The sequence below is a fragment of the Amblyomma mixtum genome, chromosome 3 (assembly GCF_055824585.1).
Source record: "Amblyomma mixtum isolate Tamu chromosome 3, ASM5582458v1, whole genome shotgun sequence".
NCBI classification, from domain to species: Eukaryota; Metazoa; Arthropoda; class Arachnida; order Ixodida; family Ixodidae; genus Amblyomma; species Amblyomma mixtum.
Window position 1 is genome coordinate 54,102,445 of NC_143014.1, and position 72,089 is coordinate 54,174,533.

Below are 72,089 nucleotides of genomic sequence, written 5' to 3' on the forward strand. Positions count from 1 at the left end.
CGCGTAAGGATGCCTGCAAATCGAGCTAAAAGCCCCCGAAAAGGTCACGACTTTACGTACCCCGGCCGAGATAACCGCGCAACAAAGGGCCCCGCTAGGCTGATTACATTCGGCGTCGGAAGCGCGCACTCCGCTTGATGTGTCGCCAATGTGCAAAAAGCTTTCCGCTGTGGCTCTGTTTATCGGCGGGGGCCAGCTAATTTACGAGCCGCAGCGGAGCCGCGGGGGCCCCCCTGGCTGCTGCTGCGCGTGCGTGTGTGACCGCGATTTATGTCCCGTTCGTTTCCGAAAGCCGCCAGATGCGGTGCACGTGGAGGGGGGACCCCGGGGCGGCGCCGCGGCGGAATTTTCGCGCGCAGCGGGACGATTGGCGCGTTGCCCCTGGCAACCTTTCGTCCGCTTTTGTGTTTCCACTCCCCGCAAGGTTTCGCTGTTAGTTAGGGGACTTGTTTTGTTTGCCGGCGCGCCGCTGCGGGGCACACAGCGCGGCAGAGGCGGCGGCCGGTGGGGCCGCCATAACTCAGCGGCCCTCGGAAAAGCTTCGCAGTTGCCGTGTAGCCAGTGCGCGGCAGCCATAAATTGGCCCCCGCACGCAGCACCGCATCCAGCAACGAGTTGCCGTCCCGCGGCCGTCCTCCACTTTGCTTACGGCGGTCAGACGCCGTGACTGGGGCGCGCTCCAAGCGCGCCCGCAGTTTCGCGGTCTGGTCAGTTTCCCTGCGTTATATAGGCATCGCGTCCAGTTGTTTCTATGGGTGCTGGCAGACTTCTGGCCGAACCAACACGCTTGATCGGATTGCGGAAGCGTAATCATGAGTATTTCTTTTTCTTCCAAAAGCTAGAAAAGAGGCACACAAAATGTGAGTGCTTCTCAGGCGTGCTGTGCGTGTATCGCTAGCTCTACCTGGCAGCGGCAAGCTATTTTCAGTTTTTTTTTTGTTTGCCGATTAATGCATAACAGGTTTTAGAATCACGAAATTTAACGAACCATTCGACGTCATGTGATCTGAGTGATCTGACACCTGGCGGGGATGCTGAGGTACACGTAACGTTATAGAGAGAGAAATGCTCTACTAGAGTCATTTTCGGGGCGCACATCTCGTGGCAACGCGTAACGATCGCATATGCTTCGTACGTCGCGTGAACACAACAGAAAGCAGAGTGCCACCTAGCAAAACACGCACCAAGACCGATCAGTGCGATGGCCTTCCTGCGTGCGGGCGCTGGGGCGCACTTGCGGAATCACGACCCGCGCAGCGTAAGCAGTGAAAGGAACCAGTGCCAAGCCTTTCAAACTTGGAAATTACCACGGGCGGACGTGGGCGTACGCATATGGGCGGCGTGCTATACGGCGGATTGCTTCGTTGCGTGCTGTGGGCGGCAGCTCAGCGCCAGTCCACGCGTCGTGGATCTTCGCACCGACGCCTGGCAGGAAAATGATGAAACAAACTGGCGGCAGGCTCTAATGGCTTTTATTTCTTTTTTGACGCTACCGCTATTGGCGCGTCGAACGTTTCGGTGTGCTGCACGCCACTTTTGTTGTCCTGCCTCTTTTTCTTCCTGTAAAAAAAAAAAAAAGTCAATTTGTTAGAAAGTTAAATTTTATGCACGCACGATCGCTTTACTGTGGGTCATTGTTCTTTTTTTTTATCGGTTTTCTAAGGGAACGCGCATGGCGCTATTAATTTCTGCGTCACGAAGACTGCCGCATGTAAAACTGCAAGAACCGCGATTTTACATGCGTCCCTCATGGCGTACATGTAGCACTTCCTAGCAGACTGGCGGGTAGTGTACATGACACGTAGTGCATTATGAATGGTGGTGCTTCTTTTTCAGCGAAACTACCAATAAAAGAAGTGGAGAAGAAAGATGCGGAAGACAGGGCGAGAGTTGTTTTAATACTTTTTTCTAATTTTCTTTTTAGTTTGAGAGAGCATGCGCGCAGGGAGCCTGTAGATGTTCAGTATGTTACAACCGCTTGGGCCCAAGATGGTGCTACGCATTTGCTAGAGTATGGTCCGGACTGAAGGCTCCATGGACCAGGCCGGGGAGGGCACGGGTAGGAAGGTGACGGAGTTTTGCTACATAGGTGCAGTCGTCCTGGAGAGACATCCTCCCCAGGTAGCACCGAAACATTACAGCAATGTAACATTTTTGTTTTAGTCAAACGTTAATTCAATATTCTTAACGTCCTTTTCTTTCTACCTTCGTGAATGTTGCGTACAAACGTTCGAATAATTTCTTCCCACTATTCATTAAACATTTAAACAGTATAAATGTAACACCCTGAAAATGGCGAAGCAACCCTGGATGAGCATGCAGGCCCGCCGTTTGTGACGGTAAGCTACTTACAACGCTTTGCAAGAACCAACAACGAGCGGCGAGCGACACTTGCGCTCGCAGCGAGACCGACCAGGTGGCGGCACCGTCGCTCCGCTAGTGAGGATCGGCAGCCGGCGGCTCCGGCGGAAGCGTTCCTCGGCGGCGGTTCTCTTCCATGTTCACGGAGGGTGTCCTGCAGCAGAAAACGTGCCCTCTGCAATAGATGAGTGATATACTGCCTAAAAATTTTCCGATTTTGTGCAGGAAAGCGTAGAATCCCCAAACGCTACGTGAAGGAAATGCGGACTGTTAGCAAACAAGGGACTGGCACGCATCCCTGCTTTGTAGTTTGTTCTCGTTGTTTTGCGCGCGTTTTCCTAGCAGCGCGCTCACGGGCCTGATATTTTCATTGCATCACACTTGCCTAACGGCAGTTTTGTTTTTCCTTCGCCTTTTCACCAGTGTGCGCGCCACTGCCTGTCGCCGCAGAAGTGATATAGTTACACTGGCGTCAGACAGGCAAATTTAATGTCACTTACAGCGGTTGTATTTTGCCTCACGAAGTGCCACTAAAGCGACACGGGGCTACACTGGGAAGAAAAGCGCCAATCGGAATATACTTTCTTTCAGCAACGGGCTAAGCACGCTCTTTGCCTGCTCCTCTATTTTTCTAAAGCGAAGGCGCTGTGCCTGTCTTTCACGCCAGACGCTTCCTTGGACAAAGACACAACGAATTGCGGGACAACGCATCAGGTGCTGTGCTAGCATTTTCTAAGTCCACGCAGAGGGGCTCGTACTTTCCGCGCTGACCTGCCTGAAGAGAACAGACACTGTCTGGTTCGCTAGCGTCCTTGAGTAAGCGGGTTAAACGCAGCGCTCACAGCGTACTGCCCGGCAGGTGCTGTCCACAGTAGGGTGAGCGCACAAATCTGATCGAGCTAGACGACGCCGGGCCTTCTCCGAAGTATCCCCCCAAAGTAAGATCCGGCATTCTAAAGGAATTTTTTTCCGCACAGGAAAGCTGGCTATTCAAGGGTACAGTGTGAGGAGCGTTTCATCCGAGTGGAGTAAGTTCACCGACTCAGTATACAAGTCGATTACTTTTGCAGCCATCTCAGTGAAGTTAATCGTGTAGCGCTGCGCGGATGACCCTTAACGCGACTGTCACTCTTTCAAAATGGCAGTTTGAGAGTGCGACAAGAGTATTACACACTCACCAAATTTGGCAGCTTCTGCAATTAATTTTTCATTACGCTTTAGCGCAATTAAGCTATTAGTCACGGCGGAGACGCTGTAAACAACTGCGCGTGAGTGCGTTTAGGCGTGCGCAAGGTGTTTTGAGGGAATGACGATTCTTTTAGCGCTGTAACTATCGTGACAGCGACTTCAGTCTTATGCAAAACATAATTGGGGGGATATTAGGGGTAAAAAAAAACAACAGGTACCAGAAATAAAACCTTCCATATTAATTCGCTGCTTCTAAAGAAATAGATTGCCTTCGTATTCATCCGATTATTAAGATCTATTACTTCTCGCCAAGTAAACACCGCCACGCAAGGAGGGATAGTTAAGCGCGCATGATTATTATATCCCGCTCCACAGGCTGACATAGCACATATGTTGCTGGTATTCTTCTCTTAATTATTACTTGTCCAAAATAATGGGCTTACAAAGCTAAAGAACACTTGCATTTAGCCGAATGCCAACGTTACTCGGCTGATAGTGGCGTACCTTTATCTTTACCAGATAATATTTGTGGTTTACATATAAACGCTAGGCATGATGTGAATAATCAGACATTTTCGCAGTTCTGTGAGCCAAAATTTGCACACGACTGCGATGTGACGTATGCGCAGTAGCCTTGAAATTTGAAAACGATAAAAAATATATAAACGCCTTACATGTGCCTCGAGCAGAGTCGATTAATATAGCGAGAAGAAAATACACAACTTGATCATGCTGGTAGAGGACACAAAATGGCCCGTTCAAAAAGTTTTCTGCTTAGCAGCAGTCCTCAAGTCGACTCGTCTGTCAGTACGTGTCGGATCCCAAACATAACTGACGGAAATGTACCATCCCTGGGCGGCTGCATTCAGCTGTATGAACAGCAGCGACCTGCGTTTTGCTTTGGCACGGCACCTAACGCCATCGCAAAGAACCTTAAGTGCTGTAGACTGACGAAAGATGTCATGATCCAATATTGCGCACTCGATATGTTATTATCTTCATTGCAGTGTAGAATGACAGCGTGTTCACATTTATTTCGTAAGAGGCAGACAAGGAAATCGGAGCGCGCTGAAACCGCAAAACAGTCACCAGGAATGCTTGCCGCATGCGCACATGTCTGCTGGATAGCAGACGACGCGAGCAGGCGTACACCCTAATGAAGATTCGCCACTGCGCCGCAAGGTGGCGGCTCTGCTCGACTTCGCGAACGTGCAACTCGTACAGTACATTCAACTCCGAACAGATACTATGGAGTCAAGCTGATATACCCATTTCTGAGGGATGTTCCATGAGCGATAGTGGCGAATGGGTAGTAAGCAAATTCTTCTAAAAAAATAATCGGGCTGTGCATGCAATCTATGGAGAACACAGTTTATGAGATTTAGTTGCGAAGCGCTGCTCTTTGAAAAATATCTTACTGCAAGAACGGTGGGAAAAGGTCTGGAACGCAGTGCTTGAAATATATTTGTATTATCGTTTTACAGTTAGAACTCAAACAATAAAATAATGTTTAGAAGACCACACTAATGCAATGTTTATTTCAAACGTTAAACTAACGTTTGTGATACAACATGTAACATTGCATGTCAATTTCTAACACTATAATAAAAATTTTAAAGTAAGCATTAGAATATTGTTTACTTTCAATGTTAAACTAACGTTTTCGATATAACATATAACGTTCAATGTTGATTTTTAGCGTTAATGTAACGTCTCAATGCAACATATAATGTTACTAAAATTTGCATAAGATTTTTATAACGTCATTCTATTCTAATGTTCTGTGCCACCTGGGTCGGTGGCAGAATGGTGTCCGCCAGCAGCAGATTTTGCACCGCAGTGTACTTCGATAACCATGTGTGTTGAGTTCTCAACAGCTGCGTAGCAGCTCCCCAGTTCCACCCAGTCGGCCTACGCAAAGCTGGGAATGATTTCTGGTTTCGGGCAGGTCGTCATCTCGAAACATTTCACATTTGGACTTCATGTAGAGAGAGGCCATAGCTGTACCCCTGAAATCCCTTTTACGAATAAATGACAGGATAGTAGGAAGAGAAATCGTTTACCACGAGATAAAGGCTCGCCTGAAGGTTCATCATCTGGCTTGCTCCGGGGAAGGGGAAGAGAAGAAGAAAGAGGGGTATGATGAGCGACGATGTGGAGAGAAGAGATGTGCAAATATATACAAATACATCAAGAACGCTCGTAATCACAACCAGGAGTCGAAACGTGAGTTGCGCACGAAATGAAGCAGCGCCGAACTGTAACGAAGGGTAAATAACTAAAACTCTAAGCTTTAACATCTCGTAATGATAATGAGATTGTTGAAAGCAACCGAACTTGTAAGCAGTGAGTTAAAAGGCGCCAAAGTAAATGCCATGCTTGCTCTATTAACAGGCATTGGTGATACTTGACTAAAAATAAAAGATTACTAAGACAATGCCAGCGATAGCATAATGGAGAAAGGTTCACAGGTGGCTCAGGACGTCACCGGGAGTCAGAGCCCTAGTGAGCCAAAAGGGCTAATGAAAAGAATTGAGCTGCTGTGACAAGAGGAAAAAACAACCTCTGCAGCTTTTCTTTCCTCCCTCCGCATCCGCCTCGGGTGCGGGAAGTGCGGGGTTCGAGCCACAGTGCCGCCGGGTACCCACCGCTTTGCACTGGCCTGGTGCTGAAATGCTTCGAAAATGGGTCGCTTACCACGTCGTGTGTTAAAAGTAATCGCTCTTTGGCCAAGGCTGCCCTTGCGCCATAAAATTCATCATCATCATCGTCATCATCATCATCCTTCCTTGTCAAACACTCCATTGTACACTACTACCTCTTATTCTCACGCCTCTGCATCCCCGCATTTTTTTCTCTCCCCCTCGCGGCTTCCAAGGCCAGAAGTGTGCGTGTGCGCTGCAACGGTGTAATTTTCGCATGAGCGTCAGCTGATTCCATTGCCGCGAACGTGCGTGTGCAGTCAAATAATTATTGAAATAAACGCGTTATTTGTCCACTTAGGCATCTTCCGTGTCCAAAACAGCGAAACACAGCTCAATGAGCTCAACGCTGCTCAGTGGTACACAGCTTAATGGTACCCCTTGAATGCGAGTACCACAGGTGAAATCTGCCGATGCATGGCCCAAGCTCATGTGTACGCAATGCTATTCGTGAGCAGTTCTTGAAATAAACGCGTTATGCATACATTCACGCTCTTTCTCGGCTAGGCCATGCTCAATTCGGTTTATTTGCGAGCCACAACCGATATTAAACGCATGTGGCAGCGCCTGGTACTAGCGCGTGTGGGATCGCTTGTGGCTCGCGAATAAACCGAATTGAACACTGCTTAGCCGAGAAGAAGGAGCATGAATGTACGCGTTCGCGTTTATTTCAAGAACTGCACGCAAATATTACAATGAACACGCATGCTGGGGCCATGCACCGGCTTGATTTGGCCTACAGTACCCGCATGCGCGTGGCACCATTTTCAGGACACGAGAGCGTAGAGTTGTAAACGCGAGTTACTTGAGCGGCGGCCGGACGGGTTGGCCGTGTGGGGGCCGGAGGTGGTCCGGAGACCGGAGTAGTGGAAGTTTGAGGTTTTATTTTTAGTTAAAGCGGAGAGGCCGAAACCTTTCGGCATATGTAAACCAGTTGTGCACATATTGTAATAAATAACTTCTTGGGAAAAGCCTTCCAAGTGCTTCACCGCCAGAAGACCGGCACACCTGCACGAACTCACCAGTCGCGAAGTACGTCCCCAGGGTCACTCACGAGACTCGCCCTCTACCACTCCACGTCAACGTCAGGACAACATCGACGAGAGGGGGAAAAATTCGTGACTGTCTGTTTTTCACAACTGTATTTACTCTACGCGCAACTTTACTAAAGCAACGCTTGCTTCATGAACTTAGCGCAGCCACCTCCCTCCATGTCCAAAGGAATATTTTATGGCAGGACGGAAGCTTGCTGTCCGCTAATTGACGCTGACTGCTCTCGCTGTGGCTGGTTCTGTCCCTAGGTGCAACATCGCGGGAAATTTCACGACCAGGAAGTAAATTAAATGAGCAAGCTACACAATGAATACATTTGAGGGCTTAGATGACCAACAAAAAAAAAACTGCCCCGCTGCAATGACAGCCCGACGATGAAAAGGATGAATGGAGCTCGCGCCATTCTCGCGCATCACGCGGTGCGTGCATCCTCGAGCTGCGTTCAGCCCCACCCACCTCTGCGAAATCGCTGGGAACTGCAGCAGACCTGCAGAGCTTCAGACTTTGCTGCTTTACTTTTCGGCGGCACCACCAGAAGCCGCACTTCACGCTGCAAAATCGAAGACGGCTGCGACGCCCTGCTCAGGAGAGGACAACGTTGACACTCGGCGCACCTGCGGAGCCCATCTCGTTGGAGACCAGCGCGGCGCAAGACTGCGGCCCTAGGCGAAGCGTTCCCGGTCTACTGGAAATTGCTACGCTGCCTACTGCCCCGATGGAGCAGCCCAACTCCTGCAGGTATGAGCGGCAACTGGCACCGTCGTTTCTCGCGCTCTCTGCGTGGTTACTGGAGGAGTGGCTAGTCCTGGACAGAATCGGCCCTCGGTGCACAATCGAAGTAGGCGTTCGTCCTGTCTCCGACGGAATGCATAACGTTCTGCAACGCGGCATCGATTTTGCGCAGAAGAACCGCCTTCTTGCCACGCTTAATCAGTGCGAGACACTCAACCCCCATGTTAAAGAGAAGCTTGTTGGCTGGCATGAACAAGCGATAGAAACCGGAGTCAACGCTGGGCGTGACATCGCTTCCGGCACGCTACGCTTCTTGATACTTGATGCCCAAGGCCTGAACCGTCGTAGTGAAGGCGACGACTCCATGTTCCTCCTCCTCGGCGACTACGCTGCAGCTGGTGCGTTGGAAGCAGCAGGTTTTGCAACCGTTGAAGAACTCGCTTACCTGCTACATGACCTCACTCGACTCCTCTCAGCCGTAGACCCTGTTGTCAGTACACCGAATGCGCTCACGTCACCTCTTCTCGGCGGCATCCAGCAACACAAAAAACTTGTGGACCTGCTCTTGTGCCTCGTCGAACCTACTCCACGACGCCTCCCGCCAACAAAAGACCATATTGCTGATTCACTGAGTTCGATTTCGTCATATGGCCTCGGTGGCATCGAACAAGACGAAGAACTTGATGACCTGGTCGTGCGACGCTTCCAGTCTGCTGCACGACGCCTGCTACTAGCCGCAGTCCCTGCTGGAAATGCACGGAGCACACTTTTGTCCCTTGGCGTTGCTGGCATTCAAGACAACCAAGAACTTGTGGACCACTCTGAGCAGTACAAGCACGCCTCGGCTGCCGAAGCTCATTGTCAGCGCCACGTTGGGGTCAAAGTACGGCGGATGCTGGATGCCCTCAGTGGCGTTAAAGACGAGGAAGAACTTGCGCGCCACTCTGACCAGCGTGGGTGCGTCCCGGCCGCCGGAATTGACAGCCACCACGACGTTGGGGTGAAAGTAAGGCGGCTCCAGGATGCCCTCGGTGGCGCTAAAGACGAGGAAGAACTTGTGCGCCACTGTGACCAGCGTGGGTGCGTCCCGGCCGGCGGAATTGACAGCGACCACGACGTTGGGGTCAAAGTAAGGCGGCTGAAGGATGTCCTCGGTGGCGCTGCAGACGAGGAAGAACCTGTGCGCCACTGTGACCAGCGTGGGTGCGTCCCGGCCGCCGGAATTGACAGCGACCAAGACGTTGGGGTCAAAGTAAGGCGGCTGCAGGATGCCCTCGGTGGCGCTGCAGACGAGGAAGAACCTGTGCGCCACTGTGACCAGCGTGGGTGCGTCCCGGCCGCCGGAATTGGCAGCGACCACGACGTTGAGGTCAAAGTAAGGCGGCTGCAGGATGTCCTCGGTGGCGCTGCAGACGAGGAAGAACCTGTGCGCCACTGTGACCAACGTGGGTGCGTCCCGGCCGCCGGAATTGACAGCGACCACGACGTTGGGGTCAAAGTAAGGCCGCTGCAGGATGCCCTCGGTGGCGCTGCAGACGAGGAAGAACCTGTGCGCCACTGTGACCAGTGTGGGTGCGTCCCGGCAGCCGGAACTGACAGCGACCACGACGTTGGGGTCAAAGTAAGGTGGCTGCAGGATGTCCTCGGCGGCGCTGCAGACGAAGAACCTGTGCGCCACTGTAACCAGCGTGGGTGCGTCCCGGCCGCCGGAATTGACAGCGACCACGACGTTGGGGTCAAAGTAAGGCGGCTGCAGGATGTCCTCGGTGGCGCTGCAGACGAGGAAGAACCTGTGCGCCACTCTGACCAACGTGGGTGCGTCCCGGCCGCTGGAATTGACAGCGACCACGACGTTGGGGTCAAAGTAAGGCGGCTGCAGGATGCCCTCGGTGGCGCTGCAGACGAGGAAGAACCTGTGCGCCACTGTGACCAGTGTGGGTGCGTCCCGGCAGCCGGAACTGACAGCGACCACGACGTTGGGGTCAAAGTAAGGTGGCTGCAGGATGTCCTCGGTGGCGCTGCAGACGAGGAAGAACCTGTGCGCCACTCTGACCAACGTGGGTGCGTCCCGGCCGCTGGAATTGACAGCGACCACGACGTTGGGGTCAAAGTTAGGCGGCTGCTGGATGTCCTCGGTGGCGCTGCAGACGAGGAAGAACCTGTGCGCCACTGTGACCAGTGTGGGTGCGTCCCAGCAGCCGGAACTGACAGCGACCACGACGTTGGGGTCAAAGTAAGGCGGCTGCAGGATGCCCTCGGTGGCGCTGCAGACGAGGAAGAACCTGTGCGCCACTGTGACCAGCGTGGGTGAGTCCCGGCCGCCGGAATTGACAGCGACCACGACGTTGGGGTCAAAGTAAGGCGGTTGCTGGATGTCCTCGGTGGCGCTGCAGACGAGGAAGAACCTGTGAGCCACTGTGACCAGTGTGGGTGCGTCCCGGCAGCCGGAACTGACAGCGACCACGACGTTGGGGTCAAAGTAAGGCGGCTGCAGGATGTCCTCGGTGGCGCTGCAGACGAGGAAGAACCTGTGCGCCAGTGACCAGCGTGGGTGCGTCCCGGCCGCCGGAATTGACAGCGACCACGACGTTGGGGTCAAAGTAAGGCGGCTGCAGGATGCCCTCGGTGGCGCTGCAGACGAGGAAGAACCTGTGCGCCACTGTAACCAGCGTGGGTGCGTCCCGGCCGCCGGAATTGACAGCGACCACGACGTTGGGGTCAAAGGCGGCTGCAGGATGCCCTCGGTGGCGCTGCAGACGAGGAAGAACCTGTGCGCCACTGTGACCAGCGTGGGTGTGTCCCGGCCGCCAGAATTGACAGCGACCACGACGTTGGGGTCAAAGTAAGGCGGCTGCAGGATGCCCTCGGTGGCGCTGCAGACGAGGAAGAACCTGTGCGCCACTGTGACCAGCGTGGGTGCGTCCCGGCCGCCGGAATTGACAGCGACCACGACGTTGGGGTCAAAGTAAGGCGGCTGCAGGATGTCCTCGGTGGCGCTGCAGACGAAGAACCTGTGCGCCACTGTGACCAGCGTGGGTGCGCCCCGGCCGCCGGAATTGACAGCGACCACGACGTTGGGGTCAAAGTAAGGCGGCTGCTGGATGTCCTCGGTGGGGCTGCAGACGAGGAAGAACCTGTGCGCCACTGTGACCAGTGTGGGTGCGTCCCAGCAGCCGGAACTGACAGCGACCACGACGTTGGGGTCAAAGTAAGGCGGCTGCAGGATGCCCTCGGTGGCGCTGCAGACGAGGAAGAACCTGTGCGCCACTGTGACCAGCGTGGGTGCGTCCCGGCCGCTGGAATTGACAGCGACCACGACGTTGGGGTCAAAGTAAGGCGGCTGCAGGATGCCCTCGGTGGCGCTGCAGACGAGGAAGAACCTGTGCGCCACTGTAACCAGCGTGGGTGCGTCCCGGCCGCCGGAATTGACAGCGACCATGACGTTGGGGTCAAAGTAAGGCGGCTGCAGGATGCCCTCGGTGGCGCTGCAGACGAGGAAGAACCTGTGCGCCACTGTGACCAGCGTGGGTGCGTCCCGGCTGCCGGAATTGACAGCGACCACGACGTTGGGGTCAAAGTAAGGCGGCTGCAGGATGCCCTCGGTGGCGCTGCAGACGAGGAAGAACCTGTGCGCCACTGTGACCAGCGTGGGTGCGTCCCGGCCGCCGGAATTGACAGCGACCACGACGTTGGGGTCAAAGTAAGGCGGCTGCAGGATGTCCTCGGTGGCGCTGCAGACGAGGAAGAACCTGTGCGCCAGTGACCAGCGTGGGTGCGTCCCGGCCGCCGGAATTGACAGCGACCACGACGTTGGGGTCAAAGTAAGGCGGCTGCAGGATGCCCTCGGTGGCGCTGCAGACGAGGAAGAACCTGTGCGCCACTGTAACCAGCGTGGGTGCGTCCCGGCCGCCGGAATTGACAGCGACCACGACGTTGGGGTCAAAGTAAGGCGGCTGCAGGATGCCCTCGGTGGCGCTGCAGACGAGGAAGAACCTGTGCGCCACTGTGACCAGCGTGGGTGTGTCCCGGCCGCCGGAATTGACAGCGACCACGACGTTGGGGTCAAAGTAAGGCGGCTGCAGGATGTCCTCGGTGGCGCTGTAGACGAGGAAGAACCTATGCGCCACTGTGACCAGCGTGGGTTCTTCCCGGCCGCCGAAGTTGACAGCCACCCCGACGTTGGGGTCAAAGTAAGGCGGCTGCAGGATGCCCTCCGTGGCGCTGCAGACGAGGAAGAACCTGTGCGCCACTGTGACCAGCGTGGGTGCGTCCCGGCCGCCGGAATTGACAGCGACCACGACGTTGGGGTCAAAGTAAGGCGGTTGCTGGATGTCCTCGGTGGCGCTGCAGACGAGGAAGAACCTGTGAGCCACTGTGACCAGCGTGGGTGTGTCCCGGCCGCCAGAATTGACAGCGACCACGACGTTGGGGTCAAAGTAAGGCGGCTGCAGGATGCCCTCGGTGGCGCTGCAGACGAGGAAGAACCTGTGCGCCACTGTGACCAGCGTGGGTGCGTCCCGGCAGCCGGAACTGACAGCGACCACGACGTTGGGGTCAAAGTAAGGCGGCTGCAGGATGTCCTCGGTGGCGCTGCAGGCGACGAAGAACCTGTGCGCCACTGTGACCAGCGTGGGTGCGCCCCGGCCGCCGGAATTGACAGCGACCACGACGTTGGGGTCAAAGTAAGGCGGCTGCTGGATGTCCTCGGTGGCGCTGCAGACGAGGAAGAACCTGTGCGCCACTGTGACCAGTGTGGGTGCGTCCCGGCAGCCGGAACTGACAGCGACCACGACGTTGGGGTCAAAGTAAGGCGGCTGCAGGATGCCCTCGGTGGCGCTGCAGACGAGGAAGAACCTGTGCGCCACTGTGACCAGCGTGGGTGCGTCCCGGCCGCTGGAATTGACAGCGACCACGACGTTGGGGTCAAAGTAAGGCGGCTGCAGGATGCCCTCGGGGGCGCTGCAGACGAGGAAGAACCTGTGCGCCACTGTAACCAGCGTGGGTGCGTCCCGGCCGCCGGAATTGACAGCGACCATGACGTTGGGGTCAAAGTAAGGCGGCTGCAGGATGCCCTCGGTGGCGCTGCAGACGAGGAAGAACCTGTGCGCCACTGTGACCAGCGTGGGTGCGTCCCGGCTGCCGGAATTGACAGCGACCACGACGTTGGGGTCAAAGTAAGGCGGCTGCAGGATGCCCTCGGTGGCGCTGCAGACGAGGAAGAACCTGTGCGCCACTGTGACCAGCGTGGGTGCGTCCCGGCCGCCGGAATTGACAGCGACCACGACGTTGGGGTCAAAGTAAGGCGGCTGCAGGATGTCCTCGGTGGCGCTGCAGACGAGGAAGAACCTGTGCGCCAGTGACCAGCGTGGGTGCGTCCCGGCCGCCGGAATTGACAGCGACCACGACGTTGGGGTCAAAGTAAGGCGGCTGCAGGATGCCCTCGGTGGCGCTGCAGACGAGGAAGAACCTGTGCGCCACTGTAACCAGCGTGGGTGCGTCCCGGCCGCCGGAATTGACAGCGACCACGACGTTGGGGTCAAAGTAAGGCGGCTGCAGGATGCCCTCGGTGGCGCTGCAGACGAGGAAGAACCTGTGCGCCACTGTAACCAGCGTGGGTGCGTCCCGGCCGCCGGAATTGACAGCGACCATGACGTTGGGGTCAAAGTAAGGCGGCTGCAGGATGCCCTCGGTGGCGCTGCAGACGAGGAAGAACCTGTGCGCCACTGTGACCAGCGTGGGTGCGTCCCGGCTGCCGGAATTGACAGCGACCACGACGTTGGGGTCAAAGTAAGGCGGCTGCAGGATGCCCTCGGTGGCGCTGCAGACGAGGAAGAACCTGTGCGCCACTGTGACCAGCGTGGGTGCGTCCCGGCCGCCGGAATTGACAGCGACCACGACGTTGGGGTCAAAGTAAGGCGGCTGCAGGATGTCCTCGGTGGCGCTGCAGACGAGGAAGAACCTGTGCGCCAGTGACCAGCGTGGGTGCGTCCCGGCCGCCGGAATTGACAGCGACCACGACGTTGGGGTCAAAGTAAGGCGGCTGCAGGATGCCCTCGGTGGCGCTGCAGACGAGGAAGAACCTGTGCGCCACTGTAACCAGCGTGGGTGCGTCCCGGCCGCCGGAATTGACAGCGACCACGACGTTGGGGTCAAAGTAAGGCGGCTGCAGGATGCCCTCGGTGGCGCTGCAGACGAGGAAGAACCTGTGCGCCACTGTAACCAGCGTGGGTGCGTCCCGGCCGCCGGAATTGACAGCGACCACGACGTTGGGGTCAAAGTAAGGCGGCTGCAGGATGCCCTCGGTGGCGCTGCAGACGAGGAAGAACCTGTGCGCCACTGTGACCAGCGTGGGTGTGTCCCGGCCGCCGGAATTGACAGCGACCACGACGTTGGGGTCAAAGTAAGGCGGCTGCAGGATGTCCTCGGTGGCGCTGTAGACGAGGAAGAACCTGTGCGCCACTGTGACCAGCGTGGGTTCTTCCCGGCCGCCGAAGTTGACAGCCACCCCGACGTTGGGGTCAAAGTAAGGCGGCTGCAGGATGCCCTCCGTGGCGCTGCAGACGAGGAAGAACCTGTGCGCCACTGTGACCAGCGTGGGTGCGTCCCGGCCGCCGGAATTGACAGCGACCACGACGTTGGGGTCAAAGTAAGGCGGTTGCTGGATGTCCTCGGTGGCGCTGCAGACGAGGAAGAACCTGTGAGCCACTGTGACCAGCGTGGGTGTGTCCCGGCCGCCAGAATTGACAGCGACCACGACGTTGGGGTCAAAGTAAGGCGGCTGCAGGATGCCCTCGGTGGCGCTGCAGACGAGGAAGAACCTGTGCGCCACTGTGACCAGCGTGGGTGCGTCCCGGCAGCCGGAACTGACAGCGACCACGACGTTGGGGTCAAAGTAAGGCGGCTGCAGGATGTCCTCGGTGGCGCTGCAGGCGACGAAGAACCTGTGCGCCACTGTGACCAGCGTGGGTGCGCCCCGGCCGCCGGAATTGACAGCGACCACGACGTTGGGGTCAAAGTAAGGCGGCTGCTGGATGTCCTCGGTGGCGCTGCAGACGAGGAAGAACCTGTGCGCCACTGTGACCAGTGTGGGTGCGTCCCGGCAGCCGGAACTGACAGCGACCACGACGTTGGGGTCAAAGTAAGGCGGCTGCAGGATGCCCTCGGTGGCGCTGCAGACGAGGAAGAACCTGTGCGCCACTGTGACCAGCGTGGGTGCGTCCCGGCCGCTGGAATTGACAGCGACCACGACGTTGGGGTCAAAGTAAGGCGGCTGCAGGATGCCCTCGGTGGCGCTGCAGACGAGGAAGAACCTGTGCGCCACTGTAACCAGCGTGGGTGCGTCCCGGCCGCCGGAATTGACAGCGACCATGACGTTGGGGTCAAAGTAAGGCGGCTGCAGGATGCCCTCGGTGGCGCTGCAGACGAGGAAGAACCTGTGCGCCACTGTGACCAGCGTGGGTGCGTCCCGGCTGCCGGAATTGACAGCGACCACGACGTTGGGGTCAAAGTAAGGCGGCTGCAGGATGCCCTCGGTGGCGCTGCAGACGAGGAAGAACCTGTGCGCCACTGTGACCAGCGTGGGTGCGTCCCGGCCGCCGGAATTGACAGCGACCACGACGTTGGGGTCAAAGTAAGGCGGCTGCAGGATGTCCTCGGTGGCGCTGCAGACGAGGAAGAACCTGTGCGCCAGTGACCAGCGTGGGTGCGTCCCGGCCGCCGGAATTGACAGCGACCACGACGTTGGGGTCAAAGTAAGGCGGCTGCAGGATGCCCTCGGTGGCGCTGCAGACGAGGAAGAACCTGTGCGCCACTGTAACCAGCGTGGGTGCGTCCCGGCCGCCGGAATTGACAGCGACCACGACGTTGGGGTCAAAGTAAGGCGGCTGCAGGATGCCCTCGGTGGCGCTGCAGACGAGGAAGAACCTGTGCGCCACTGTGACCAGCGTGGGTGTGTCCCGGCCGCCGGAATTGACAGCGACCACGACGTTGGGGTCAAAGTAAGGCGGCTGCAGGATGTCCTCGGTGGCGCTGTAGACGAGGAAGAACCTGTGCGCCACTGTGACCAGCGTGGGTTCTTCCCGGCCGCCGAAGTTGACAGCCACCCCGACGTTGGGGTCAAAGTAAGGCGGCTGCAGGATGCCCTCCGTGGCGCTGCAGACGAGGAAGAACCTGTGCGCCACTGTGACCAGCGTGGGTGCGTCCCGGCCGCCGGAATTGACAGCGACCACGACGTTGGGGTCAAAGTAAGGCGGTTGCTGGATGTCCTCGGTGGCGCTGCAGACGAGGAAGAACCTGTGAGCCACTGTGACCAGTGTGGGTGCGTCCCGGCAGCCGGAACTGACAGCGACCACGACGTTGGGGTCAAAGTAAGGCGGCTGCAGGATGTCCTCGGTGGCGCTGCAGACGAGGAAGAACCTGTGCGCCACTGTGACCAGTGTGGGTGCGTCCCGGCAGCCGGAACTGACAGCGACCACGACGTTGGGGTCAAAGTAAGGCGGCTGCAGGATGTCCTCGGTGGCGCTGCAGACGACGAAGAACCTGTGCGCCAGTGACCAGTGTGGGTGCGTCCCGGCCGCCGGAATTGACAGCGACCACGACGTTGGGGTCAAAGTAAGGCGGCTGCAGGATGCCCTCGGTGGCGCTGCAGACGAGGAAGAACCTGTGCGCCACTGTGACCAGCGTGGGTGCGTCCCGGCCGCCGGAATTGACAGCGACCACGACGTTGGGGTCAAAGTAAGGCGGCTGCAGACGAGGAACAACTGTTGCACCTCTGTGGCCAGCGTGGGTTCTTCCCGGCCACCGAAGTTGACAGCCACCCCGACGTTGGGGTCAAAGTAAGGCGGCTGCAGGATGCCCTCCGACAGCAGCGCCAAGCACTTCTTGCCATCCACCGCCAGTGCCTTCCTCATCTTGATTGTGCTTGCTAGTCCAACAGCCCACAGGAGGATGGTGTCTAGAGGCCACAAGCAACTGACCCTGTCTTAAACTCTCAAAGAATATGATGAAGGCGTCTTTGGAAACGTGGAGTGTTGAGCTATGACAAGGACTAACTCGTCGGCCAATAGCTATAAATATTTGCTAAAGTTTTTATTCTTACTATAGTTTAAGGCATTCACCACTACTTCCCACAGCACCTCTGTGACTTCTAACTTCAACTAGCGTTACCATCAGACGATAAGACAGGCATTTGTAGGGCACAGCGGAATCCTTGTGTGCTCGGCGCGGTGGGAATGGATCTATTGGTAGTTATGAGCCATTTCATGTCTCATGTAATTTACTGAGGACCCATAACGCCTTGAAAGGTGCGCTGACGCGCTGTATTGTCTTTCAAGTTAATGACATTCGCATTGTTTCTTCGTCGCAGTGTTTCAACTATCTACGTGTTCAACATCTACGTGTATTAGACAACTGAAATTGAGAAAGCTCTTGCATTTTGTCCCTCAAACCGGTGCCACAAAGTTCTCTTACAACGTCTTCAAGGAGCTCCGTCATCTCCGACATTGTCTTTCAAGAGACCTTTTGTGTGTTTGGTTGACTGCATATAAGCGGCAATATATTTTCTTCACCATGTAATGTATATTTACCTGAAGACTCGAGCATCGCGCACTATTTTTTGAAGCGCATCATAAAGGCTACTATAGTTCACATCGCACTCACTTTCCTCCAGACTTTCCCCACAATGTCGCTTGTGAAACTGTTTCTCGCTGGAAAAATTAATGGGGGGGGGGGGCACTTTGTTGACCTAAAGTGCGGTAAGGCGAAAGCCTTTTAGGCGGTGTTGCTGCGTGTGTCACAGATGTGTGGTTGATGTTAAGTACACAATTGTTTGTGAATGTTAAATGCTGGAGGCACTGAAGGGTGTTTGGGAGGCATCCGTCTGATTCGACGCCTTTCTGCAAACACTCTCCTGCGTCCTAGAATAGGGGAACTATATATTCGTTGGCAGGAAGTAGCGTAGCCATTAGCACGCTCGGCTGCGGAACGGAAGGATGGTGGTTCGAATACCATCGTGCACAGAGATTTTTTTCTGGTCTGACTAGAAATATTCAGGGGGGCACTTAGTTGACCTAAAGTGCAGTGAGGCGACAGCCTTTCGCGCGGTGTTGCTGCTTGTACCACTGATGTCTGGTTAAGATGTTAAGTACACAATTGTTTGTGGATCGTAAATACTGGAGGCACTGGAGTGCGTTTGGGAGGCGTCCGTCTGATTCGACGCCTTTCTGCACTCTCCAACGTCATAGACAAGAACTACATATTCGTTGGCAGGAAGTAGCGTAGCCATTAGCACGCTCGACTGCGGAACGGAAGGATGGTGGTTGGATTCCCATCGTGCACAAAAAATTTTTTCTGGTCTGGCTAGAAAAATTCAGGGGGCACTTTGTTGACCTAAAGTGAGGTGAGGGGAAATCCTTTTGCGCAGTGTTGCTGCTTGTGTCACTGATGTGTGGTTATTAATTAAGCACACAATTGCTTGTGAATCTTAAATGCTGGAGACACTGGAGGACGTTTGGGAGGCATCCTTCTGATTCGACGCCTTTCTGCAAACACTCTCCAGCGTCCTGTACAAGGGGAACTACATATGCGTTGGCACCGTATGCCGAGTTAGGCTGCAGCGCCTGCTGCCGGAGTACGTAGTCTCTACTACTGAGGTTTACTTTAGGATCAGCGGCTTTTACCGGGAAATCGTAGCGAGTGTGAGATTCCTTTCCGCGCGGTTTTCAAATTATTTTCTGTCGAATGTCGAGCAGTGGGAGACCGTGCTGGCTAGCTCTGACCCCAGAACGCAAGTTTTGGCGGTGGAGTGGGCTGACAAAGTCGTCGAGGGCTATGTACTCTCGACCACTTAACGCGACCTCTTGCCAAGCTCTTTCCGGCGAATACAATGTTTTACAATCAATTGCGGAAGAAACTGTACCGTGCTCTGTGCGATATAGTTTTCCCAGTGCCCTTGTACAGGGCCTTGCACAGTGGTGTCCCAGGCAGAGATATTTTAAAGAGGGTTAAAAAAATGCAGGGGCTGCCAGGAACAAAAACCTTCTATTTTAAGCTGCACACCGAAACCTTACCGGTTAAAAAAAATTAGAGGGCAAGGAATTATTTTTACCCTGGGGATCTCACTGTCTAATTTGCAGAAAGCCAGAAACAATAGTCCACGTTTTTTTACACTGTTGGGAAGGGGATTATTTTTGGAATGTATTGCAGCGAACCCTAAAGAAAGAATTACCACTAGACCCGTATGGCATCCGGTTCTTATCTGTAGAAAATGAGGATGGGGTACCGTTTGACTTAATAATGCTGATAGGCCTCCACTGTATATGGCGCGCCAGAATGGCAGGCTACCATTGTGACAAAGACGCAAGACCTGCCCGAACTTACTTTCGGGAAAGCATGGACTGGTTTCTAGCCATCCAGAAAGCCGCTGCGGAGCCTCCGGGGTGGCTCTCGAGACTAGAGCCGCTGTGCAATTTGCGTGAATTTTAATCTGACGAAGACAGATTCATGCTGGCTGACCACTACAGTGCCGTGTGTATGTATGTGCATAGCGTTTAGTGTGTTTTGTTGATTGTTTGTTGTGTTGAATGTTATGTGTCAAAGCCAGGCAATAAAGAAAAAAAAGGAAGTAGCGTAGCCATTAGTACGCTCGGCTGCGGAACGGAAGGATGGTGGTTGGAATCCCGTCGTGCATAAAGATTTTTTTTCTGGTCTGACTAGAAAAGCGTGTCACCCCTGCTGACAACCTTCTGACGACAATGATGAAGCATTAAAGGCTTTCGCCTTAATATTCGAATCTGTTCGTCGAATAGTCCAGAGTCGACGGAATGGAACATATAAGAGGGACACTGGGGACGACTACATTCAATATTTGTTTTTGGTAAAATTTGATTTGATTCTTTGTGGCTCTGGCGAAGTTCGTTCGGCAGCAGAGTACGTATTTATTCACGGGAAATGCGATGTTGAAATGCAATATGTTTCCCCGCCGCTTGATTCAAGCTGGTGACGTTAATGATGACGTCGAGACTTTATGAACCCCATGACCGCTAGCTGGAAGTGGATGGTGTTGTGGAAAAAAAATGTTCACGTCATCGCAGTTTGCTTCTGAAAAAGGCCGGTGGAAGCAATGCCTGAATTTCATTTTTTGTCTCTCCTAGCTTATAAAAGCTCCGTTGTGGGTGGTAAGTAGCCTTTTTGACCTCCATGTAACTGGACGGGCGGACTCTCCAAACTGTGCCGCTTAACTGCCACATTCATGAAACTGTGTACCACGTAACCTTGGTTTGTCCCACGAATGCGCCGTTAGGGCGAGCGTTGACAGCTTCATTAGCGCATTTCGACAGAAGGCCTCTGTGGCGGATGTCATATCAAGCACCATGGCCAAAGGCTTAGACACCTCGATTCGCGGCTGTGACCAGCTGCATTGATGATATGGTTGCATATATTCGCACCTCTCTTCCGTCCTCCTCGTCACCCTCATGACCTTTTTTCTTCCTCTCCCCCAGCTCAGAGTAGCAGGCCAGAAAATTACAGCTCGGGCCAACAGTCTCTGCCGTTCTTCGTAAATAAGCCTCGGTCATTATAGTACGGTAACCAATATACATAGGCCTACTTCCATTCATCTTGTGTCCCCTTTAAATCAAGGAGGGCGTTAAAGCGAAATTATAAAAAGCTTAGTCTTGGCGTGGATGTCGTGTGCGCTTTTAAGCACAGAAATGGAAGCATAACAAACACCAAGGACGGCACAGCTGGTATAGTAGACATACTCCACGGGAACTTTAATGTCAACGTTTGGCAAAAGGATATCTTATGCAAGAAAAATTTTAAAGGTGTAAGGCTTTTTTTCATAATAGATAGAAAATTAGAGGCATTGGAAGGAAGGAATGAGGAGAGCAAGGACAGCGGGGCAGCATTTAATAAAACATTTAAAAAGTAAAAAAGCATTTCGTGACAACTAGCTGGCACAGAGAAGTGCTCATTATTAGGTTATGTTGTATGCAGTTGAATGTTATGTGTCACGTCAAGAGCCACCCTGCATTGTGCTGCACATGTTACTCCCAGAATAAGGATAATAACTTACATGAATTAATCGTGATTAAGGAAAGACAGCAGGAATCGTTTCACTTAGGGTGGACACCCGAACACCCACCGTGAGAAAAGGGATAAATGAGATGCTGAAACAAGAAAATAGGAAGAGTCGCCGTAGTGGAGGGCTCCGAGCAAATTCTATGGATCTTTGGTGCGTAGTGACAATGCACACCAGACGGGCGGTTTAGAGCGATAGCTGTGGGTACGTCTGTCCTCAGGAATGCATAGCCGCTGCCCGCGTTTAGAGGGCGAAAACATGAGCCAAAGCACGCGTGGACGAAGGGCCAGGCGCTTGCGAGCGTTTTGCTTCCCTACTGCGGAGCGCTGGGAGCGCATCGTTCGCTGTGTTGACGTTATCGCAGAGAGAAGGAAGGATAGAGGGAAGGCGCGCGTGGGGAGAGGCCAGGCGCGTGCGAGCCCAAGCCTTTTCCGTCTTCGCACTGCAAGGAACCCCTTGAGCGACCGCTTCAGACGCCACAGGGATACCGGGTCCTGTGGACGCACAAGTTTTGCGTCAGGCACGAGAACGCGAGCGGAAGCGCCGCGTCCACGGAGACCCAGCTCGTCGTGCAGCCGAGGCTGGGGAAGAAAGAGAGCGCGAATGTCAGCGCTAGGCGGCCATGGATGCAGCCGAGAGGAAGCATCGTGCTCGGGGACGCTGCACGCCGGCGTGAGGCCAGAGCCCGCGAACGCGCGGCGGGTGGAATACAGGATGAAGGCGCTTGGAACACAGGCCGCAAACGCTTTGCGCGACAAAATCCCGCAAATCCCAAGATAAAAACGTGCAGCCTTAGTCAAAAGCAAAAGCGCCCAACGAGTTTGCTCCCAAGTCGTGTGGTGGAGCTCTTGTTGCACCCTTGGAAGTCCTATACAAATACAAGTTTCGGAGGGGTGTGGACGAGTATTCCTCTCACCTTCAAGAGATCTGGAACGCGGGCGATGCATAAAGCGTTACACAGCTGCACAACTTTTGACAGGGGCTGTACGAGCCGCAAACATCGAGACAAGACAATTTAGTCGCGAATATTCAACACTCCGTTCTGTATCTCTGAAATTCGCGTTACAGGTGATAAACGTCGTCAGTTTTTTTTTATGATTATTATTTTAGACATGGCACGACCAGGATTCGATTCCCAGACCTCAGGAGCCGAACCACTTAGCCATCGGGGCGGGTGCTACACCCAAGCAGTAAATATTGAGCGCGCCCGTTCATCGAGTGGAAACCGCTATAACATGCCGTGATAATGAAGCGAGATAAACTAAATGGCAGTCGCGGTAATTGCCTGAAACTGCGCGCGACCAATTTACGTTTCAATCTGTGCGGGATGCACTGATAACCGGGAAGATACGTCTCTCAATGAGCGCGCCCAGCGAAAATTGGCCAATTGTTCAGAAAAAAAAATATAAAGGACAAAAAGTGCAGTTCAGGCCACCCACGCTTATAGTGGAGCCCGTGATGCGCATCTCGGCCTGGTGCGCAGCTTCGCCTTCCGTCTCGTGCCATGGCTACTACTCCTATAGGTATGACATACTTCCATGTAGGTATACAACAAACAGTCAAACCTCGTCACCGTGAACGTGGGTGAATTCGAAGCTTTATTCAGCGGGATTCAAGACGTAGGACGATAAGTTGATGGGCTCGCCAAAAACGGAATAAGCGGATAAAATGCCAAAAACATTGCACAGAATATGTGAAGCTTTTATTTTGTTGTTTTGTAGACGCTTTGCATTTCTCCAGGAAGTTCTTCAGGAGGCATGCCAGCATGCCATATGTGCGTATATTGCCATTCGCCAGCATCGACAGCTTTTAGTGTTCCCTTCACTTTGCTCAAAGCCCACTTACGCGGATGTTCGTGTCTGGTATCAGTACGTGCGTTGAGGTGCACTCTTTCTTTTGCTTATATTTTCATGTCCCCACTTCCTTTCTTCCTCTAATGGTGGACCTCGTTCCATGTGGTAGACTTCCCATGCCGAAATTTATAGCCTTTCATGTCCGCGTATCGAGAACAGGAGACCAGTGAAGCACAATACAGCCCAGGGAAAAATGGGAAGGGCTTACCACCGCACTTTGTGAAGCGCTGCAATCCACGTTAGCGCATCCACAGAAACTGAAAGCATGCAAACCAGGAAAAATTGTTGCTATAGCAGATGCAGTGCCGATTCCGCAGAAATTCGCCACCACATACAGTCCTGTTTATGACAAAGGCATAGAGGTTAGGTTTGAACCCGACATGAGCTCCGAGGGTGCGGATTTTGCGGGGTTCTAGCACGTAATAGAACCGGTGAGGGCTGTTGACATTATCAGTAACAGACCTGTAGGATCCTGTGCAACATTCTCGGACAAAATTTTGAAAATTCGCAAATTGTAAGTTACTGTTATGGAAATATTGAAGGTAATGGTTCACTTGTGTGATATGTAGCGAAATCTTTTTTTCAAAGCATTTCCATCGATCGCATCGAACAGTTAAGACTGCCATAGAGAGACAATGGGGAACGCTTTTGACAATAGCAAAAACGTTAAGAGAAACAAATAACGACTGCTGTCGGGTTATCTGCGGATATGTTGATTGTTATAGTGAAATCTTACATTATATGAAAAAATGGTGTTTATTAACGTATTCCTGCTCAAAAATGCTTTCGTCCAAATTTTTTGGGTATGTTTGCAGCTCACCATATCCGGGTTTCATTTTGCTGTATAAAGCACTAAAGTAAAGGTGAATTTTTAAACATGCGGAGTTACTGAAACGAAGCTGCGCAGTGCAAGCTAGTTTGCCCCCTAAAAAAGCAATTTTCTTCGCATGGCTCGCGGCTATAGTTCTCCCGACGAGCGAAAGTGGAATGTAATGAAACGAAAGGAAGGCGGGTCGGCCTGACGTGTTCTAGCCATAAGGCGAGGTAGAAAGATTATTTGCAATGATTTTTTAACGAGGACAAAGGAAGGATTGGTGCCAGACTATACACAGGCTGGCTATAGTGTAGGCCCATTCGTAGCCGGAAGTAAGATCCGTGTTGTGAAAAACTAATGGGTAAGCTCGCCGATGAAGCTTGCCCTCAGATGAAGGCATTGCAGATTATATCGGTGTTTCTCTCTCTCCTCATTACGACGAAGTTCCTCGACTTGCTCTGGAATTGCAGCAAACGCAGGACCATTCGCGAAAAACACCGCCGCTGTTCGGCTAACCCGCTATACGGATACTGGATCCGGCCCGAAGGTAATGCGCAGAATGGGAAATTAGCTTTAAGCTCTCTCCTGGCCTACGCCACCGATTCCGGTGCATTAGGCCAGGCTTAGTGCCTGGCTTTTAGGCGGTCCATAGCTCACCAGCGCACTGATTAACCCGCGTTCCCGTTTCTTGCCTCCCTCGCATAACTTCGCAGCCCAATTAGCCCTGAGTACCAACCTTACTCTTAGTAAAGCGTCATTCATTCCTACAGAAAGAAAAAAAAATCGAGCAATGAAAAGCGACGAGCAAGAAGCCCGTTTGAGTTACATGCTGCGTGATTGACAAGCAAATCAGTTATGTGACGCTCAGCCGAGGAGAGACGTTGGAACGCTCGGTGCTGGCTGACGAGGGCGCGGCGCGATCGTTTAAATTCGGTGCAGCATTACAACAGATGCGATCGTAGCATCACCCGCCTCCCGCTTGCTGAAAGACGCCCGAGATCGTTTACACTCCGTTCTACACCTTCCTGGGCCCTGGAGCATCTCAGCTATCGTCAGCGGGCACACTATTCATGTCCGGCAATTGCAGAAACAACACTGGTCAGGCCAGTAGGACGCCGTTGAAAAGAACCCAGTAAAACGGTTTCCAACCGTAGGCGCAGGGAGAAAATGAAATGCGGCACTTCCGTATACCAGTGAGATGGTGGAACACGCGCCCTCTCGGCGAAGCGCGTCCCTTTTCCCCGCGGGACGCGCGTCGCACACAGTTACGGCGCCTGCGCGTCGATAAGGGGCAGTCGTTATATACGCGATCGCGGCAGAAGAGCGCGCAGCCAGAGAACAGCGGCTCGAACGTGATGAGCGCCCATGAGGAGCGCGCGCGCGCTCTGCTCGACAACGACGAGGGGCCCGAACCCGCTCCCCACCCCCGCTCGGAGACGGATTGAGAACGTGAAACTGGGAGGCGATAAAGCCCCTCGCGAGCGCCTCCGCCGCTTCTGCCATTTTTCTTCTCGCCGTGGGCTGCCTCGCCTGAGAAGATACGGCACGCTCCTCGGACTCGGGCCATTCTGTTTAACGAGTGACCGCGTCCCGCCTTCTTCCCCGGTGTTCCGAACCCGCCGTTATCTCGCGCTGACGGTTCCTAGCCGCGGCCGCGGGTCGAAATGGCTTCGCCGATGATCTCGCACGTGCGATGCGGGCGCCCTCTCTCGGCGGGCTCCTGCCGCGCTGCAGCTGGCTTGCACTCAAACATATGCGCGCGCGCAACGCACTCGCCTTCCCTACTCCGCCGGCGCTGGAGATCCCGGCCTGTGTACAGGAAATGGGGAGCAGAATCGAATCAGAAAGGTGGCGCTCTTATAGAGATATCGTCCGGTGTTCGTAATAACCGCCGAAGCGGCCGTAGAAATGGCTTTGATCACGACTGCGTGTCCGTCGACGAAGTGGTGCGCGCGCTCGGAAGCCTTGCATGAATTTGTACGAAGCAGCGTGAAAATACGTGTGCCGACTTTCGAAATTGCCATTCGGGATTGCCCGGACCAGAGCGACTGCTTTCCTCTCATTTCCCTTTTTTTTTTTTTTCAACTCTCCTGGCAACCGCCTCGTACAGATGGCTGAGCGATTTCGCGTTCGTCCATTCCCCGTTCCCGAGCTCGTACGTAATGAGGAACTCATTGCCCAAACATTCTCGAGAGCATTTTTTTTTTTTTTCCGTAGGCACGTATGCTCGTCGCTACAGCACGCGCGGTCTGAGATGGTCGTCACTGCGTGACCGACTTCGCAAGCTCCTGCGGGATCTTCGAGAGGTCTTTTTCAGTGCAGTTTCTTTTCACTCGAAGCGCGCAGGACCCCCTGTAGGAATCCTCGCGAAAGCGATCAAACCGCTCCCGAGCGAAAGAAGCAAGAAGCAATGGCAGGAGCAGACGGCCGCGCAGCCGCTGCGTTCCGAGTATGGAGAGGACTGGGCGCGCAGTAAAGCGAATGGGCCCGGCTCGATTTCGCCTATCATTACGCCGAAAGCGGGATGCAAGCCGACAAATTGGAGACGTCAGCGATCTGCTTTCGGTTATACGCAAGATCCGAAAGAAGGCATTAGAGGCGGCGAAAAACCGCGGAATGTGTAGGCAGGGAAATTCTGTGGACAACGTATACATGTTGCGATTGTCTTCTCAGTTTGCATTTTGGTCAATTTTTTTTTTCGCCTTCATATCTGGACATCCTCGGCGTCTTTCTCGCATACGCCGCGATGTTCATTTTTAGCTCAGTTGGAAAAGGTCATTTCGAGCGCGCAAGAGGTGGCTTTAATGCATTCTGTAAATTTCCCCACTCTTGCTGGGTGCACGACTTAAACTGCGTGTCAATAATTTAATTTTTACTCCTTGCAGCTGGCGATGTTTCATCTCAACACGTGGTTCCGCTGCTACTTCATTGATTTTACATGCAATTCATTTTCATTCCGCGTGTACAGGCTTGCGCGCATTGCTTGAAGTGGTCAGCAAGCCTGAGATCTGATAAGCTTTTTTGGCTCTGCGACGCTTTCTTGTTTTTTGTTTTGTTTTTTTTTTTTAACGAGAGAAGCCACCTGGGGGGGGGGGGGGTGAAAATGGGCAAACGAATCATTTCAGTCGGTTCCACACTCATCACGGCCGTGATCCAGTCAGTGAGGAAGGGCGAAAAGAACCGGATTGAAACAGAGCGGAGACAAGGGGAGAGGAGCTGCACGAAAATTCTGACGTATAATGAAATTCCATTGAATATTGCATATCAAACTGCTGCCGAACAGGTGGCCCTCTACCTAAGAAGGCGGCCACCAGTTATTTGTAACCTCTGTTGGGAAACAAACGGGCTGGTAGAAGCGTTGCCGTAGTCCGTTTGTATCCCGTTTTAGCCAAGGTTGCCGAAGTGTCTTTCGATTCGTGCCACTCAAACAAAACGCGAAATACTTTTCAGCAGCAAGCAACGGGGTGAGCCATAGACAGTAGTTGGTTCTCGTGAGCAACTCGTTTTTTGTTTACGTGAACCTGTAATGCTTTCATAATCAGTTTGCGGCACGACGCGTGCCAATACAAAAGTTAATGCACATTTCTATGCATCTCTTTAAGACGCTATCACTATGACAATTGCTCGCTATTAATTACGGTTAACATCGAACATTGTCTTGTCGCGACGTTCGTTTTTCCTTGCTATGATAGACTACGTAGTAAGTGATAGTTCAGGCATTCGAGCTAGTCGATTCGAAATTATTCTTCAAATATCACTATTCGCTTCTAAATCGCTTCGACACTAAAATTCAATATTCGCCCATGCCTGCAAAAATTCGGAATCATTGACAAGTCCGTGGTTCTTGCAAATACCTTTCATTGAAGGTGCTTTGGCGTTTCGACACTATTTAATTGAATTGGCTGACGTTACTCGGGAATATTACGAGGACGTAAAATCTGGCGATTTGTCTTAACTGCTAATGAATGTTTTTCTTTTTGCGACCGCAACAAAACACACGACGGAGAAAATAAAAGATGAAGCTCAAGAATAGCCAACCGACCAACTTCTGGCGTGCAACTGGTGCCGCGTGGCTTCCAAGGCTCAGGACGCGCAGGTCCAGTCTTTATGCCACGAATACAGGGCACCATAAAGGGAACCAAAAAGAGGCGCCTGCCATCGTGCTTGACGGTGCTTGTACACGGATGTCTGAAGATCGCGAAGCGCTCCATACATCTGGCGATAAGTGCGCGATAAGTACTGGCGATAAGTGCGCGCAGTGTGTGGTCCACAACAATGATGCAGAAGCACATGTGGCGACCGCGACGAGCAGAAAAAATGACTGACAGGCCAAATGCGAATTAAGTGCGGTAGCAGTTCGCTTTCCACTTCGGTTTCGGTTCGAGGCTCGGTTTTCAAGGTCAAGCAGGCTTCAGACTAAGATCGGCCAACTCGGTGAGGGCGGGGGGGGGGGGGGGGGGGGGGACACGTAAGCGCCGGCTTAAGGGTATGCGCGATAGCTTTATAATGGGTTAATGCCCATACATGCGGAATTCTTCACTCTCTACTTTACATTCATAGTTCACTAGGGGTCCTCATACCACTCCTGGCGCAGTGACCGGTGCAGCGGTCATGCAATGCACCGCTGCCCTGCGACGGCAGGTGCTGCCACCGGTGGAGCTTGTAAGACCCAAATTGCTCTTCCCGCGCAACCACTCGAGACCAATCAATAATTGAGCTTCCACCTGCCACGATGGGCTGTTTGCTCGCAATCCGACGATGAGGTTGTGATGACGTCACAAAGTCACGTGACCTAGGTGGCCCACCTCCCACCTATAGTGGGTCACCTAGGTCAAGTTTAACTAGCCAGACAGTGGCGAAATCGGTGAGTGGGGATTTTGGTGCTAGCACGCACAAAAATAAAGGAAGCATCGTGTTTCGGTACCCGGAATGCGGCGCGCGCGCACACGTGTATTATAAAGAGTGGTGATCTGTGTCGGCGTTCGGTTTTGACTAAACTGGCTCAAATGGCGCCCTGTCATCGAGCCTTGAGCGCAGTGACCGGTCGGTCTTCGTAACTGCTGCCGCCGCTGTTCCCGCTTTCGCCGCTTTTGCCCTGAGCGCGACTCTCGAGATAGCCGCGCATGGCCAACGCGGTCGGCCGCGTGTGGGGTGCAGCTGCGTTCGCCCGCTTCGATCGCTGCACCCGGAGAACGGCTGTCGTTGCTCCCCGAGGGAAAGGGCTCATCCCTACATATTCCGTCTCCGTGCATGCGCAGACGCGCGTAACGCGACGGAACTCAATTACGCGCCTTGGAGCGATCACGTAATGACAGGATATCGACGCGCCCAAGCGGGCCGCACGACGCCGTATACGCGTTCCCGGCAGCGCGCCGCCGTCCCGTAAACATCGCGAGGAAGCATGTTTTGGGGCACGCACTGGGCGTGCACGGTGGAGCGCCCGCGCGAGTCAAAAAAAAAAGGAGAAACAATGCACCGCTGCCGTCCGCCGTGGAAAGCAGAAAATAGGCGGGGGCCAGGGGGGAAGAAAGGGGGCGCGACGCACCGCGCGCTCGCCGCGTGTGCGTGCGATAAGCGAACGCGACAGGCGGCGCGTTCGAGCTGCTCGCGGGGCCGCTGCAGGCAGCCGTTGCGTCCTCGGAGCCTCTTCCGACACACCTCTTTCCAGTCACGATCGGCCGAAAAAGCTAGCGGCTCTCTTTCGCGGGAAAGCCTGCGCCGACGACAGGAAACAGGGCGCCGGGCTTTCTGGCGGCGGAGCCCGCTCCTCACTTCCACTTACGGCTCGGTGGGCTCTCGCGGGAGGCAGTAATTTGCATAGAGAAGGCACGCGCTCGTCGTCGTCTTCCTGAGATGAAATACGCCACCGCCTTTCCTCTGCGCGAGCGGAGGTGGTCGCCGTCTCCCTTTCCTCCTCTCCCACTAGCCTCCCACTAACTTCCCATCTCTGACCTTCCCTTCTTTGTTTTTGTTTTGTTGTTTTCTCTTTTGCGTCTTCACTGCGCACTAGCTCTGTTCAAATATGTGCGCAAAGGGTAAAGCTCGGTAATACAATCGCTGTGTTTGTCCAAGCGTTATCTTCAGCGCCTTGTTTGCATTGCCCCACCTCGGAGGCACAGTTATTGAATCGGTCTACCGCGCAAATCTCGCCTGGGGTTAACTGTTGCAAGAATGGCGGTAGCATAGGGTTTGGTAATTCGTACTCACGGTCGTTTTTCGTTCGGCTCGCAGTGTATGGCCGTCCCGATCGCTGCACCGCATTACAGTGCACCTTCTAGTGCACTGTAACCGCATAAAGCGCCGAGGCCGGCGAAGGCTTCAGGCCTGTCACGGTCGATTTCAAGTCGACGCGCACCTCGAACCCGTTGCGTAGGTGTACTTGGCATATTGTGTCAGTGGCATGTGGTGTTTCAATTTTACTTCCTCGTGTCCGCTTTCCCTTTGGGCGCGCTTCCAGCGTCCGCACATTTCTGTCCGTCCGTCCGCGCAGCTAGGAGGCTAAGTTATACATGTTATCCTGGACGAAGAGGAAAGAAGTACTAGACGAAGAATATATAGGGTCGAGGAATACAGCGGCCTCTGCGGGAGCTTCCGTATGAGAAGCGCGACGAGAGTTGTGAAAATGGTTTATGGTTTGTGGGGTTTAACGTCCCAAAGCGACTCAGGCTATGAGAGACGCCGTAGTGAAAGGCTCCGGAAATTTCGACCACCTGGGTTAACGTGCACTGACATCGCACAGGAAAGCTGTGAAAAGGATACCCTACTGCATGAAGGAATACCCTGCACTCTAAGAAAAAAAACCGGCCCAGAGGGGAGTAAAGTCAACTTTAGTCCTCAAAACGGCCCGTTAGTCCCTAAATTTGCACAAGACACTCTTCTTGCCACAAATGCGCGACGTGCGCAAACTCAACAGACTAACTGGCGGGAAAGAGATTATCCAAGTGCATGGCGCGGATTAGCTTGCAGACTATCAAACATGGATTCGTTAGCTCACCTCGCATGCACTAAAAAACCAAGGAAAACAAGCACAAAGAAGCATGGCAAAAGCCACGACGCCAGTATTAGCCGAGCAAACGCTGGCAATATATATGAAAAAGAACTTCATTACAGTAAACTTCGTTGCCGCAAAGACGTGCATTTGGGATATTATTTAAGAGCAGGCCCGACTTGAGCTGGCGAAAAAGTAAAGGGTGAGGTGGATCGCACTCGAGTGGATGTCTGCCCTTCCTCGCGATGCAAAGCAACGCCCAACGAAGAAAAGTATCGGCGAAAGGGGCAGCGGTGTCTTTTGCATTCGAGTCACGTCCGATAAGCTATCGGGATCTTTAAGTTGGCCTGGTCGTCTCGGGCCGCCTCGCTGCGGGCGCAGGTACTCAACGCGACGATGGACCCATTTCGGCGTGTGTGCGCCAAATAAAGAGCATGTATCAGTCGGCGGTATGCTTTGCACCGTGACAATTTACATCTGTAACGACTCAGGTGGCTGTGGCGCCGATCAACTGTGCACCAACGTCTTGTGAATGCTTACAGAATGAAGAAACGAGCTTGAAGGTGAAACATGCGCTAGATGTACAAAAACGTCATTTTTTTTTCATTTTGCGAATCTGTAATACCACGACGTTAACTGCTTTAGCAAAGCAAAACGCGAAGACAAGTTGTTCAGGTCGCTCAACAGAACTCCGTAGGCCGAAGATAATCTGCATCTCCATGCGAAAAAAGCATATTTTTCAAAGTCCTCATTACGTCCACAATGTGATTGCAGTGACTGTGAAGCTGTGTAAACTTCCGACCAAAATTAGGTGGCATTTTCGTAAGGGCTTTCTCATTCTAGTCGTGGCGTTTTCAATGATATGCTTTTTTTAGCTCCATATTTTGTGCGCGCGCATATACATCTGGTACGCACGCAGCTAGCAAAGACATACACTCGAACTTGCACGCGTGCAGAACAAGGCGATTAAATAATCTGCCAGCAAGCATCTAACTCTGCGCACGCTCAGACCGTGCGGCTCGAGAGTTGGACGGTAGAAGGAACGCATATGGCTTCATTAGTTATATGTGTACGTAGTTTCCACAGGAGAAACACAGCAGTGGTGCAAGTGGTACAAAATACGACCACCAGGGAAGCCATTCGCGACATTCGCCCCGATGTAATCAGTTTACTTGACGTACCCGTCTGCCTGCCTCAGCTGTCGGGTGACTGCAGCGAAGGCACTTGGATCACGTACGCATATTGGCAACACCGGAAAAAGTTAAGAGTCTGGCAACACTACACGACACAAAAAATATGGCGCTCCTAACCGGATCCATAGCAGCAGTTTAGCTTGGTGCCGCGCTTCGGTTTCTTGGTTGTGCTGTGGAATCGCGGTGCTTTGTCGAAAGCAAGCGGATTATAGTGACCCACCACGTCATCTTAATCGAACTGAAGACCCACATCGATGATGACCACGCCGAAATCGTCGCCCTGTGGGTGCAGCGTGCAGGATTGCATGCAGCGTGAGTTGCACTAGATCTCTTCTCAAGGTAAAGTGGCTTTTCACACAGTCCGACGTGTTGGGAGGGCAATACACATGACGACATTTCCGAACGGTGCAAGCACCTGCGCGCAGAACTTATTCACTGGTACAGGCTAGTCGCTTTGCGGTTTTCACCAAACTGACTCCTGCATGGGTAAGATGTTCACTTCCGCCTTTTCTACATCGCTTGATTGGTGAAACGCCCTTAAGTTTTTCTGCAGTCGGCTATGGTTGCCTCATTAAAGCAGCATGAAATGATGGCATGAGAAATGGAAAACTCGCTGCGTTTGTCATAAAGCTACAGCTCCGGCCGTAAAGCAATTACGAAACGACCCTTTGACGCCGTCTACGGGTGCCAAGCTGCATCGGCTTAGAATCACACGGTATTCCGTGGAACAAGCGGTGCTTATGTAGCTTTTTTTTAGAGAAATCAGTGCCATGCCTGATGCAGCAAAATATTACGCACAACTGTTTATCGAGGAGAACGTATGCAGGAGTCGTTTTGCGCTCGTACTGATTTACACGGACCAATCTCCCTTCGAAGACCGATTCGCTGTCTGTGTCTGAAGGCCGACAATTTCGTCCTGTATGGTCTCAGCGAGCTCGAGAAGAGAGCATCGGAAGATGACGCGAGGGCAGTTCGAAACCTCCGCTTGCAGATGCCAAAGAGCGCATTTAAAGAGGAGTAAGCGGGGAGGTGAGGCGGAGCATGTTGAGAAAACGGGACAAAGATAAAGCCTGGCAACATCACCCAGTAGCCCACTATTTACGCCCGCCGTTCTAATCGAGTCATCGCCTTCTTGACCACAATTAGGTCGCCCCTGTTTTGCATACACCGCCGCTAAGACGTACGGCCGTGCAAAGCGAGGCACTGTCAACCACTCGAGCGCACTGATACGTTAGCTCTTATTCGTCGAGGCACGGAGTAAGACAGGAGCGTCTTCTATGGCACGCAGAAATGCATTCAGCTGGCGCGATTTTGCTTCACTAACGCCCAGCGTGCGCCTGCGCTCAGCGTTGTGCTGTACTCTCTCCTTCCGTTCCCCTTCGCTTATCGACGCTACTTTGTGCACGCTTTCTCCTCCCGTTATCCTCCTTGCAGAAATAGCCTCATCGACGCGCCACCTGTCGACACTGCCACGAAACGAAATGCTGCGGCGACCAGCGGGCGAAAAGCAGACGGGGTGCCGCCTTTGCGTTTCGCCTGTTAAATATAGAAATATAAATTATAGAAACGCAAACAGAGCTGCAGATAATACCAAAAGCTCGGCGGCAAGTTCAGTTGTCAAAGACGCCGTGCCTACAAATCGAAACCAGGGTCACAGCGCGGTGATGTGACTACAAATCAGTGATTAAAACTCAAGCCTACGTTTACTGAGAACGGAGAATTCGTCCCGAGTGATACTTCGAAAAAACACAAAAAACAGCGACCATGGTCGACGTCACTTTTTGACAATGCGCAAGTTTCTGACGCTCTCGGGGACGCGTCGTCTGATTCCTCGTGAAACGAATAAAGGACACTGTACGGACTTTGAATAGGGGGACCCTTTCGGTTAGGGAACAGCCGGACGCAAGCACGCATGCGCAGAACAATAACACTAGAGGCATTGCTGTCCTGCACCTGGCACCCCGCTATTCCCCTATCGCCCTTATAGCGGACAGGGTCGCCCTATATTCTAAATGTCTGTATTGATTTAGGGTGGCTGGAGTGTAGGAGGACGGAGAAGGGGGTTGAAAGGGGGGGGGGGGGGGGGGACACCGCAAACTCGGGCGTTGCGAGACAAAGGGCTTTGAGAGATGGCACGGCGCGGCCTGCCAAAGCGCACGCGCTTCATGGCACGGCTAATTAGCATCCTCATTCAATATTCGAGAGGGGCGCGCTATTATCTGCGCCGCAAAACAATCATGCACAGGCGGGGGTCCCCGCAATGACCAAATATTTCCCAGTATTCTCTTGTTCTTTTTTTATTTATTTTTTTTTTGCGTCAATATAATAACGTTAAGCAGGCTGGCTCCTAGCTCACTCTCCCCAGTTTACGGGACACACGAGAGCGGAAACTAAGCACAACGCAGGAAGGTCGAGAGTTATGCATAATATGCTTGGCTGCTTCGAGCTGTCGAATGCGATGTTTTCGGGAGAATAACGCGCTTGCAATGGAATGAGCATAATCATCAGTAAAGAATATAAAATAACTATATCGCAGCATTGTCACGAAAAAAGAAAAAGGAGCAATGCCTCGGTGCATTCACTTGTGAAAACGGTCAATTTATACCGGCGGATATTTTGCGGCTAATGTGAGCCTTGCGCAGCGAACACCGAACTTGTTTTTCTCGCTCGCTGCACTTATTCAACCGACTGGAGCTGCAGCAACTGCCGGCGATCATTTTTCCTCATCTGCAGGTCGGGGATGAGAATGGATACAATCAGATCCCTCGCGCGTAAAGATATTAGGAAGCCCTGACGATCCATCTTGCCCAACGTCGGCGTAGCAAAGAATTCAAATTAACCGGGGCTTTGCGTCTCGAAGCGCCGCCACGGGTCATGAATCATGAAGAGCGCCTTCAGTGAAAGGCGTTGCAGGTGATTTTCGGCGGCTGAGCTTTCCCACCGAAATGCGGCCGCCACGGCCGGGTAACCAACCTGCGGCAGGCGCTCCGGGGAACTGCAGGAACACAAGTTGCTTAAATTGGGGCGTGCCGGATTGCGATACGTGTGGAGTATGTATAGCTAGATCAGTCGTGACTGAGTCGTCACGTTTTGTTCGCCTATTTGACTTCATGGAAATGTGTGTATAAATGATGTCACAAGCACTTGTCTGTCCCTAAAACTCGACGCCGATCCGAGGCGAAAATTCGATTGGGACGATTATTTTCGGCAGCACCCATAGCTGTGCGCGTTGCCAAGCAAAAAAAAAAAATAAAAAGACAGAGCTTCGAAATTTTGTGCCGCGAATCCCGGTGCAAGTGAGGCAGGTGCACGTGCTTTGAAACGCGCACAAACGTACCTACGCGAGCGGTGTGGAAGAGGGTAATGGCAAAAAGGGCTAAGGTCCCCATCTAGCCTGCTAATGGGGGAACAGTGTGCACATTTGCTTGAGATGGGTGCGAAAGCCGTGCCAGAAACGCTCAATCAGAAATTTAAGCACCCGCGTACCTTACTCCTGCAGTCTCATGCACGTAGCTACAGAGCGCTTTTGCGGAGCGCTGCCTTCTATACCGCTATATTGCATATACCGCCAACAGAGCATGTGCAGACAGCCCTGAGGGCACACGTGCGCGTGCGCCGTTGGTTGATTGCGGTAACGGTATATACAGCGGTGGACGGTAGAGATCATCATCATCATCAGCCTGACTACGCCCACTACAGGGCAAGGGCCTCTCCCATGTCTCTGCCATTAACCCTGTCCTTTGACAACTGCGGCCACCGTATACCCGCAAACTTCTTAATCTCATCCGCGCACCTAACTTTCTGCCGCCCCTGCTACGCTTGCCGTCTCTTGGAATGCCTCTTGCTTTCGCATTACATGTCCTGCACAAGCCAGCCCACTGCCGCGTGCCGCAATGGCGAGTGGTAGCATCCGCCTCGCGTGCAAGAGTAGCAAGGTACCCATATAGGCTAGTTGGTGCACATCAGACGTAACTTCACCAGCGAAAGTACGAGACACCAGGAGTTTCTTCCTGTGTTCTTCTTCTCCTGGTGTCTCGTACTTTCGCTGGTGAAGTTATGTCTGGCGTGCAAGCGGACCGAGGTTCGAATCCCGGTGCCGCGCAATTCTCCATCGGGTTTGAAAAAAAAAGAAAGCTCCGCGTGTCGATGGAATTGCATAACCAGGCCCAGGGTGCGGCCTGATCTCGTTGACCGAAACCGACAACGCACTCCCTCACCAGAGCAGGATTTGGGCCACCCTGGTATAGTACTTGGCCGCAACCTTCTATGAACAACCCACTTAAAGGGACACTGAGGAGAAATTGAATTGACTTGCATCGACAGAATACCAGCTCCTGATTACAAAAACGCCATTCATACTGACAACAAAGCTCCTGTAACATAGAAAAGAGCAAGAACCAAAATACAGGTATCGCCACCACAGGCCAAACTCGCAAGTACAAGCTTCATGGCGTCATAGCACAAAACAGTGTTGCTAGAACCAATAGTTCTAGCAACACTAGGACACGAGAAGCTACGAATCACTGAGGCGCAGCAAATGCATGCGCAAATCTCCTTGACGTCGCCAGATGGCGCCACGTACCCGATAGCTACGCGCGCTCCTGCAGCGCCGGGACCAATCAGCGCTTGCTCTCAGCGGTATGGGGGCTCCCGGTATTCCGCTAACGGTAGCAAGGTACACGTACGGTATGCTAAAGGCGTCTATTTGCGAGAACTTCGTTGACGACTTCGAGAACGGGATCCATTGTAACGCTGGCAAAACGCCGGTGCAAATGTAAACGAAGCGACGGCCGCAATAGCCGATAGATGCCTTCAACGTGCGGCCGGCGGTAGCTTTCTTTTCGGCTGCTGCTGGGCCGCACTGCTGGCCGCCAGAAATCACGGAGTCTGCGTTACGTCATGTGAATGTCATGTTTCACGTCACTTAGTTCTGTGTCGTCATAGCAGAATCCCAAGTTTGAATCAGAGCGGCGCGAAAAACTATTTCAACTTCGAATCCAAATTTCTTAGAAATAAATGCATCTTTCGCTGCCGGCCAAGTGGCAACAAAGCCATGAAATGCCGAACTATCGGATTTTGCTATAAAAAAAATATTAATAGTGCTCTCCTCAGTGTCCCTTTAACCCTCGGCCCTCAGTCCCCAGCGGCTGCGCAGCAACTGCCAAGGCGGCGGTCGTCAGATCTGTGACGCAGTGGAGGGTGCTTAGAATCTCTGGCTCCGGACAGGCCGCCATTGGAAACTGAACCTTGCAACGTTTAACGCTAGAACCTTAACCATGCAGTGAGGCTAGCCTAGTACTGCTGTTCGAGGAACTAACAGGTATTAAACGGGATGCCACAGGGCGTAGGGGGGTTAGGAGGACAGATGAGGCGTATGCAATTCTAAGGGGCGGGCGCGTACTGTGCTATCGTGGGTTAGTGAACAGAAGAGACCTAGGTGTCGGATTCCTCATCAATCATTATGTAGCTGGCAACATAAAAGGAGTTCTGTAGTATTAACGAGATGATGGCAGCTATCGTAATGAGGATTAATAAGAGGTACAAGCTGAAGATGGTGCTGGCCTATGCGCCTGCATCCAGCCATGATGACCAAAGCGTTGAAAGCTTCTATGAAAACGCGGAATCGGTAATGAAAAAAGTAACATCGCAGTGCATGGTATTGACGGGCGAGGTCATTGCGAAGGTAGGCAAGAAGCAAGCCGGAGACTAGGCGGTAGGCGACTATGGCATGGGCTCCAGGAATAGCAGTGGGGAATTGTTAGTAGAGTTCGCAGAGAGAAATAATTAACGATCATTAATACCTTCCTCTGCAAACGGGAGAACAGAAAGTGGACGTGGAAGAGCCCCAATGATGAGACTAAAAATGAAATAGGCTTCACACTATGCGCTCACCCTATCGTGCAGGATGTGGTGGTCCTCGGAAAGGTGCGTTGTAGCGGCCACAGAATGGTCTCATTAGCTTGAAGCTAAGAAGGGAACGGAAGAAATTAGTGAAGCGGAAGCCCATTAACGAGTTAGCGGTAAGATGGAAAGTCGAAGAATTGAGGATACCACTGCAGAACAGATATTCAGTTTTAATTGAGGAAGGCGATCATAATATTCAAACAATGAACGATAATCTCACAGCTATCATTACGGAGTGCGCAGTAGAAGTAGACGGTAGGATGCTCAACAAGATACCGGCAAGATATATCTCTGGAGACGAAAGATCTGATTAAGAAACGCCGAAGCATGAAAGCGTCTAACGCTATACTGACAGAATAGAACTGAAAGACAGTAGGGATGCCAAAACTCTATTAAAGCAGTACTGGGTAAAATGGGCTACCGCAAAAAAAGCCGAACACCAGACATGCTCTAAGAAATACTCTCGACACCTGTATGCGCTGGCTGCGTTAACAGTTGCAAAAGGACTACTAGAAAGCTTGTGCGGTTTAAACGAACACTTAGGAGTAGACAAACGACAAAGCCGAGCGTATGATGACCCTTCGACGCATCTACCACATTCCGCGTAGCGTATATATAAGTGTGGCCGCGCATACCTCACGGGATTCGCTTTGATGTAGCGTACGCAGCTGCTTACAATACAAAATCGGACGCTTCAACGAGCCACTATGCATATCTGCATGGGGTGTACAAGAAAACGCTGATCATTTAATTTGCAGCTGCGGTCGTTTTACCTTAGCACCCTGGCGCAGAGAGGCCTCAGCCTTACGTGTAACGATATTCATGTAAAAAATTCATCGTTGTCATCATCACCATCATCAGCCTAAATACGTCCACTACAAGACAAAGGCCTCTGCCATATCCCTCCAATTAACCCTGTCCTGTGCCAGCTGCGGCCACTTTCCAACTTCCTAATTTCATCCGTCCCGTGACTCTCTGGAGCGTTCTGCTACGCTTTCCCCCTTTTAGAACCCACTCTGTTACCTTCGCATCGTACGCCCTTCCCATGCACATTCATTCCTTTCTATTTCGACTAGGATATCACTAACCAGCGTTTGTTCCCTGACCCACTCTGTTCTCTTCCGATCTCTTAACGTTACACCTACCATGTTCCTTTCCACAGCTCGCTGCGCTGTTCACAGTTTAAGTTTAACCCGTTTCGTTAGCTTCCACGTGTCTGCCCTATAGGTGAGCACCGGTAAGATACAGGTGTTATACACTTGAGAGATATTTGTAGTGTTGGGTACTTGTTGGGCGCGCGTGCGAAGCGTCAAGTCGGCGTAACCAATCAACATAGGTTTCTCAATTCCCGTAAGAAACGCCACTGCGTCCCTCGGTGCGATGGCTCACGGAGTATGACGCTTTACAGCTCGGGAGCATGGGCGCCACCATATTTGGTCACGTGACCATTCCGTCATCGCCGACCTTCGGGCCTTCTCGTTTCGGCGGCTGCCGGTTCGCTCGTGCCGGCTTCAAGACGCTTTTTCGGCTCTCGCTTAGGATAACGAGCTGTCGGACGCCACATAAATTTCGTGTGAGTGCGCATAGAACGTGTTGGTGCTGAAAAATGTTTGGTTCAACCACCTCATCTGCTGGTCTCCTTCCGACTGCCCCCATCGGCTCGAATGTGTCAACAAACCGCGCTCATATACCTGCGCGTTCATATCTATTCAGTCCATTCACCGTCTAACGGTATTCGTGGACTGCATAACTTGTTGTCGAATTGCATTGATTAAAATCGGGACAATGCTTGAAAGCTTGCTTTTTAGGGCTCGATATTTTCGCCAAACGGAGGAATATGTGTTGCACTACTTTAAAAAGGGCTAGTTTGTCTTTCAGTTGATAGTCTGCGCTCGGTGTCTCGTGTTGTTTCGTCTGTTTTGTCCGTTCTGAAGTTAAGCGCTTCCCTATAATAAAGAATATGTGTTCAAAGCTACAAAGAACGTTCACCGCTCAGCACTGTGCACGAGACTTACAACCGAACGCGCGCTCGCGTGTGATCGCCGCACGGCTGCCCAGATATTTCTTAGGTTCTCCGTCAGCATTCCGGATTCCAAAGAAAGACTATGGACGTTGTTCAAAAGCCGCCTCAGGAGCTCAGAGACGTTCGACTGCGCGCTCTTGCTAAGTAAGACTGAAAACTTCTCCGGAGTTCTGCACCCGCAGATGTAGCCAGCCGGCATAAGCTGAAACATTCAAAGTCCTGTTACGATAAAGTTCGCCACTGTATTGTGCATTAGCGTACTTCTGTAACCCTTTGCGTCGGGCGAGAGAATGGTCGAAACGCCTCTTCTGAGGACATCCGCAAAAGTTCAGCCGCCGCTTCCACCGTGCTATAGCGCCAAGTGCGCACGACATTTTAGTGAGCATTACACCGACGCCCACCGAGCAGCACTTATTGCAAAGGTTTAAAAAGCATCGATTATTTGAAGTATTGGATGAGTGTTTGTCGAAAGTGAGAAAGGTCACAGGCATGCACACACTAACCCTGTTTCGTCCCACGATGAAATGAACGCACCCGCACTAATAGCCACAGAAAGATGCTTTTTAAAACACTGCTGGCGCTAGAATCACCTGGCGCGTCGGGTTTGAGATGTTTTTTTTTTTTTTCGTAGAACAACATATTAACGTGCTGTTCTCCCAGAAGGCAGCATGAACTCGCAAGACAGCTCCTCGAAAAACGACTGCTTTTGCCGCGAAGTGTCACATATGTAATAAGCGCGTCTACTTTTCCGTCACTAGACCACAGACATATTAGCTCTACATATTAATTCAACAATTCGCATGACATGTGTACCACAGCCGAGTTTTTCAAGAGCCACTGACATTCGTACACAAGCTGCGCAGCAGAGGTTCGCACTACGCACCGATGCTGTCAGCGACTGCTCCGAAGGCCAGGAATGGCGGCCGTCCTAGTGGTGCCACCTGTCGTGGACAGATTGAACTGCTCTCTGATGTTTCGCAGGGGAGGGGGGCACCGTTTCTGCATTTCTGCGCGTAAAAGGGCGCTCAGCGCTCAGCTAGGGACTGGAAAGGGCGAGACGCCGGGCGATAACTACACACGCCAGCAGCGAAAGGGCGCATGTTCAGTCTTGGTTTCTGCGGCGCGTGTCCTCCGGCGGAGAGGGCGCCCCGCCGAAGCGTGTTTTGTCCACCCTTGGTGCTCCCAGTGACGGACGCCTCTAATGACGGGGTTAACGCGGCGGCTCGTTTGATGTTTTGACGTGCCCGCGACGCGGGGCAGCTATTGCGCATGCCGGGGAAACTGCGCGACCCCTCTTCGGTCGCCTCCAGAGAGCGCGTGGTAGCGCGACGGACGCATCGGAACCGCGCGTCAGAGAGCAGCCAGCCCCGATAATTAAGCGCGGCACCGCGACACCCTTCAGCCCCAAATTAGGCGCCGCCGTGCGGCGGCACTCTCGGATGTCAGCCTTGCAGTTGGACGGCAGCAGCAACAGAACGGGAGGCGTCGCTTCTCCGCAGTGCCGAACCGGGCGGCGCTGGCAAAAGACGGCCATGTGCAGCACGGTTCATTGCGCAGCGCCCTCTCCTTGTTTATTTTCCATTCCTTAGCGTAAGCGTCACTGCGAAGCGCGCGCAATAAGCAGATTCGTGCAGTGCGTGCTGCTGGCGATGTGCGCCAGAGTATATATCATCCTCGCTGTTGCGCACGTTATATGTACAGGACCCGTCACGTCCGCTTTGCAACTAAAGCACGGGGTCGTCAGAATGAATTAATTCAAAACAACAGAGCGGCAGCGGGAAGAATTCGCCGCTGGACGTCGTCCCGACAAGTAACGTGCATTGGAAGGCCCCCGAGAGCTGTGGAGAGCAGTCTACATCTGTCAGTGACAGTTCTCCCCTTTAATAATTTCCGCCAACATTCGACTGAAAGTCAATAGGATCCCGCTGAGTTTCAATTAAAAGTTTTCACGTCCACTGAAGCGATGAAGTGTTGTGCGCTATATTCGCGCTTTAAGTGCCCGAGCGCCTCTGAGCACTGTTCGCACTTCTTTTTGTTGACCACATACTCTTCGCCGAGACTCCGGCCTCACGAAGCGCGTTCTAATTTGGTGTCCGTCGAGTGCTGCTTGAAAATGTTCTCGCAGGACTTGTTTTTCATTTTGCGCATACAAATTATGTCTCAACGGCCTCGAGAAATCGAAGTCCTCCAAAAACAAACGCAAAATACAAACACACGACAACGTTCTCATTTACCGTAAATTTTTTTGCGCACGTTGTGGCGCTGGCAGGACGCTTATGTCCTTGTAGGGAGACCCCCAACGCATATGCAGTCATTTATGCCATTTCCTCGTTTGACATCTTTTTGGCTCAAAAGCCGAGTGGATGGCTGCCTCGCTTGCCTTCTTAGCACGAAAGGCTTAGTCATGTCCGCGCTAAATCTGTATTTTATTCAATACAGTGGAGAGCTGGGCGAGTTGTTACATATTTCGAACAAATGAACTTTAATGGTGAGTGCATGTCCAGAAAAATGGGATCTGTATAAGGTGTAATGTAGCGCCAATCTTAACCCACCTTTATTTCGCCCTTTTTGACACCTTACTAAAATAAAGAATGAATATGGCCCGTGTGACCAAAGTCTTCAGGTGTGTGAAATCCATTTCAGCACTTTTGAAAGTTTTACTCAATGGCAGTCTGTATGTAGCCGCCAACATTTTGGGCTTTTTTAATTCATGCTCTAACGCGCTCGGTTTTACCCTTGAATTGCCACACCGCAACACTATTAGGTTTTTAGACCTCGTTTTGACCATATTTGGCTACGGGCACCTTTGCCGGACCTATACCCCACGAAAAAAGAATGCCTTGATGTCATACAATTTCTAACACTCAAACTTAACGAAAAGGAGTATAGCTACCTTATATGTCTCAAGAACGTGCTGCAGAAAATTTGCTTTCACACCGTGCAAGATAGTTTTCTGTGCCAAGAGCAACGACTAAAAGAAGCGGGGTTCCCAATGCCCGTTACCAGAGGGGTCTCTGAAAAGCTCCTGAAGACAGTGAAAGCGAAACAAGTGGAGCCGGCAGATAAAAAGGACACAAAATAAGATTGAGGTTATGCCTTACGAGCGCACACTTTCCCACAACACAAAAAAAGTCGCGAATAGGCATGGTGTCGAAGTTGTTTTTTTCAGCTCCACAAAAATTGGTTAGTTTGGGCAGAAGCATTGGTTAGAAAAAGAAGGAAAATTCACAGTTCACTGTAAACCATGAGTCAAAGCATGTTACCTGTGCTAAGAAAGTTTCCTATTGTATACCGTTATCTTGCTGGAGAATGTAGTACGGCGGCCAAACCGGCCGCTTCTTAAATGCCCGGCTTAGAGAACATTAAAGGCCTGCATCTTCTGACGATGAGGCGAATTCGCCAAAGCACTGCAGGAATCATAACTGAACTCCGTTACTTAAGAACACCACCATTATTTGGCAGGGTAAAACAAGGAGCCAATGTGAAATTCTGGAGGCATCGCATCACCAAAAAAGAAGATACATGTGTCAGTGATAAGTTCAGTGAGCTTGTTCCTTAACGAAATTAGGTTCTTAAGCTCTTTAGAGCACCCACAGATAACTATAGAAATCGTGGTGTGACGGACATCTTTTCCTCTGTTATGTTTTCTTATTATTTTTTCGTGTTGTCATGTGCGCATGTCTGGTTTCATTGCTGAAGTGTATCTATATGTGTGATCTTCACTGAAATAAATTCACTGAGAGCCTATAGCGTCGTCATGTGGGCCTTACTGTGTCTGCGTCCTTCCGCTAGTTTTATTCGTTCGAAAGGTGGATTTCACTACTGCAGTATTTTATTTAATGTCATGAGATTAGTTCGACGTCGACAGACACTCTTTCTTCATACGGGAGCTCCCATAGAGGCTCAAGTATTCCATCGAGGCTGCCTGCTCCTCCATCTATACAATTCTTCTTGCTCTCCCTCATGTTCTCCTCCATTTAAACTTATCGATATACGCCTTCGTTTAAATCCACCCGCATGACACTGTATACCCTATCTGTTTGCTTCCATTGTACACAGAGAGAAATCCGCGGCTGTGCCGGATTACCGCGCGTTTCCTTTGCTGTTGTTCTTCATACGCGGAAGCCCCATATGCATTCCATTGAAGCTATTTCCTTCTTCGTCCAGTACTTCTTCCTCTCCTTCCAAGCAAATCCTGCTGTCATCCTCCGAGGACAGCGACAACGACAAAATGGATAACTTGTCGTCCTACCTACGGCCATATGTATGTAATGTACGCTGGGTGTGGCCATGTATACAGCGTGCGTTCATAAACACACGGGTGCTATTTATTGCAGGCCAACGTTGGCGTGCAATATAGAGAGCCCATGTTGTTAAGCGTGCACTGTACGCATTTCATGACGCGACCGCCTCCCCTTAGTTCAGGTACTCGTGCTGTGGTGGCCACTGCATGCTCAGCACTTGCATTCTGTCGCTGATCCTGTACCCGCAACCGCAATAGCCTCCGCCTGATGGAACCTATTGTACGCGGAACACGGCTGACAACGCAAAGTTCGGACTTGGAAACTCCCGAAATAAAAGCTCTCCTCTCGCAGAGCGAGCAACAGTGAATCGATCTTCAGCAGTCCACAGTTCTCCCCTTCGCTTTCCTCACGTGCGGGTTGACACAGGAGCGCACAAAGTGCACCAGCATGCAAATATTTGTAATTCTTCCGCTTTTTACTGTGCAGTAGTGCTGCGAGACCTATCGAAACTTTAGATCAATACGCGACGGGCAAACGGCTGAGGTCTCTTACATGCCGGCAGAAAGGGGGACCGAAGCTGTCGAGGTCTTCTCTCTCTCTCTCTCTCTCTCTCTCTCTCTCTCTCTCTCTCTCTCTCTCTCTCTCTCTCTCTCTCTCTCTCGGAGTCACGGCTTCCGGGCGACTCGTACACGACTGCCGGCTTTGCGTTGCGAAGCCGCGTACCGTACCCAGAGAGCATGAAACGCTTGACAGGACGCGAAAGACAAGTGCGCGCGCCGTGCAACCCGCTTGCGTGGACCCGTTGTAGTACAGTTCGCATACGACTCGCAGCAATCACCGTCGCGCGCTGATTTCGTGCGCGCGCGTGGGCGCCGCTCCCCGGTCGCGACGTGATGTGCGCGCGACTTGCTCTGCACGCGCCCGGCCTGGTCTGGCCCGATAAGCGAGCGCACCGTCGACTTTGCGACGATGCGGCAGCCGCGCTCGCGACGAGGATCGGCTTAGCGTCCTGACTTTGGTGCATGGCGGCCGCGGGGTTCCATCGATGAAGCTGTTCGCGACAGAGAGTTAATTGTGTTGGCCCATCGACTAATCCTCCGTCCTCCAGCCCCCGCGGAGTGCGCCGTCGTCCCCTCCATCATCACGGCCGCGCGCGCGTCGGAGGCGAGCCTGCCCCTTCCGGGCTCGTAAATTGAGGCCCGGATTGTTTCGGGACAGGGGCGGCGGGGGACTCGGCGGCGCACAGGGGGAGTCTACCGGCGAAGCGGGCCCGTCGTCCCGAAATTATGCGCACGCGACACCAGGGAGTTGGATGAAGGGGGCACGTCACCCGCGAGGCACTTTGCGCTGCTGCCTCCCTTGTTTCGATGAGGCATTACGGTTTGTCAGGTTTATTATGGGCTCAACAAAGACATATATCTCCTCTGCAGTTTCTTGTGGTTTGTTGGCTCGTGCGTCCAAAAGGATTACGTCCTTTCACAGTGTGTACGTGTGAGTGACGTTTTTTTTTTGTTTTTTTTCATGGACTCTACGTCTGGCCGTCAGGCGCCTGGAAGATAAATAGCTGCGCATTCTGACACCTCGCTTGCTTCCGTCTTCTCAAGATTTTCGTTCTTTCTTTGGTTTCTGTTTCTTTTGCTGCCGTGCTGTTCAACTGGTGTTTAAAATGGTACCGTCCATCACGTGCGAGCATTTGCAAATGGAAATTTAGCTTTTTTTGTATTCCGTGTTCCTTTTCTCTTTTTCTACACCTCATCTTTGTGTTTTTCCTAATCCTTTTGAGGGGCATATATTGCAGAGCGGTGAACTATGCAGGGTGTTTCACCTAAGACTTTGCACAATTTTTCAAAATGGGCTTTTTTGCGTTAGAAGAGCGCTTTTTTCGGCATAGCGTTGTCAGCGATGTAGTATACCAGAATATAGCTAAGGCGAGCTAACTAGCAAGCAGGTTAACTAATACTGAATAGTTAACTTTTAACTACCATCTGTTAGGCTCCTTAATTATTGAGAGGCGTGTAACCTCCCGTAAGTAATACCCATATCAGTCTTTAAAATGTCGAAAACGCAGTTACCCTCGGCGCTGTTGCCCAACAAATTTTGCCTACATCGCGCCAAAAAACATGCGCTTTCTAGAAGCTTGTAGGCAAAGCAACCTCTCTATAGTGCACGCAACTGGTAAAAATAGCCAAAATTTATTGGGCCACAGCGCCGAGGGTAACAGCGTTTTCGAAGCTTTAAAGACTGATATGGGTATTACTAACAGTAGGCTACACGTTTCTGAATAATTAAGGAGCCTAACAGTAATAATTAAAAAGTTAGCTATTCAGTATTAGTTCATAAGCCTGCTAGTTGGCACGTTTGAGCTCTTTCTGACGACCGCTGACAATGTTATGCCGAAAAAAGCGGCCTTCTACATCAAAAAGCCCATTTTTAAAAATTGTGTAAAGTCCTAGGTGAAACGCCCTGTATATAGCGTAGGAACATGGACGTCCCTACAGTGAGTACGGCACACGTCGCGTGGGCATTCCTTTTACAAAAGCAAGCAAGTCTATTACAGCTAAGCCGCGGAATTTTCGGTTAAACGGCGATAAACATCCGCCGGTCAAAAAAAAAATGCGGGATCGGTTAAAACCGAAAAAGAAAGTCGGGTACGTTATGCCAGGCGAGAACCGTCCTATCCTCGGCGCGAAATATGTCCCCTTGCAAGAGAAGTGGAAATAGGCACCAGCAGAAAGGTGTGGTAGCGTCGACAGCCTAATGAACATCGTAGACGCGCACCTGAGGTGAATGAACCTTGTGCCATATTTTACGGTACACTACGGGGGGCTCAGAGACATGTGGTTCCCGATGACTCGCGATTCATGAATAACTCTTTCCGATTCCGTGTCCAAATAGCTGACTCGTGTGTCTAAGCGGAGCTGCCGGAGGAGTTTGCGGAATGTGAACCTACCTATACAGTAAGGGACGAATACAGTCTGAAGGGCCTGCAGTGAGAGCTTCAGATTTACTGTCAGCATACGCGTTCAGCGCTGTCCTCTACCATACGTAGTTTTAGGGGGCAAACACATGCGTCCGGCCCGTACTGTCCCGAGCGTCTTTGAACATTTTAGGCTCTCCTGCATCAAGTGCTATGCTGGAGGCGCATTTTCAAAATTGCGTGCTCTTAACAGAAAGATACACGCAGGCATGGGTGATGAGAGCGACTAAGTATGCATATATCTACCACAAACAACCGTGAATAGCGTTTTCACCTGTAAGGTCAGCAAAGCTGGTATCTCATTTTTAGAATTGTTTTTTCATCCTTAATCGACGTGTTTAGCGTTCGCGCCACGCGGCTAGCCGAAAAACACCAATTTCTGAAACAGAAAATGAACGCCGAAAAACACCAGCCAATATTTCTAAAAACAAATTACGAGGAACTTTAGCGGCTAAAGTGGTGAAAGGCGAAAGCCTGAGTGCTGCATTCTGCTACGCGATTGTTCACTTCCCATTTTATTGGTGCATTAATTAACTGCTCATTAATGACGCTTAAGCTTCGCCTTTAAGAGTGGAACGCGACAGCGTGTTGCAGCGCTGCCAGGGAGTCCACGGAACGCCACCATCCGTTCGGCGCGATGCCTTGCCCTTCGAACGCAACGCTTTTTGAGGAAAGGAAATGGAGCTGTAATTCTCTGTCATCTCGGTGGACGCCTGAGCCGCACAGTACAGGAAGGGAGGAAGTGTGAGTGAAAGAAGAAAGAGGGACCGTAGTGAAGAAAATGAAAATTGTATTTGAGGAAAGGAAATTACGCATTAACTGTCTCACATATCTCAGTAGACACTAGTCGAAAATTGTATCTGAGGAAAGGAAGTTGCGCAGTAACTGTCTCACATATTTCGGTGGACACCCGTCAAAATTCGCGCGTGGTGACGTCACGACAATTTGGACCAATCTGAAACGCGGACAAATACGCCTTGCTCGTCGGTAAATTGGTTTTTGAGGAAAGGAAATGTATCTGTCTCGCATATCTCGGTGGACACCTAAACCTCGCCGTAACAGGAAGGGAGGAAGATGGGAGTGAACGAAGACACCGTATTCACTAGACGCACCTTTGTTCATTCCAAACCATCGAGCTGGCATGGCGGAGTGGTAGCGTGCTCGACTCGCACTCTGGAGACCGGGGTTGGATTCTCAAGCTCGGGCTATTTCTTACTCGGTTTTATTTATTTATCTGGTCTGACTAGAAAGGTTAATTAGGCCAATTGGTTAAGTAAGCAATTAACTAAACTCAGTCAAAATTACTTGGAGCATCACTATACGATCCCTTTAATTGGTTGCGTGGTTAGTAGCCAAAGTACAATTCGCCCCGTTTGAAATTCGCGCACTGTGACGTCACGACCGTTTCGGCCAATTGAAAAGCGTGACATTTCTGTCGACAACTGCTGCTTACAACGATGAGACATTAAAGGCTTCCGCCTTAATAACCGCCGGAAAGTCCACGGCCTATTTACAGTAAAATGGACTTTTCTTCAGTATGTACAGCGCGTCCTAAAGTAGCCCGCTGATCCCAACTACAGACATCCCATGGCAATAAATTGCACAATCCAAAGGCCCCAACCTGCTGCCCTGGTAATATGTCCGTAGTCAGTAGGAGAAAGAGCGGCACGCGTGGAGCGAAACGGCACATGAAAAAGCGCGATGATGGCTAGAGTAGCACGAAACCCAGCGGTGTAGGGGGCTTCTATGTTCCGCAGCTTTACTGCTCAGGATGACAGGTACGCCTCCTTCTGTCGCAGTCATAATTTTTCGTTGCCGTAATATTGCCCTGAAAGACCGCATTTCCGCTGTTTTGGCTACGACGTCTTGCAATACAGGTACGAGACACAGAAGTGTTAGTTCGGATAGAAATTTAGGAGCGCATTTTTCATGTCAGCCAGAGGCCTACGCAATTCATGTGGAAGCTGCCGCGGTGGCTCAGTGGTTATGGCGCTCGGCTGCTGACCCGAAGGACGCGGGCTCGATCCCGGCGCTGGCGGTCGCATTTTGATGGAGGCGAAATTCTAGAGGCCCGTGTACTGTGCGATGTCAGTGCAGGTCAAAGAACCCTAGGTGGTCAAAATTTCCGGAGCCCATCACTACGGCGTCCCCCATAGCCTGAGCCGCTTTGGGACGTTAAACTACCATAAACCAATACTTGCGAGAAAAAGATGTACCCCCCCCCCCCCTTCTACTGCACGGAAGCGCTGGCACCGTGTCGCGCTGACGGACACTCAGCGTTTTTGAATGAGAAAGTTATATGAACCCCACCCCCAGGGATACTTGAACAGGGGGCAAGGGGTGGTCACCCCCGTTAACACTGCCCCCTCCCCCTCCTCCCTCCCCTGTCTCCAATTGCTTGCACTGAGATCAGATTTCTGACAAAACGCCTCATTTCCAGGACGCTATTAATATAAAGCACAGTGGGGCTCAGCTAGTTGGCTTCGTAGCCAGTCGTAAAGCATTTCGTTTCATAACTAGCTAGACCAATCATATCCCAGTAGAAGTTGAATGTCTGGCCCCTATTCAAGAGCATCATTATAGCAGAATTTCAACAGACTATGCGCAAGCATTTTCAATGCAGCCGATCACTCCTCGTTTGTACATCTTCATAAAGCTGCCTGTTTCAGTTAATTTTAAATGAATAACAAATACACCTTTGAATAGTGCAAAACAATAAAAAATGTGAAGAAGGAATATAAAATTTAATATATATAGATACAACTTTGAATGAATACCAAAAACTCGAAGCCTTGCCCCTCTCCCCCCTCAAAAGAGTCCCTGCCCCCCAAGTGACTGAATAAATAAACCACCGGCGGATGGGCCCGGGGGTTGCGACACCACACCACGGGTGTCCACATCCAGGTGTGCGTACGGTGTCGTAGTACGTCGCTCTCGAGAATGCGCCATCCAAGCAAGCCTTCAAATGGGAAAAGGTGCCCGCGGGGATTGGGGCGGAGGAAGTGCGGTACAGACATAGCCATAGCATTGTCGCCGTCGCATTGATTGCGAACGGTGCCCTAGGCGACCCACTACGTGCTTGACCCTGCGTTTCGTGGCCGCTGTGGTGTAAGGATCATGAACGGCACCCTGCGGGGCCGCTGTGGGCTCTGGTCGCTGCGGTTTATAGGTATAGATGCGAGGACTCTTCGGCGCTGTCGCCTGCTGCATTCATTTGACGGTACGTCAAGATTAGCCTTATATATATATATGGCTGCACTCCAACAGAAGCAGACGCCTGAATAATGCGACTTGACTAGAAACGCATTGTAGGGCCTGCGAGAACCTTGCTGACGTGTAGGAAAGGTTGGAAAGGGCCCGCAAGGCAATCGTCTCATTATCATCATCATCGCCATCAGCTCAGTTACGTCCACTCCACGTAATCCCCGGCAAATCCCCTGCTCTCATCTCCCCGCCTGACCACGTTTCTCTTCGCTCGCAACCCACTGCGCTATCGTTATAGAAACCTTCGGTTGTGTGCTGTCCACATCTCGTGTCCCGCACAAGTCCGATTCTTGCTCTATATTTCCGCTAGCACATCATTAACTCGAGTTCGTTCCCTAATCCGCGCTGTCCTTTTTATGTCTCTTATCACATAGGGGCACTTAGGGGCAAACTAGGTGCGCAATGTTTATGTCAAAAGAAGGCGGCCCGAAATAGTGACATACATGCCTTTCGGTCTGCCTCTGTTTAGAACCAGCGAAAGAATCCGAACGCAGTATTCAAAGCTTACCCAGTATAGAGCCATCATCTTACACCAGTCAATTAAAACTCAATGAAAATTTTTGTAATAAATCAAATCTAAGTGACACTACCTTCACTAAAAGAAAACACCATGCCTCTATATCTAGACAGAGAACAACATGATAGGTGAATGTGAAGCATACCTTCTACTGCTACGCAAAAAAAAAAGAACATTTAGAAGCGTATTAAGCGACAAGCTATGGTAACGTAATTACTTTAATCCAATTCAATTCAGTTTATTTTACCAGTTTGCAAGGATACCTGGGCTAAAAGCTGTAAATCACAGCTTGACATGGCCCAGGAAACCTCTGCAAGGCAGTGCCAACATTTACTAACAATAGTTATCAGAAACAGTGGAAAGATAGAGAATAGCAGGCTCTGTACAATAAATTCGCGTAGTTTTCAAAAACACGAACGAGCTTAGTTTTCATTATTATCAAAAATAGTACAAGAATACATTATACATACATATTTGAATAAAACTTTAAATCTATACAATCATAGCTGAACCCAAGATAATGTAAAGAGAAATAACAGATCAGTGAAGCAAACATAGGATATATCAAAACACTACTCTAGCTTGGAATATGATCCTTGAACTTGTTTAAATGAAATTAGCTGATGTTGATTAAGTATTTGTGGGGGGTTGTGCTGTAATGAGAATCCATACCATGTACTATTACGAATCTTGATAGCCACTATAGTTGCAGCTGTTTGCTGAGAAAATGTTCTCGTGAGCATTTTTTTTCTTTTCCAGTCAGAATTACTTCATATCATGGCGATTGTCACATATGTAAACGCACGACTCGGTGGTTCTAGTGCGTATGCGTCCAGCCATCATTCTACCAGAGTGGCTACTTTCAGTGAAACTGCGGGTTAACTTGTGAGCAAGGTGTTAAATGCACCGCAGCTAAAAAAAAAAGGAAAAGGAGGTGGAAGGGCAGGTTCTAGGCACTGCTTGAAACAAACAAAAAAAAGCTCTTTTGCTTGTGGGGTTCAAAAGGTTAGAAGAATAATATCTATGTATTTATACTCCGCTCGTCCGCTGCTGACAGGCAGGCCGACACCCAATCCCGTGATCGCTAGCACAGCCGCGTGCAAGCCGACCGCGTTGGTCCTTGCTGTTGAGAACAAAGGACATACGACACTGTGCTGACACAAGTGGCAGTCATTGCCACAGACACTGTTAACACGGGCTAGCGACAAACAAGGTGTACCTCGGAAGGGCTACGCTAGAGAGTCAAGGACGTCCGACTCACCAGTTTAATTACGGGCGAATCTTCGGAAGGGCCTAGGTTGGGCAACGCCGGTGCTCCGATGGAGCGAGCTCGTGAGGTCCGTTCCCGCGAGGCTGCATTCCTCTGGCAAAATGCGGATCCGCGTGCGGTCATCCGTGCGCTTCGAGTTACCCGACCCAAAGACCAAAGATCGCCTTTCTCCTGCGCCGGCGTGGTGCTCGCACCCTACCGCCTTTGCCAAAAGTAACCGAGAAACGAGGTTTGCTTATCAGCCGTATTGTGGAGCTCTTAAGGCCGTTGTACGATCGCTTTTAAGCGGATCCGCCAGGCAGGCGGACTGGCGGACCGAACGACCAGACAATAGGCATTCGCCCCGTTCGGCAGGCGAAAGGAAAGTTGGTGAATTTCAACTTTGGGGCGGACGAGCGAACCGCCCGGCGACCGAATTGCAGCGATTGGCTGCTTTTTACGTGACGTAGGCATCCGCTCCTGCCGGGGCAAGATGGCCGTCCGTCGACTGAACTGGGGAGCGAGGCATAGGTCGTGGCTGTAGAGATGGCACCTATGCCGCGAGGCATACTATATTGACCACATGTTGATATTACGAGTGTTCAGAGCGACTGCGAACTTCTCCGCGTGCAGCAGCGGCGAGCAGCGACAGTTTCCCGAGTTGAAATCGACGCTGATGTAGTTGACAGAGCGCCTCTTCAAACAGACGCAAGACCTACGTGTTGGCGGTGTCACGAAGTGTTTATATGGAGCTGTTTGTGGTTGCTGCAAGCGTTCCTAATTCCTGCGAGGATCATCACGCACAGCGGCGAGCAAAAGCTGCTCACGGTGAACTTCTGTGCGTGCATGAGCTGCCTAGCACAGTGGCTAGTGTCCGCGTAGTGAAAGTGATTGCGATCGAAGCGAGTGCTTTTACGTCAAGGCAGTGAAATGTGCATCTTCGAGAGCTCACTACGCACGCCGTGCTTTCCGAATGCTGAAATGAACGTGGCGTTGTGCAGCTAGTCGCATTCGTTGCGATGGTTGCAGTGATCGCGACCGAAGCGTGCACACGACGTTGTTGCTGGCTACGCATTCGTTACCATTTTGTTCGCGATTCGTGTTGGCACTGTGCTTGAGAATTGCCGTGTGTGCGACGTGACGCGACGCGAGCTTGGCTGCACGGCCGTAGGACTGTTTTGCGGCGACAACAGCGATGTCGCCATCCTCTGCGCTTTGGTGCTCCATTCAGTACGTTTCGTGATGATGGGTGCTCGGGTTACGACTCGCCGGAGAAACTGTGTAACCTGTGTTAAAACATCGGTGCAGTGCAAATGTATCTTCGGGAGCGTCATTTCTTTTTATTTCCTGCCGGCTGTGCGCACATTTGCCTGCAATAAACATATCGGCGTGATGAATGGGTGACTGAACACTTCCGCTAGCCATTTCGGTTTAGGTTGTAACAACATGGAAACAAGAATCATTGCCGCTTTTGAATCACGACTGATTGACAGTGTACAAATCTCTAATATGTGCCAACTCATAAGTCTGTTTTTCATGAGCATTTCAATTGATGTAGCGCAGAAAAAAAAAAAGTGTGGCAGCAGCTTATGCAATCAAAACTGACCACAGAGCAAGTTGAGCATAACGAGTCTTGATGAAAAAGAAAAAAGTATTGAGAAAACCTTTGCCATTGTTTTTTTTCTCTTTTTGCATAGCAGTGTTAAGTCAATATTGACAAATGCTTGGCAGTATTCAGTTCAAGTGGGATGTTGGTTTCCACTGCAATCAGAAAAATACAGTGGTCTTGAAGCACCTCATAGGCAATGACAGTGTCTGTTGTTGATTTTGCTCATGGTCCTTTTCGATCCGGGGATCAGTGGTACGAAACTGGATGTGTTCGCAATGCTATTGTTGCAGAGCTGCTTGCGAAATCGGCCTTATTGGTGTTAAGTGGTTGTTCAGCGGTGCTTCCTGGGTCAGCCGCAGCACTTTGTTTAACAAGCCATTCTCAAAGCTTTGAGAAGATCTCGTCGATGCACTTGCATATGTCTGTCTGCTACCACCTTCATTTGCCTGTGACTGCTTGCTACAGACATGACTACTTGCAGACTGCAAAATAAGCCCTGTGGAGCTGGTAAAGCTACGCTAGGAACAAAGACGATGGTAACAACATCACTGCACAGGGTAGCAATTCTTGCTCTGTCGTCGTCCCTTAGCACAGTTTCGACATGCCAACTTGCCACCGGTGCACCCCACAGTACGCTATGATCAAGTTCTGTGAAATTTACAGAAAGCAACAACGGGAGAGGAAGTAGGTTGTATAGGCATATCTAGTGCATGCTGTACAGATAGGTTCCTGCCTTATTATAGCCTGGCCCCTCTGTTTATAATCCTTCATCACCCAGCACCTATGGCCCTATTTGTGTTATTGGCATGTGCTGCAAATCACCAAACACATTTCATACTCTTGACCCTGCTAGATTGTTTTGGCCCATTAAGTTGTTTGATTCAAATCGGCAAGCTTTTAGAAGACATTTCTGCAATAGCCAACTTTTTCTTGTTCTTCACGACATGCACCGTGACTGCAACATCCCCCTATGATGCTTTTGTTCTTTGCTTTGAAAAAGCATGCATTTCCCCTATTTATGTGAGGCTGGTTTTCTCGTGCTTTAACTTGCATCCAATAGCTCTAAACTGGATCCAAGCTTAAACAGCCAGCCTTCGGCAAATTTCCCTTGCCAATTCTTATGTATCTTGCCTTTTCCTGCAATCTCGGACGTCCGCCAAGGCACTCCTTTGGGCCTCAGCTTTTCATTACTTGCATTATTACCGTCCCTTCAGTGTTTTGTCATATGCCTTCACTGACAGCCATATGGTGTGTGCCATATTGCAATCAATACCAGCATTTCAGTTGTTCAAAACAACAATTAGCATGCCCTGGATTGTCCTGTTTGCTAATGTTACTAAGAATGCAGTAATATTGTTTTTTATTGTCAGCATTACATTTTGCCAACTTATAAGGCCTTCCGATAAAGGTATATTCACTGTATACTGGTTCAAATACCTAATAATCCTCATACACCCACCCACAACCTAGGATATTTACACCATGACGTGTTGTTAGTATCACCGTCTTCCAAGTTACTTGCATTCAATTCCCCTGTGTGTCATCAACTTGGGTATTCTAATGGCACATGGCACAAATCTAACTTAACTAGAATCCTTGAATTAGTTCAGTCTTCAGTCCTGAGCCGCTTGTTTTATTTTCTCAGGCCATTTTTGAAGGTCCAGTGTGACAGCACCAAAAGTGCATATTTGAATGTCTTCATCTTATGCAGGTTTTTTTTTGCTCCTTACCAACACGTCCCCAACTAATCAGTCCCAACTTGTAGTCTCTCGTGCACTAGGTGCACTAACACTCTTGTGCCTCGTTTAGCTCATATGCCACTGAATTTCAAGATTCGTTTTTGTTCGTGCCACAGAAGGCTGTAACGGTCTTGCATCCCACAAGGCTGTGTATCTTACTGCCCTGCGAAGTGGTTACTACAGAAATCATGCTATAAATTACGAACTCACTGAGCTCCTACCTGGCACACCATTTTAAAGCTCGCTACTAAAGTAACGTCATTTAGGACCATTGAGGTGTGATAAATATGAAAACAAATAGATCTGATATAGTGCTCAGTCACTCGGTCACCTCGGCAAACCAGTACAATGCTCTCTTATGCATAACGTGTTCATTGAGAACTATCGGGGCAGATTTACACAATAGTAGCATTTGGGCTAACTTTGCGCAAGCTAGCTCTAGCTACCTACATTCGCTCACTGCAAAGCTAAACATGCATTAGTGCACCCACCTGTTGTTGACCAGGCTTCTCTTTGTGCTTGTCTGTTCTGCTCAGCTGAGCAACACACTGACTTCATGATGTGGCTCAGTGAGAATTCTACATCTGTATGCTTATGCATGTAACTTGTATATAGTCACATGTACTAAGGATAGTATTAACTGGGCAATTGGTTCAGCTTAAAAGCTCTCATCATCAGATTGCAGCAAAGAGATAGCAATAAAAGACAAAAGTCATCACTGCCTTTCTGTTTTTCTTCGTCATCCTTCGGCCGGACTTCAACTTGGTTTTTTTCCAACTTCCTTATGACTACTGATGGCTCAGTTAATTCGTTTCCTTGCAACCCAGACTGGCAGTGGAATAAGGATATTTTGCTAAGAAATTGGTAATTAGTAACTAGTACGACATCATTCTATATATAACAAGTGGTGCGGATATCGATTAACAAATACAGATTCTCTCTTTTGCTTGCTGCTTTGGGAATCATAGTTGCCCTTAAAATTTCTCATATTATTTTTTACTGATCAGAAAGGATGTACCTTCAAGATTGCTGTAGAGCTTTACTGGAGAACTTAAGCATCTATGGCCCACACATACTTCAATGCCTTATTTTTCAATTCATTCTGTCCTGAGACATCATAGCTCTTATTTCTGAAAATTAACTTTTTCGCATTCTGCTTGATATGATTGTGTTTGTTTGAGGTAACTGCAAAATATGAAGCAGTTCCCGTTCCCTTGACTATACAACGCATTCTATCCTAGTCTCCGCCAATATTTGCTATGTAAACTTTCCAAATCGGTTCTTGCATTTCCTTAACCTCTAGGCCAGTGTACTTACTCCCTTATCTAATTATGTATGGATTAATGAGGATGGCACATGTATACTTTTCTGAAATATGAAGCAACCACTTTGTTTTAAATTCATGGGACAGTTATGAATGCTTTGTGGTCGTACGCACAATACGCCACCTTGTTTCTGTGCATGTCAACATTGATTGGCTCTCAACAGAACTTTCCACACTTGTTTACTATGCTGCATACTGGTTTGCACAATGTTCACTGCAATGTCACCTCAGGAAGCACTGGTAAAAGGAAGCGGCCTGCCCACTGTCACTGCAGAACAAAAGCGTGCACTTTAGTACAGTGATGCGCACCATATCCGCTTTGAAGCCACTGAGCGGTATTTCTATTTCGATTTTCGTAATGGTGTGAAAAACATGACGAAAAAAAATCAGAAAAGAAATCAGTATTATTGCGTCGTCATTTTTCTGTGATATTGTAAACACCTGCAGTTAACACTGATCTTCCATATTAGTAAAGGTTGGGAACATTGTAATTTCCTCATGTATAGATGCATTCATATCTGATGGTAACATGCTAAAATATGCTGATTTTTTCATGCATGCATAATACACACATACACCTTTTCTTTAATGAGAGACAGTGGCGTGTTTGATGTCATTTGACCACACATACTATGATGTGGATAGAGTTGAAGTGCGGCGGGAGTGAACAGGGACACAAGAATGATATACATATGCTGGATTTCCCACAGCTGAAGAACCAAGCTGGGCAAAAATGATCTGGTTTGGTTTGGTTTATGGGGTTTAACGTCCCAAAGCGACTAAGGCTATGAGAGACGCCGTAGTGGAGGGCTCCGGAAATTTCGACCACCTGGGGTTCTTTAACGTGCTATGACAGAGCATTGTTAAAGGCTGTGAACAAGCAGTCCACATCAGCAGCAGCAGATGCCCTCTCTACAGATGCAACAACCAATCTTGTCAAGGTCACCTTGACGTCAGAAGCAGTAGCATGGACTAAGCCTCGGTACTATTCCCTTTTATCTAAGAGCACACAGAGGCATCTGCTCTACGTCACCTCTTGTGTAGGACAGTCCAGCATACACTGTTCGTGATATCGCTTTGGACAGTTGGCAGTATCTGTGAGGTGTTTGTTGCGGGTTGTCTCTTTTTGTTTCATGTTAACTATGCGTATCTATTCCTACAACAAATATTTTTGTTTGCATTGAATTGGCATCTAAGCTCAGTCAACAACCAATGTTCAGTTTTGGTTTTTGGCTGTCAGAACATGTTATCACCGAACACTATAGTCAGATTCAATTTAAGTCTGCAGTGAAGCTCTGCCATCTGGACCGCCGCACAGAATTCTTCTGCGCCAAAAAGAGTAGTCCGCTGTTAAAACTTTTATTGTATACTACCATAAGAAGCTTATTACAAGAAAAAATGATAACTTCTAGAATTCTGATACCTGGATAGATTAATAAAGTCAAGCATCGAACAACTAATTTTGTTTACTGTTATTGGTTAGTGGAGTAATACAGGATGCCTCGGGCCATGACCGAGTGCTAACAACTACTGTTTCTTTTAAGTTTTATCCTACTATACATGAGGTACGCGGTATGTGAACCAGAATCATAAAATTTCAGTCACAGCAATTTCATCTTGCTCAGATGTTTGGTGTGGGTTCCACAAGGTCACCATCCTCAAATCCAGCAAACCATTGTCATGAAATGCACCATTATTTTTTTACTTGCAGTTATGTTGTAGGTAGGTATACGTCTGTGTTAAGGTACTCCACTCAGGATGTCGGTTTGCTTCTGCAAACAATGGAAACTCACTAAAAGCATGTGTTTGATTTCACAGACGGTTACCAGTTGAAAATAATAAGTCATATTCACCCGACATCACTGCTATCATTCAGCAGCACAGAGAACCCTATGCAACAATTTTGTGGCAACAAACGACAGAGTGCAGGAACCACTGTGTATACGCATGTATGGAGTGCATGCTGCACGTACTGTTTCTTACTTCAGAATGCTGGCCTTTGCCAGTTACCACCCAGCAGCTATTGCGCCATTTCCATCACTATGCAAGATCAATGCTCAAATGCATGTGCGGTAATTAGTATCCAACTGCACAGCACTGCATACAAGAATTCCCAGTAAGTGTCAGCAGTTCACCCATGATGGCTATCATTAATCCTGCTTTTCAATTATAACCTCAGGAATGCCTTCAGGTACTTTCCCTGGGCCTTTTCACACCTCTGTCCCATTATGGGGACAGTGCTTCTAATTAGCCCCCTCAGTTCATCCATCAATAACTGTTCCCTCTTGAGGCTGTTCACTGGTACATATGTTCCTCCATAATGTCATTTTCCGCCTGTCTTAGTTGTTTTTTGGGCTTCTCCCAATAAATGCAGACTTCATAATCTCTTTTGTCAGTTAAATTGTTATCCTTTGTCATTGTATGACCGTCGCAGCATTCCTTTCTGAAAATTTGACATCCTTCATTTTAAATACCCCTAGTATGCGGTCTTGACATTGCGCGCATCCATCCCGGCATCCGTGGGATTGGTACGCGTTACAGATTCCGCAAATATGTGCTTCCGAATTCGGTCACGCGGATATGTACAGGTCACAGCCTGCCTTAATTTCGAGTGCTACCATACTGTACATGCGCCCGTTTCTTCGCCCTCCATCACGTGCCCCAGTAGTGCGGAAGCTCTTTCGCAGCGGCTCAATGCGCGGGCACAGCGGGGAATCAAGGCATCAACCCACGAGACGATTCACTTTGAAACCGGTTCGCATCTCCGTGGTTCGCCGCGTGGCGTCACCTTTGCGTGTGCAAAGTTCTTCGTCCTGTTGCCGGCTGAACTTCGGCACGCCATGGCTATGCCGAAGTTCAGCCTAGGTGCCGGTCGCCGAGGAGCAAAAAAAGACCACGTTTTCGCGCCGTCTAGGTTGCCAACAGGAGCATGCTATTGGACAGACGGCAATCCCGGGCGCGCCAATCGGAACGCTTTAAACCATCCGCCTCGTCCGCCAGCTCCAAAATGATCGTACAACACCCATTCCGCCCCACGCCCGAGCGAAGGCCGAAAGCGAGCGGTTCGCTCGCTGGCGGATCCGCCCAAAAACGATCGTACAACGGCCTTTACGGCACTCCTACGAACCAAAAGTTCCCGAAGAGTCAGGACAGCGGGTCTCCTTACCTTACATACGTTTGGAGCATAAGGGCTGTCGTAAGTGCCCCGGTACACGAATAACCAGCAAAACCAGTTAATCGGTTACTTCTGGCAAAGGGGGTACGTAGCGTTCGTTGCGTCGGCAGAGGCGCCCTCCACTGCTAGTTAGCGTAGCTATAAGCAAAGAAAGATGGGGTTGTTCAGGGAGGGTTGTGAGGAAATTTAAAGCTAAGCTCCAGGGGACTCGCCAGGCACACCCTTTGTCAAAAGTATATATAGTCGAACCTCGTATAACGAAACGGTTTATAACGAAATATTGCGTATAACGAAGAAATGATGATTTCCCTAGGAAGCGCGGTCAACACGGGCTATAACGAAGCTACGGCTACAGCGAAGTAATCGCCGAGCAACTTCAACTTCGCTATAGCGAGGTTCAACCCAAGGGGCTTCATGCTGAGCTATGATGTGTGGCTAGTTATGCTGCAGCGTTCCTTATTTCTTGAAGATGAGAGGAACTCTCGTCCTCACTTCTCCGAAGCTTAGGACTTCCATAATTGCTACTATAAGCAGGCAGTTACTGGACTGCATAATAGCGCCTCCTTCAAACAAGAATCACATGACATTATCGCTACAAAAGCCCGACCGCACCGCTTGGAAGCAAACCCCTAGGGCTCCGAACTTTCGACAAAGGCTGTACCTGCAGCAGCCAATGCGCGTATAGTTGTCGAATTCGCTCAGCCAAAGGAAGGGCATGCCTGTGCGTCCAACCACGCAAGCTTCTGGTCAAATTTCTGTGAAAACCCTCTAGCTCATGCAGTATTTCCTCGTCTTTTCGCATATGCAGTATGTGAATGGATCGAGCTCTTTCCTAAAGCGTCAGGTTCAAAAGGTCGGGCAAAGTCGGGTACGACTTGCCCACAACGGTCGGCTTCAGCTTATCCGTCCCGGTTGCCCTGAACATGAGTCCTGTACTGCGTTTTGCAGCCCTGATGGCTGCGTTTTTGTTTTGTTTTTTTCCCCCATGAGAGGCTCGCGAAGAAGAGTTGCAAAACGGTCAATCGAGGTTGTAGAGGCCGTCCGGCTGGTAGCCACTTTTAAGTAACTCCTTGAGCGTGTCCTGAGAACTTGTGAGAAGATGAAATAGCAGAGCTGTCGACGCTGCCACCTTGCCCACGAATTCTCCGACTAGCCTCATAAGTCGCTGAAGTCTGTCAGTTGTCTCAGTAAGCACGCGAATTTTGCAGCGACAGCTGTTTTTAGTTCATTTTAGCACTGGACGGCGTCGGTATATCCGGTTTAGTTACCTGAGACGTGACGTCATGTGTGACGTTACATTTGGTGGAAAAATATTTCTGGAGGGCAAGAATGCGCAGTCACTTTACACGACAGTCACACCGTTGCATCGCGTCACTGAACAATTGCCTCTCGCGTTGCCGAAAAGAAATGCAAACAGCAACAGCACTGACAAACGGCTCTCGCCAAGTTCAGCGTCTTACCCTGGCAAATTTTTATAAATGAATTTAAAATTTGTACACCAATAGCGTTAGAGGCTCGCAAAATTAATGAGCGAAAACATACGTACCCATAACGTCGCCGGAGTGCTGAGCCTTCTTCTTAAGCATTTCGTCGCTGACGCTGACGATTTCGTCGAACTGTGCTGGACGCTGTCGCATTATGGTTGACGCTGCAATGCCAACGTTAATGAGTCAATTTTCAATCCTGTAATACCGATGAAACCGTCGACCTGGCGAGCCTGAAAGCACTTGAGCCCAGGCCCATACATCTTGCATTGATTGAGATGGTTCTTGCCGCTTGTATTCGCTGATTTCCCGCTTTGTATCAACTCTGTTCTCTTGCGTTTAACCCCCGCCATGCATGAAGCCTGGGCATTCCCTTACTCGAGGCACCTGCTTCTTTGTTTCTTGTCGTGCACTGTTTTTAAAAAGGTTACACGGTAAGCAAACGGATCTGTCCTTTTATTTTTGAGCGGCCTCAGTTTCTTTGCGTAACTCGACCGACGCGCGCCGGAGGCCCGAGCCGCCAGGCCGTTCTGCAGCGCCTCGCTGGCGGTGAATGTGACACCATGAAAGAGCGGCAAAACCGTGCCAACAAGAGTCAGCGTGCGTAGCAGTCGGCGGGCTGAAGGATCAGTGTGCGCGCGCGCATTGTGGCGAGCGGAACGACGTACCTTCCATTGTGTAACGAATACATGTGATTCCCATTGGGCACCAAACCCTTCTACTCAACTGCAAACATTTCTAGGCAGTCCTTTCCCTTGTATAGTATATCTGGGTCAGAGCAGTCGAGGCTTTGTTCAAATCGTTGTCCATGTTATGCGCGACTGGAATACGTGGTCCCCACTGAGTTCTGTGCGCTTGCATCCTGTCCGTTGTCCGAACAGCGAGTTTCCATGTGTATATTAGGCGCAAATACGCTGGAAAAGTTTGTTCCCCGGAAAAGAAAATTCCGAAAGTTCAAGTCGTCCATTTTGACAGGGGCCGTGTTAACGGGACGCGCCCTCCCCATGCGCGGTCCGCGGGTCAGTCAAGCCTCGGTTAGGCGAACGGGCCAAGCCTAATTGGTCTTCGCAGACGAAAAACAAAAATAAAAGGAGCAAGAGAGAACATCTGAAGTGAGCGAATTGTGTGCTCAGGCCGGCCTGCCTGGCGAACTAGCTGCCCCGCAGTGGCCGGACGACCTGCGCCGCCGGCGTGCGTGATCCGGTCCCCGCCGGAGGACCCACGCACGCGGGCGCGCCGCGACAGAGAGGAACTGGCGGCAGCGCGTGATGAATGGCCGCGGGCCCACGACCCCGGGCGGCGTCTCCAAAGAGCGGTCGCTCTCCGAGGGCGCGCGCATCGCTCACGGCTCGGCACGCGGCAGAGGACGCGGTGGCGCCGACGACGTCCGCTTATTATAATGCGGCCCGCGCGGCTTGCATCCACCGCGCTGCGATATCGATTTCATCGCGCTTTCTTTGGGACGCTTCACGCTGGCCCTCCCGCAATTACCGAACTCTCTGTCGAGCGACAGCGTGATGTGGACTTGCCTTGGACTCCGGAATGACATTTAGTGAAGTCGATTTGGACGATTCTGCTTTCTATTCGGCGTTTTTTTTTTTTTTACACACTGGCCAAGTCATGGCGCAAGATTTTTTTTTTTGTTATGTGCGTTCTTTCTTTGGGGCAAAAGCATTTTCGAGGTACAGTCTTTGTCAAAAGTAACAAGGCTGCATGGTTTGCTTCTAGCTCGTATAGTGGAGCCCTTGTGGTTTCCTAAAGATCAAAACGTGTTGGAAGGTAAAGAAGACCCCCAGTCCTTACCTTTAAAGACCATTTCAGCTTCAGGGCAGCTGTAAGGGCTCTACTGTACGAGCTAGAAGCAAACCATGCAGCCTGGTTACTTTTGACAAAGACTGTACCACATAAGCAGCGTGTATTTTAGCACCTTATTCCAATCCGAAAGCAGCTAAGGGTCTCGCCGTGTTTTGTATGCTGGCGTCGCATTCACTCTGAGAAATGGCGTTATATCGTTCGGCTAAGAAGATTGGCGAGCTCTTCCGCGTGCTGCGGAGTGATCACTCTGCGTCACGTGCACGTCAGGTCATTCGCACCGCCACGCCGCTACGCTGACTACTCACGCTGGCTCGTCACTTTGGCGCGCCCAGGCTGGTTCTTCGCTGCAAACGAACGGCAGAACGACGCCCACCATCATCGGACCGCCGAACCCGGAAGCCTCATAACGGGCGTGGCAATCTTGTTCCTTTCCGCAGCACCAAAACCGTCAGCCTCCGCGTGGAGAAGTGCTGTCAAGGCAAGAGCATTGCTTCTTCATATCTGCCTTTTCATAAACACCGAGAAGTAACCATCAAGGGACGTGCTGCTAGCGAAGTGCCATAAATTAGCACTGCAACTGCAATACGGGCAAGGATACTGGATGATCATGTATGTTTAAGTTGATTAGGAGTATTTACTCCGGGCCTCCTTAATAATTTTCATGGTTTGCGTCGTCGGTGGCAAAGTGCATCATTCCCTGTGTCGTTTCTCCTGCAAGACTGGCCCTCCGCTATGCGCTGCATTCGTTGGGCAATATTGATGCCAGCTTTCGAAACGAATCGCTACGGCTGAAAGACTGCAGGGCCACCAAAGGAAGGAGAGATATACTACCCTTTGACATTCCGGTTTGACACTTGTGCAAACGTGCAGTTAGATTATTTGACCTCGGTGATTTGCTTTCTTTTCATTACAATAATGACTTACCTGTTACCATCACTTTTGAGATCCGTCTCTACAGCGACGATTCTATTCTGTGCTACATAACTAACACACCAGACAATCGCCGCCTTTTGAACGAGCCTTTCGCAAGGTTTTGCACCACTTGTAGCAGTTGGAAGACTAGCATCCACTTCTCGAATACTGTTCTATATTCCTTGACTAACCACTCGTCGGCTTCGCGCTTTGGTTTGTCGTTTGAAATGTTCGTCGCTGCAGAGGTTACTTGAAAAATATATTGGCGCAGTCTTTGCTTAAAACAGATCAAATAAAACGGATGAAGCCACTAATAAGATGGCTTGCTTACGGCACGCATTACGCGTGCTTGTTGCGCCATTTTTTCTTTGTTTCTAATGTATAAATCACTAATCCGCACTGCTCTCGAACATGCTTCAGTTGCGTGGAATTGTTTGGAACAGTGCGAAATTAGTAAATTAGGGGGACACTTAAGCTCCGCCTCAGCGGTATGACGCGACAGGTTGTTTTGCTACTTTCTTTCTTAATAAGTATCTGTTTTAATTACACGCACTAATTAGCATACATTAGTAGGCATACAGACCACGTGGTGCACCGTCAAACAAGTTCTCCCTTCAACCAAGTCGAACGAGCGTGCCCTCAGTGGCCTGTTCTCTATACAAGCCACTGCATCACCGTAATAAATACCATGTTTGAAAAAAAAAAGCCCTAAATGCCCTACAGGGGTAACGTGTCTGAATCGCACTACAAGGGTGATGGGTTCGATTCCCAAGTAATTACCCCAGTTTTCTTTTCAACGAAATTAATTTCCATCCTTATATGTCACAATGACATTTCAGTCTTGCTGTGACCTCATAGTCGCAGTTTAACTCGACATTTAATCATTTTCATTCCACAGCCCAACGTGTGATGTCAAAAACTTCTCGTCCAATCCTGAATCAGTGTGACAACGCGCACGTTGTTTCCTCCGAACGTCCGCTCTAACGCTGTCACGTTGGAAATTCATCCCGCACAATGGAAAGTTAATAGATTTGTCTGGCTGCACTGTGACTAATTTATTATCTGCATTGGCCCGTCCGCTTTGAAGTTCGCCTTGCTGTCGGTGCGGCGGCAAGTTGGAGCCTTAAAGCTTCGCTGCACTACTATTCATTAACCTGTTGGCTCTAACTAGTGAACACAACTTGTTCTATCCAGCGTCGGCAACTACAGATGCCGTCATGCAAGAACTAAAATGTTAAGGGCAGGTTCTTTGGCTGTCAACTAATTACATGGAACATTCGCTCATTATCGCTACACTGATTTTTTTTTGTCTCCAAGTGAGACATGCTAAGATTTTACAGTAGATTGTATGTTTCATATTTGTCTTTATTCCGCTGCGTTTGTCCTTCCCTGTGTGGTGCATTTGTTTATCGGCACCTACAATGTGTTCAGTATGAAACACTACGGTACAATGTAAACCGCAAAGTATGCATTTCTATTTCGTTAGCGCTTTTTGAGCTCAATGTCTTGTGCTCCCGAATGGGAGAAAGAATGGGGCAGACTCTTGGTCAGGCATTTATCTGCCTTTTGGTCTGCTACCTAGGCAACTGTAGCTGCGTTGTCTGAATAAATATTTTGAATTTCGTGGGCTCAAGGAATTGGAGCCTGTTTCTACATCATATTCGTATCGTTTATTTCTTGTTAGCCGATATAGTGTAGCCCATTCCTGCTATGCCTGCTGTATTTTCAAATACTTAATTAAAATTTAAGTAGCGCACTCTGTCACATCTGCGACGAAACCAGTGTTTCCGAAACCCTGGACGCCTTCCAACTTCGGTATTGACCGTGGGGGCCCTTTACAAAGCACGGAGGACACGGAAAGCGGCTTAACTGCAATATCGGGCAGCATCTTACGGGACGCCGACTGTGCGGTACCTGTCTTTCAGGGAAACGTAAAGGTCGAAGCTAACAACACCCACGAATCGAAGGAACAACGGACGTTCCGTCCCCCCTCCGTTCCGCGCGTGTATCCGGTTGGCGCCAATTTCACCCTCGCCGCGACGCTGCCGGCCGTCTTTCCGCCTCGCGTGGACAGGCGCATAGGTCGCACTACAGGGCGGCCCAATCAGCGGGGTACGCGGCGAGCCCGAAGCCAGCGTGGAACGGCATCAGCAGCAGCGAGGCCGCTTGATCTCGCGGGGGCCCTCCGTCACCGTGCGTGCACGCCCGCCGGGAGACGCGGCGAGCGGGAGGGCTGCGCACCTCGGGGAGCCACCCGCTCTCCTCCGTCCCCGCATGGGGTCTGCCGTCTAGGCCCGAGTGCCGCCGCCGCCCTTTGCCGAGCGCACTCCGATGTTTAGATAGAAACTCTGCCGGCGGAGCGAAATACACACGAAACGGCGGAATTTCGGGGGAGGCTTTTCTTCCGGCGCGCGCGCGGTTCGATGGGGGGCTGACGGGGGAAGCTCGCGAGCAGCCTCCCCAGTGGGGGCTGCTGCCAGGCGCAGCTCTTTGAGGAGCGTCGAGTCGATCGCCGCTCGCAAACTGTCGCCGACAGACGGGAACGACGGCAGGCGCTTCGTGTGCTCGCCAATTGCAAGTTCGTGCACTGCACCGCTCTGTGGGGAGAGCAGGAACGCTACGGGAACGCACTGGCTGCACTCGGGAAAACTAACTGCGATGAAAGCTTCCTCACGCAGCGTTCACTGGGACTCGAGTCTAAGATCGAACTTGACCGCGCGTTGAACCCCGTGCACAGTGAGCTGGTCTCACCTGATAGTCGGAGCGACGGCTTCTGCAGCAGAGAACTTCGCTTCAGTGAGGACAAGAACACCCAGTTTTGATGCATATTTTATTCGCTTCAAAAAAAAAACAAAAAACTTGACGATACTCTCCTCACAGCTGGTGCTTAGCCACATAACAAACAGCCAGCAACAGGACACTGTTACCAGGTCCTCTATAGCCATCGGCGGTTACTGCGTTTGGGAACTGGGCTTCGGCGTGCGTGGTGGAGCCGGGTATTTGGCATGCGCGAAGCGTTCCGGCTATCTTTATGCTCGCGTTCAGTGCACACCGCAACACGAATTCGTGCACGCACAAAGGATCTCGCACGACCATGCGAAATTCCACCGAAGGGTCGAGCCTCGTCCGAGTTTCAAGGTGTCTGGGAATGGCCTATTTACCAGCTCAAGCGAACTCCGGCACTCTGCGCGCGTTTTTCTCTCCGGCATCCGTTAATCACACTCTCTCTGCCTTTGCGTGTGAACTTCCAAGTGACGGCTACCACTCGCATTCCGCACCTGTGAGCGGGCCACTCTTATCGTCTCGAAGTTTATGCCCTCGCAGGAGCCGTTAGCACTGTCCAAGAAATGGCAACACTAGCCAACGACATTTACTGCTGCTTCCTTTCTTTCCTCGCCGATCGTGGCCCGCGAGCACTGGCTGCCGAGGCGTGAGTGCCAAGGCGCAGAAGCCGTCGCGCAGTATGTGCTCCGTGCACACAGCAGCAGCGTGAGCGCTGCCCCCTCGCAACCTTTCCGCGTCTACGGTTACGCGGCCTCCGAAGAAGGCGTCAGTAATTGTATCCCCGCTTGGTCGTGGCGAACGGGCCGATCTTCGATAGCCAAATGCGACCGCAGGTCAAAAGCGCCGTAATTGGGGCCCGTGCATCGGTCGGCCCAGATCCGCGGCGGCGGACGATCGCATCTCTTGGCGACGACCCGAACGCGCCGGGCCTGCCAGCGGCGTGACCCAATAGCTCAGCGCAACGGCGGTCGCCATCCGTGGGCGTGCCAACCACGTACTACTACACGAAGGCGTGCACGGAGTTTGGCGAGCGCCGCTCTCGGGCTTCGCGCCGAGGCGAACGATCCCAATGCGGTTTCACGGGCGCCTCGGCTTCGATCCCGCGGCGGCACGCGCCTCCGCCGCCTTTAATTTTAGCCTCGCTGAGCGCAGGAGGCCGTGTGCGACGGTGCTACCGAATGAAGACCCGCTCATCCTAATTATTTACCCGAGAGGAAAACTCGCTCGAGGAGCGGGGTCGGATAGCCGCCTTCTGCGGCCGTTTGACCCAGGGCTCCCGCACGCACGCAGCGCACAGGGTATGTCGGAGGTATGGATGTCGGCACCGTCGTAACGGCCTCCTCTAATCAAAGGCCTAGGCAAAGCTGGCGGGCAGGGAGATGTTACAGGGTGTTGCGTGGACAACGATGCGTTGCTTCTAAGAGAGATAAAAATGTACCATTCCCTTTTTGAGAAAATTGTATTCTATGGCAGTAGGAAGGCGAAAGGAACGGAATAGCCGCCCGGTCAACATCCGACACCCCCGTCTCCTGTACATATGCCACTGTTTTTTTTCTTCCAAAAAAAAAAAATCTACCCAGAATTAACGCTCAACATCCGACACCCCCGTCTCCTGTACATCTGCCCCTGTGTTTTTTTTTTCTTCTTGCAAAACAAAACAAAAAAAACTCTATCCAGAATTAACGCTCGGTCGTAAATTTATTAGCTGAGCAGCCAGCTATAATCAATTACTTCGGTGATTTTTGCGCTGCGAACCAACGCTCCTTATACAGGGAATTCGTGCTTCTCACCTCGGCGTCAAGTCTAAGCGCTATATACTCTCTGCGCAGAGGATTAATCATACAAGCGAGTCGATGCAGTAATCTTCGTATGCACAAAATCTGAACTAATAATTACGTACATTTAGAGACTTACGCGTCAAGGCAACACTAGCTGCGCTCTATGAGGCACGCCGTTTTCCAGGGCGCCGAATTAATTTCCACCCCGTGGTGTTCTTTCAGCGTGCACTGATACCGCGCAGCGCACTAGTGTCCTCATCTTTCTGTGTCCTGTTTAAACGCTACGTTTGTTCGTTCAGATTCGAAATGCGACCACCGAGGCAAAGATGGAATCGAACCTGCTCGCAAAATCGTGCTCAGCAGCCAGACGCGCCATATCCAGTGATTGGTGGGGTAATAGCACAAAAGCAGCGAGGCCTAAGGCTGAAAATGTTTTCAGCAGATAGAGGATACTGTTGCCATATCGAGACGACATCCGACAGAAACACTTTACATTCATAAGAAAAGAACCGGTCGCTTTATTTCTCATAGTTTTGATCTCGCTAATGCGGGGCAGATGGCGCCGCGATCGGCGTCATTGCTCGGCCCCGCAAGCTTCTTTCTGTCCACACTGGTAGACGTGTGCAGACGCATCCACATACTCTTCTCTTCGTCGAGCTGATGAAATCATCTGGACGGCTATAGCGAACACAAAGAGGCACAGTGCAGTGATCGTTGAACGCCATTTTAATCGGACCTCGGAGTTGCCACGAGATGCGACTTGCCAAGCAACTCCAGCGCAGAAGACGAGGGCAAAACGAAGAGATAGCGTTTGTGTGCGTGTTTTTTTCTATTACCTTATCCACGGCTTTTGCGTTGCAGTTACCTGTCGCATCGTTAACGCGGAAGAATGCACCGACAAATGTAACCAAGCAAACGTTAATAGAATCAACGAAATAAACAGTACGAGTGCAAGCACTCAACTTTCGTTTCCTGTCAGAAGAGCGGACGGCCTTGAGCAGAGGGACCGCCGTCCCATATACGTCGTTGCCAGCGGCTACGGCTCGCGGTCGAAACGGGATAGCTGCTGCGCGGCGGCAACGGAGACTCCCGCGCCGCGGACTGCCGCTTCCGCCCGCGGGTCCAACGGTCCATGTTGGATGCACACGAATGCGGTCGCGGTGGTATCGGGTCCGCGCGGACAAGCGCTCGCGTTACTGTGACGAGAACGGTTTCCCCCGGCCGTTCCCACGAACAGCCGTGGGACTCCGCGCCGCCTTCGAGCGCGCGCGTCCTCGTCATGCGCCGGCGAAGTGCGCAGCATCTTCATCGGCGACATTCCCGCTTCGATTTCCGGCCGGGCGGAAGGCGCTCGTGTTTCTGCGTTGCGCGATGGCTGCTTCCCTTGCGAAAAGTGCGCAGTTCTTTGCGCAGCGTTGCCCACCGGAAACAAGTGGTGCGTGGAATGTCACGTGTGACGGCCTCCTGCCGTCGCCGAGATTCCCGTTGGCATGCGATCGCGTTCACGGCAGTTATGCAATGAATATGAAGACGACGGGCAGGACAATTGTTCAGGCCCCTTTGGGAGGCTGCATCCTCGCTTGCGATCTTTTAAGGCGAAAGCCTTTAATGTCTCATCGTTGTAAGCAGCAGTTGTCGACAGAAATGTCACGCTTTTCAGTTGGTCGAAACGGTCGTGACGTCACAGTGCGCCAATTTCAAACGGGGCCAATGGTACTTTGGCTAGTAACCATGCAACCAATTGAAGGGTAGTGATGCTCCAAGTAAGTCGGACTGAGATTAGTTAATTGCTTAATTACCCAATTAGCCTAATTAACTTTTCTAGTCAGGCCATATAAATAAATAAAACCGAGTAAGAAATTGGTCGAGCTCGGGAATCGACCCCCGGTCTTCGGAGTGCGAGACGAGCATGCTATCCACTCCGCCATTCCAGCTCGATGGTTTGGAATGAACAAAGGCGCGTCTAGTGAATACGGTGTCTTCGCTCACTGCCATCCTCCTCCCTTCCCTTCCGGCAAGGTTTAGGTGTCCACCGAGATATGAGAGACAAATACATTTCCTTTCCTCAAAAACCAATTTACCGACGAGCGAGGCGTAGAACCGAATGGGCGATGGCGTTCTATGGACTCTGTGGCAGCGTTGCAAGACGCTGTCGCGTTCCACTTTTAGAGGAGAAGCTTAACATCTTAACCACACATCAGTGACCGCACTTTAGGTCAAAAAAGTGCACCCCCCCCCCCCCCCCTGAATTTTGACGGGTGTCCACCGAGATATGTGAGACAGCGTAATTTTCTTTCCTCAGATACAGTTTTCATTTTCTTCATTACGGGCCAGCTTTGTCTTTCTTCTTTCACTCCCTCTTCCACCCTTCCTCTACGGTGCGGTTCAGGTGTCCACCGAGATGACAGAGAATTACTGCGCCATTTCCTTTCCTCAAAAACCGTTGCGTTCAAACGGCGATGCGCCGAACGGGTGGTGGCGTTCCGTGGACTCCCTGGCAGCGCTACAACACGCTGTCGCGTTCCACTCCTAAAGGCGAAGCTTAAGCGTCATTAATTAGCAGTTAATTAGTATTCAGACATTAATCAGTAATTAACCAAAAATTAGTGATTTGTCATAACTTAGTAATTAGTACTCAATTACATGTGACACCACCAGTGCCACAGAAGCAGTCAAAGTGGTGCGGAAAACGCTTTCGCCTCTACGCACTTTAGACAGTCAAAGTGCCCCCTGAACTTTTGCAATTTACGATGCATTTCACGAATGTAAAAAAAAAAAACTGACAGCGAAAATAAACTCCAAAACACTGGGATGGATTAGGCAGTGCCCTGCTCTCTGTGTTGTTTAAGTATGGACGCATAGCAACCCGACCACAAATTTGGTACGGAGACGCAGCTGCTACGTGATGATATTACGCACGCACTCACGCACACGCACATCGAGCATTCAGCAACATGCGGAACATTTCAATAGGTGATGTCTTTTCATGATTTCCCTTTTAAAGCGCAGCCCTTCGACGCCTTTTCCTGACTTGCGCGTCGTCGTCGTCGTGGGTGTAACCGCCAGACGTTATAGCAAAGGGAAGAGCACGGCGAACCGGCAGAAATATACCGAAGCGAAGAGCACGGCGAAGGATGAAAGCAGGACGGCAACGAATAGAGGGCGAGAATGAAAAGGCGAAGGAGGGGTAGCTGTGGAAAAGAGGGAAGCAGAAGAGTAATGTGGAAAGAGGGGGAGGAAGGTTACAGGGGGCAGGCGGGGCCATGCGCAGCGGGGCAGACACCTTTCGCACACACGGTGTGCTAAGGGTGCCTTCTGTCGCACAGGTG

At 51.2% G+C, this 72,089-nt stretch overlaps 1 long non-coding RNA gene across 1 annotated transcript; it reads right to left on the reverse strand.

Annotated features, from left to right (window-relative positions):
* Positions 1-1,492: 1,492 nt before the first annotated feature.
* Positions 1,493-52,306, reverse strand: LOC149350224 (uncharacterized). The gene is made up of 3 exons (XR_016289441.1): positions 52,153-52,306; positions 2,353-2,515; positions 1,493-1,560 (listed from the first exon to the last, which is right to left on the reverse strand). It is a non-coding gene; the product is annotated as an uncharacterized LOC149350224 (long non-coding RNA).
* Positions 52,307-72,089: the final 19,783 nt, after the last annotated feature.